Genomic DNA, 72,089 nt, shown 5'->3' with positions numbered 1-72,089 from the left:
ATATTACTTACACTGCGAGCCATCAGTGTGTTTTCAGGGGCCCCTGCACACAAGCTGGCCTGGCTATCGTTGGCGCTGATTCTGCCTCGGTGGAATCCTTCTTTGTTCCGTGGTAGCGGAAGAGCCAGGCCCACCATCCCATGCAGGAAGAAGAGAAGCGGTGCCGGAGTCATTATACTCCGTCCTGGGCTTGGCACACTGCTGCCTTGCCCCCGTGGACACTACACCTGACTGTGGTGGTCGTGCAGTCAGGGGACGCGAGGAGCTTCGGTGTTGCAGAGAACAGTGCGGGTCATTAGGAGAGAGCAGCCTGAAGGATCCCCAGTTTCCGCAACCTTGCGGCCAAATTTGCCGAACTGATGCATTTTGGGACTTGCAGTTTGCTCCACCGTTTCACAGCTGCAGCAGGTGACACTGATCACCGCCTACGGGGAGGAGCTTATTTTTGAACTGGGTTTAACCGGGGCAGCGTCCTTTTGGCAGCATTTCTACTCTCCCCCCGTCACATCCTGGGCGCTGAAGAGGCCACACGGCCGAAATGCATACGCCCGCCTACCTGCCCCATATCTGCAATAAAGGAAGCTTCGCTTTGTTCCCCTACTGAGGCCTCTGCCTTTTCTTTGGAGGAGGGTTTTCTTGGATATTACTTACACTGCGAGCCATCAGTGTGTTTTCAGGGGCCCCTGCACACAAGCTGGCCTGGCTATCGTTGGCGCTGATTCTGCCTCGGTGGAATCCTTCTTTGTTCCGTGGTAGCGGAAGAGCCAGGCCCACCATCCCATGCAGGAAGAAGAGAAGCGGTGCCGGAGTCATTATACTCCGTCCTGGGCTTGGCACACTGCTGCCTTGCCCCCGTGGACACTACACCTGACTGTGGTGGTCGTGCAGTCAGGGGACGCGAGGAGCTTCGGTGTTGCAGAGAACAGTGCGGGTCATTAGGAGAGAGCAGCCTGAAGGATCCCCAGTTTCCGCAACCTTGCGGCCAAATTTGCCGAACTGATGCATTTTGGGACTTGCAGTTTGCTCCACCGTTTCACAGCTGCAGCAGGTGACACTGATCACCGCCTACGGGGAGGAGCTTATTTTTGAACTGGGTTTAACCGGGGCAGCGTCCTTTTGGCAGCATTTCTACTCTCCCCCCGTCACATCCTGGGCGCTGAAGAGGCCACACGGCCGAAATGCATACGCCCGCCTACCTGCCCCATATCTGCAATAAAGGAAGCTTCGCTTTGTTCCCCTACTGAGGCCTCTGCCTTTTCTTTGGAGGAGGGTTTTCTTGGATATATATATATATATATATATATATATATATATATCCAAGTGAGATGGCCCAGAGAAGGGGCTTCCGAGTGCTCTCGTTGCGGTGCGTTACGAGTGCAGCAGGGCCCTGCCGTTATTAATCAACTCCGTTTTTCTGCCGAAGGCAGAATGTCTCGCGCACTCCCAGCTTTGAGCAGATAAGACCATTAATCCAAATCGATATGGAAGTTGTTTTTATTCCATTACAGCTCGTTAACCAGCACACTGCTCAAGTGTGCTGGTTAACGAGCTGTAATGGAATAAAAACAACTTCCATATCGATTTTGGTTAATGGTCTTATCTGCTCAAAGCTGGGAGTGCGCGAGACATTCTGCCTTCGGCAGAAAAACGGAGTTGATATATATATATATATATATACGCCAAGATGTATTGAAGAATGAGTGGGTGTATGTGTGTCTGAGTTGATGATTTAGTAGGTGCGTGACTGACTGTAAGTGATTGATTAAACATGTCTTAGTGAATGCATGGGAGAATGACTAATTCGTGTGAATGTCTGTATCAGTGTCAGTTGGTGTGTAAGTGGCTGCACGGGTTGGTGAGTAGCTATATGAGTATCTATATGGGTTAATGATTGGTTGTCTGAGTACCTCTAAGGGTGCATGGGTGTCTCTGTGGGTGGGGGTGTATGACTCCCTGCATGGATGTGTGAGTGGGTGATTCACTGGGTGTATAGGTTCATGAGTGCATCTGCGTGGTGCTCTATGGGTGAGTGAGTGTGCATATGGATGTGTTGGTGAGTGAATGGATGTCTCAGTGGTATCTGTGAGTAACTACATATGTGAAAGGCAGTATATGTGAGTGTTAGAGTGTATGAGTGACTATATATGAGAGTGAGTGATTTTGAGAGTAGTTGTATGAATGAGTGTGTGCTTATGTCAGTGATTGTATAAGAGAGTAAGTATGTGTTAGTATCTGTATGAATAAGTGAGGTAGTGTGAGTATAACTGTATAGGTGAGTAAATGGCAATGTGATTGATTGTTTGGGTGACTGACTAGGTGTGTGAGTAACTGTATGGGTGAGTGGTGGTATGTGAGTGTCTGTATGGGTATATGAGTGCGTATCACAATGGCTGTATTGATGAGTGACTGTGTGTATGACTGACTGTATGGGTGAGTGAATGGATGAGTGTAGAGCTATGAATCAGTAAGTGGGTATGTACTAACTGATATCGGTGTGTCTACGGTTTCGAGAATGGTAGTCTGTATTTTAGAGTGGGTGTATGAAAGGTTATATTAGGGTGTGAGGAGGTGCATCAGAAATTAAGTGGATGATGTCTTCAGTGATGTAATTTGAGATGGCATCAGTGATGTCCCTGACCATGTCATGAGTGATGTAATATGTGATGTGATGTCGTCATCAGCAGTGCATTGCGGGGGGAAAATTATAGTTAGCTCAGCTAACTATAACAGCTGAATTTCTCTGGTTTTGTACGAGTTAACTGCCAGCCTAACTATAACATCCCTGAAACCTGTGTCTTTTTCTGTGAATATCTAAGGTTTTTTAAATGATAATTCCTAACTATAACGTCCCTGAAACCTCTGGTTTTTTCAGTGAATTTCTAAGGTTTTTTTAAATGCTAATTCCTGCCTATAACGTTCCAGAAACATCTGTTTTTTTCAGAGAATTTCTAAGGTTTTTTTAAATGCTAATTCCTGTCTATAACGTTCCAGAAACATCTGTTTTTTTCAGAGAATTTCTAAGGTTTTTTAAAATGCTAATTACTTACTATGCCTACATAGGTAAGACATGTACAGAAAGAGGAAGAAAGGCACAGAAAGAAGCAAGGGAAGTGCAGAAAGATGCAAGAGAGGTGGAAAAAGAAGAAGAAAGGTGCAGAAAGAAGCAAAAAAATGCAGAAAAAGGCAACAGAAGTCCGGTAAGAGGATGAAAGGTGCAAAAAAAGCAAGAGAAGGGCAGAAAGAAGCAATAGAGATGCAGAAAGAAGCTTACTTCGACTGTACCTTACCACAGACTCATACAAAGTAGCCTAATAACTAATCCTTCTATCAAGATGTATTATACCTCACTTTTCTCTTCAAGGTTCACTATTCATCGACTGTTCAGAATGTTAGGCCTACCAAATGTAAAACAGAAATCTTAACCATATCACTGTTGTAAGTCTGAGCAAGTTTGTGAAGGTATGCATGTGTGCATCTCTGCTTTTACCTAGTGACATGTCACATTAAAATAAACATACAAATACTTGAATATCTGTGTTTCAAACAGCATACTCTGTAAATGTATATAAAAAAAGGCAGAAACAAAGCAAGAGAAGTGCACAAAGAGGTGCGGAAAGAGGGAAGAAGGATGCTGAAAGAACCAATGAAGGTGCAGAAAGAGGCAAGGGGGTGGAGAAAAAGGCAAAGGAAGTGCAGAAAGAAGCAATAAAGGAGCAGCAAAGGCAAGAGGGATAGAGAAAGAAGCAAGAGCAGAAAGAAGCAACAGACATGCAGAAAGAAGAAAGAGGGGTACAGAAAGAGGCAAGAGGGATACAGAAAGAAGCAAGAGAAATGCAGAAAGAACCAACTAAGGTAAAGAAAGAGGCAAGTGGGGTGTAAAAAGAGGCAAAAGAAGTGCAGAAAGAAGCAAAAGAGGTGCAGAGGGAGGCAATAGAACTGCAGAAAGAGGTAAGAGAGTTGCAGAAACAGGCAAGAGAGGTGCAGAAAAAGGCCAGAGAAATGCTAAAAGTACCAACAGAGGTGCAGAAATATGCAAGAAAAGTACAGAAAGAAACAACAGAGGTGCAGAAAGAGGCAAGAGAACTGTAGTAAGAGGCAAGAGAGTTGCAGAAAGAAGCAAAAGAGGTACAGACAGGCAAGAGAATTGTAGAAAGAAGCAACAGACATGCAGAAAGAGGAAAGAGGGGTACAGAAAGAAGCAAGAGAAATGCAGAAAGAAACAACAGAGGTGCATACAGAGGCAAGAGAGGTACAGAAGGAGGAAAAGGGTACAGAAAGAGGCAACAGGGGTGCGGAAAGAAGCAAGAGATGCAGAAAGAAGCAAGAGAAGTACAGAAATAACAAACAGAGGTGCAGGAAGAGGCAAGAAAAGTGAAGGAAAAAGCAACATCGGTGCAGAAAGGAGCAAGAGAGGCAGAGAAAGAAGCACGAAAAGTGGAGAAAGAAGCAACAGAGGTGCAGAAAAAGGCAAAAGGGGTACAGAAAGAAGCAAGAGAGATACAGAAAGAAGAAGGGAATGCAGAAAGAAGCAAGTGAGGTGCAGAAAGAAGCAACAGAGGTGCAGAAAGAAGCAAGAGAGGTGCAGACGAAAGAAGCAAGAGAAGTGCAAAAAGAAGCAAGAGAGGTGCAGAAAACGCAAGAGATGTTCAAAAAGAAGCAAGAGAAATGCAGAAAGAGGCAAAAGAGGCACAGAAAGAAACAATAGTGGTTTGCGCACCATTAGTACCAATTTAACACACACTTTTAACAATAAGTAACAGGTGACCATTCCAAGTTTGCAAAGGGCCTTCCACCACTCTGTAGCACTTGTTGCTGCATTTTTAGTAATGTTTGAGCTGTTTGAGCTAGAAACAAGTTTTTTTGTGTTCAAATCTGCCGATTATGCAGCAGATGGTGAATTATGTGGCAAATGCGGAAAATGTCTAATTATGCGAAAATAGGTGCAGCCGAACAGTCACATAATTCAAGTGGCCCTGCTCATACCTCCGACTAGGTCCAGTAGTGCTCCTCAGTGGTTCCTTTTTTTGTCTCATTGAGTTTATAGTTTTGCTTCTATGGAAACGAGGAAGACTAAACCTGAGGTTACCACTCCACAACCCAGCTACCATACCACATAATTACTCTCTATAACACATAACCCCACTCTACATAATTCATATACCCTACATACCACATACTTTCTATCCACAGAATTTCACTGCACAACATACCACATAATTCCACTGCACACAACGTACATCCACTTGTTTATATTTGCAATGCCAAAAGCACTAACTTTCGCAAAAGCGAGACGTATTACATCGCAAATGCATTTTTAACTAGTACTTGTGTTTGCAGAGTTGTGGAGAAAGTGGGCTGGGCCTCCGACCAGCGCTCAGGAATTCCGCTGCATAGCACTTACAGGAGGTACCATGAGGGCTTCTTGGACCCCAAAGTTCCTCATTGGACTTCATCCCCTAAGCAGCAGTGCGCCAGGAGGCGCGTTTGCAGAGTGGTGTAAAAAGGGTGTGTGGCCTCTGACCACTCACATCAATCCATCTGTGTGGGGATTACTGAAGGTAACAGGAGAGCTAGTTGGCCCCCAGGGACCCTCATCAGTGCATTGCAGGGACGCGAGTTGTAGTTAGCTCAACTAACTATAACAGCAGAATTTCTATGGTTTTGTACGAGTGAAATGTTCAACTAACTATAACGTCCTTGAAACCTATGTTTTTTTCAGTGAATTTCAAAGGTTTTTTAAATGCTAATTTGTAACTAGAACTAGGGGTGGGCGGAATTTGTGTAATTGCGCCACGCAAATCTCCGCAAACACGCAGAATTGCTTGTTCCCGATGCTTTTTTCCTGTTCGCAATCGCTGTTTGCATGCTCAGGGGAAATATTTAGCGAACACGCACTTTGAGAACGCGAACAAGAAAAAATTTCGCGAAGTCGCGGAACGCAGAATTTTGGGCAATTTTGCGTTCTCCGCGCAACGCGAAATTACCCAAATTCCGCAAATTACGCGAGCCAAACTGAATTTACCGCCCAGGCCTAACTAGGACATCCCTGAAACCAATGTTTTTTTTTGTGAATTTCAAAGATTTTTTTAAATACTAATTTCTAAATGATTTTAAATAATCAATCCATTCTCAACCTAGTGAAAACAGCCAATATCCCCAGTTTTCCAGCAATAGCTTGTGCAAAAATAAATCGCCACAAATGAGAGCAACAACTAACGGTAATATTATGCAGAGTAGCCGTTCCCATTCAAAAATAACACAAAAACACCACTTCCCGTTATTTTCAACGAGCAGCCAACTCTAGGGTGCGATCCAAAAACAGGCAATAAGCAGCGTTAGCAGTAGGAATCTAACATTTGCCCTTTACGGGTGTAAACCAGGATGACTACCTACAATGTGAAAGGGAGCCCAGCCCAGAATCACATCTGAAGAATAACACATGTCATAAAGTTACTGATCATGCAGCTCTGACACCCATGAAGGCCAAAACACCCACTGCCACCAACCTCAGGTTGTCCCCTCGGACCACCCCCTCCCTACTACCACCGAGGCAGCACAGAACAGGACAGTGGACCTTCCAAAAATGGCATAGTCCCTTAGCCACACAATGCTTGAATGTTGGCAGATGTGGCAACCAAGCATGTGTGAAGGACGCAAGTCACCCATCAATAATGATGCACACAATGCCAAGTGTAGCGGTGATGTGCTACACAGACCTCACTATGCAGAGCACAAACCTCTCCAAGTGTACATATACTGCTGGTGCTTGTAGTGTTGTGGACAATAAACACAGCCATGTTACCTCAGGCAGTGGGGAAGATCTTGGTCATGTAGCTGTGTTGTCCCCCCCTGGAAGGGGAAGCGGTGTGGGCTGGTCCAACGTACGCCACTCCAGCGTAGGAGTATGAATAAATAGGCTGGGGCTCTGGGTGTGGTTCACTTGCGTGAAGGCCAACACGTCTGCCAGAGAGGTGGCCCTCACCCTGCCACGGGGCTACCGCCATGACCGTGGGCCTCCTCGACACAGGCCCCATGCAAACACAGCGGCACAATACCGTAGACTTATGTCTGTACAGACTACTGCCTTCGATCTACACAGCAAACAGCAGGCCTCACAATTTAGATGGAGTGGCGATTGCAGATGACGCAGTCCAGTACGCAAGACACATTGCCCCCAGTGCGGCCCCCCGGACTACACATCATCGCAGGGTAAGTACACGCTGAGCGTCAGAGGTAACACTTACTCAGTGCACTACAAGTCAACGCCACGTGGACTTATTAAAGCAGAATTCATTAGACAAAAGACATTACTCCCAGTGCAGCCCGCCCGGACCACGCATCATCGCAGGGTGCGCAGACACTGGTTGCTTCAGGTGCCACTAACTCAGTGCACCACGTATCATCGCCGGCTGCACACACGCATAATTGCAAATACCTGTGCAGCTCAACTCAAAGCCATGTGGCTGTGGGCCCTTGCTGACCGCTACCTCCTGCCTACACTGCGTTCATCAGGACTCACAATTAAAATTGAGTCTTCATTCATTAATTACAGAGTGCAGTGGGCAACTAAGTATAACGTCCCTCAAATCTAAACAATATCTTTTTAGTATCCTTGCTTTAAGAACTTGTTTTATATCAGTTATAGCTTTACTACAATGACCAAATTCATCTTGCAAGTCCAAACGAACACTGAATGGTAGTCTACACTGCAGTCAGGGCTCACAATTCAAATGGAGTCGCGATTGCAGATGACGCAGTCCAGTAGGCAAGAGACATTGCATCATCGTTAGCTGCGCATACGCTGAGCGCCACACCTATAACTAACTCTATGCAGCTCAAGTCAATGCCACGTGGCTGTGGGCTCTTCCTGACCTACACTGTGCTCAGCAGGGCTCACAATTCAAATTCAGTTTTCATTCATTCATTTCAGAGTCCGGTAGGCAACTATCTACAACATCCCTAAATCCTACACAATATCCTTTTAGTATCCTTGCTTTAAGAACTTGTTTTATATCAGATAAAGCTTTACTACAATGACCAAATTCATCTTCAAAGTCCAAACGAACACTGAATGGCAGTCTACTCTGAGGCCAGCAGGGCTCACAATTCAGATTGAGTCTCAATTGCAGATGACGCAGTCCAGTAGGCAAGAGACATTGCACCATCGCTGGCTGCGCACACGCTGAGCGCCACATCTACCACTAAGTCTATACAGCTCAAGTCAACGCCACGTGGCTGTGGGCCCTTCCTGATCACTGCCTCCGGTCTAAACTGCGGTCAGCAGGGCTCACAATTGAAGATTTGTACAGATGCAAATTGTTTAAGAGACTATAATTGGTTAAGACAACCAAATGCTCCCAATCTGTGCAGCTCAAGTCAACGCCACGTGGCTATGGGCCCTTCCTGACCACTGCCTCCGGCCTACACTGCAGTCAGCAGGGCTCACAATTCAGATCGAGTTGCGATTGCGGATGACGCAATCCAGTAGGCAAGAGACATTGCATCATCACTGACTGCGCATATGCTGTGCGTCACACCTACCACTAAATCTATGCAGCTCAAGTTAATGCCACGTGGCTGTGGGCCCTTCCTGACCGCTGCTCCAGCCTACACTGTGCTCAGCAGGGCTCACAATTCAAGTTTAGTCTTCATTAATTAATTTCACAGGCCAGTAGGCAACTAACTATAACGTCCCTGATACCTACATATTTCAAGAGTGTATTCCATAAATATTTCATATTTTGTTCCATACACCTACACTGCGGTCAGCAGAGCTCACATTCTGAATTCAGTTTTGATTCATTTATTGCAGAGAAAATTGTACTCTATGTCCTCGAATTTTGTCAAGACGAAGTGACTAAAAGCATTTCACGATGTCTGTGCTGACTACTGCCTTCTATCTACACTGCGGATAGCAGGGCTCACCATTCACATCGAGTCTCGATTGCAGATAACGCAGTCCAGTAGGCAACAGATATTGCTCCCAGTGCGGCTCGCCCACTGCACGCATCATTGCTGGTTGTGCAGACGCTAAATGCTTCTGATGCCTGTTAGATTTGGGGGTCTGTAGTTGGCACAGGTAGGTACTTGTGACAAATAGGGACCCTTGCCTCTAGTCAGGGTAAGGGGGTACACTCCTAAAGAAAACTCTGCTCACCCCCTTGGTAGCTTGGCACGAGCAGACAGGCTTATCTCAGAGGCAGTGTGTAAAGCATTTGTGACCACATACAGTAACCCAGTGACAACACTACAAATCGACACCACACAAGGTTTATATAAAAAATAAGTATTCTTTATACAGACTTAACACAAAACCCCAAACGACAAAAATCCACTATGCTATACTTAAAATGGTAGTTTTAGCTTAGTTCAGTTAATTTCTTAAGATGCGACACTTTGCATCAATGTATCTTACCATGCGTTGCGCTTCCACAACAAAGGTGTTGCAGCGATGGAAACGCTGCAAAGTTCCGGTGCAAAGACGTGAAGATGTTCTAGGTGCGGCACGTTTCTCCGAGGATGCGAGAAGTCTCGGTTCAATGCGCCAGCTGCAGCGGCGACACCCTTGTTCAGCGATGCGACAGCAACAGCCTCGCTGTGACACTCTTCTCTGATGTTGCGAGAGGCTTCCACACAATGCGACAACTACAGCGGTGAAATCCAAGATGCGACGGGAGCAGCTTCGACAGTGGCACGCTTCTCTGTGGATGCGAGGCGCTTTTCTTGATGCGGTGCAATACGACAGCTACAGCGGCGACATCCAAAATGCGACGGCAGCAACAGCGACGGCAACATGCTTCTCCTTCATTGAGAGGCACTTCTCCTGATGCGGTGAAATACTACAGCTACAGCGCCGACATTCACGTTGCGACGGCAACAGCAGCGACGGCGACACGCTTCCTCTCCGTTGCGAGACGCTTCTCTCAATGTGGTGCAATACGACAGCTACAGCGCCGATATTCACGATGCGATGGTAGCAGCAGAAATGGAGACACGCTTCCTCTTCGATGGAGACGTTTCTCTCGATGTGGTGCAATACGACAGCTACAACGCCGACATTCAACATGCAATGGCAGCAGCAGTGACTGCGACACGCTTCTTCCTCGTTGAGTCACTCTTCCAGCTCCTTGTTACACGTAGTCCCTCAGAAGGCCCCAAACAGTAGCAGGCACTTCCAAAGAACTCTGGGAGCTGGGGTGAAGTCTGTTGTCCCTGAGAATTCAGCAGGAGGCAAGCTCTTTTCCAAGCCCTTGGAGATCCTTCACAAGTTGAAAATAAAGCACACAAAGTTCTTTTTTCTGTCTTTGCCAGTGAGGCAACCACTGCAGGCCAATGCCCCAAGCAGCACTTCAGCTTAGGGATAGTCTCTCCTCAGTTTCTTCAGGTTCCTCTCCTCAGCAAAGGTTTCTTCTTGTTGTCCAAAAGTGATCTAATTTCTTGGGATCAGGGTTCCAATATTTATACCCCAAAATCCTTTGTCCTCTGAGGGCAGAGGGTCCTTTGCCCAGTCCAAACCAGTTCTGGAGCACTCTGTTCACATGACTCCATCTTTCCTTTCACAGTGCAGGGCAGAAACATCAGACACCCCATAGGAGGTGGAGCCAGCATTGTGGAGGGAAAGCACAGCCCTGGAGCACTTTGTTGACAAGATTCCTTCTCTCCTTTCACAGTGCAGGGCAGAGACATCAGACGCACCACAGGGGTGGAGGCAGCACTGTGGGGGGCAGGTACTGTCCTATTCAGGTCCCAGCTGCAACTCCTCCCACCCATCTAGATGCAGATCTCTCTATTCACCACTGGGCTTACCCATTCTGTTTCTTGGAATCCCCTAGCCCTTTCACTCAAAAGCACCAGACAAGGATACACCACCTAGCAGAGGCAGGCCTGGATAGTTAAACAAGAAAATACCTACTTTCTAAAAGTAGTATTTTCAAACGCAGAATGTTAAAAGCAACTTCACTAAACAATGTATTTTATCATTCTGAGTTCAGGCATACTAAACTCGAATTTCTACCATGTTCCCTGAGTCAGTTAGGATTATAAAATGTAATAATCTAACTGTCCATTCTGGCCTATGGAGAACAGGTAGCCTTGCAATAGTGACAAATGAAAATGGCTGTAATTCACTATTAGGACATGCCACACACACCAGGGCTTGTCCTACCTTATACTTGCAATGCACCCTGCCCTTGGGCCTACCATAGGGGTGTCTGATATGAAGAAAAGGGAAGGTTTAGGGACTGGCAAGTGGTTCCACGTGCCCAGTGAACATGGCAGTACCAGACTGCACACAGGCTCGGCAATAGCAGCCTTAAACACACTTTCACCGGCTGCTTCTGTGGGTGGCACAACCAGTGCTACACGCCCACCAACAGCATTTGGTTTACAAGCCATAGGGCACACTCAGTGTACTGTACTATGGTCTGACAAGTAAACCAAACGAGCCAGTCATGGAGTCACAAATCCATACATCAATTTTCAATAGGGAGAGCGTATGCACTTTAGCACTGATCAGCAGTGGTAAAGTGCCCAGAGTCATAAAACCAACAAAAACAGGTCAGAGAAAGTACAGGGGGGAGGCAAAAAGTTCAGGGATGACCCTGCAAAAAGGGCCAAGTCCAACAATACCCCTATCTCAGTGCGGTACAAAAGGGGGTGGTGATGGACGCAGCATCTGAACCAATCAAACACTCACACCCAGTCAAAAGATCTACTCTGCCACCCCAGTTCAGACATGACCATATGCAAATCAGTCTGACCCTGTGCCTCATGGGAACAGTCCAGTCCGAACTGCCAAGCCATGCCTTCCCTGGACCGGAAACAAGCTTCCTAGGACCGGTTTCTGGCATTTCAGCCGTCTTCAGCCAGGCTTGCTTGAATCCAGTGGCAAAGTGACTAAGGGACTCACGTCTGAGCATACCCTGCCAACGTATGGCAAACAAAGCAGTACAAAAGGGGGTGGTGATGGAGGCAGCATCTGAACCAATCAAACACTCACACCCAGTCAAAAGATCTGGGTTTAATCCATCACCGTTCTTTAGCCCACTCTGCCACCCCAGTGCAGACATGGCCAAATGCAAATCAGTCTGACCCTGTGCCTCATGGGAACAGTCCAGCCCGAACTGCCACCGTCCATCACCACCCCCTTTTGTACTGCTTTGGCCGCCATAAGTGTGGCGGGGTATGCTCAGACGTGAGTCCCTTGCTCACTTTGCCACTGGATTCAAGCAAGCCGGGCTGAAGACGGCTGGAATGCCAGAAACCGGTCCTCGGAAGCTTGTTTCCGGTCCAGGGAAGGCATGGCTTGGCAGTTCGGGCTGGACTGTTCCCATGAGGCACAGGGTCAGACTGATTTGCATATAGCCATGTCTGAACTGGGGTGGCAGAGTGGGCTAAAGAACGGTGATGGATCAAACCCAGATCTTTTGACTGGGTGTGAGTGTTTGATTGGTTCAGATGCTCCGTCCATCACCACCCCCTTTTGTACTGCTTTGGCCGCCATAAGTGTGGCAGGGTATGCTCAGACGTGAGTCCCTTGCTCACTTTGCCACTGGATTCAAGCAAGCCGGGCTGAAGACGGCTGGAATGCCAGAAACCGGTCCTCGGAAGCTTGTTTCCGGTCCAGGGAAGGCATGGCTTGGCAGTTCGGGCTGGACTGTTTCCATGAGGCACAGGGTCAGACTGATTTGCATATAGCCATGTCTGAACTGGGGTGGCAGAGTGGGCTAAAGAACGGTGATGGATCAAACCCAGATCTTTTGACTGGGTGTGAGTGTTTGATTGGTTCAGATGCTCCGTCCATCACCACCCCCTTTTGTACTGCTTTGGCCGCCATAAGTGTGGCAGGGTATGCTCAGACGTGAGTCCCTTGCTCACTTTGCCACTGGATTCAAGCAAGCCGGGCTGAAGACGGCTGGTATGCCAGAAACCGGTCCTCGGAAGCTTGTTTCCGGTCCAGGGAAGGCATGGCTTGGCAGTTCGGGCTGGACTGTTCCCATGAGGCACAGGGTCAGACTGATTTGCATATAGCCATGTCTGAACTGGGGTGGCAGAGTGGGCTAAAGAACGGTGATGGATCACACCCAGATCTTTTGACTGGGTGTGAGTGTTTGATTGGTTCAGATGCTCCGTCCATCACCACCCCCTTTTGTACTGCTTTGGCCGCCATAAGTGTGGCAGGGTATGCTCAGACGTGAGTCCCTTGCTCACTTTGCCACTGGATTCAAGCAAGCCGGGCTGAAGACGGCTGGAATGCCGGAAACCGGTCCTCGGAAGCTTGTTTCCGGTCCAGGGAAGGTATGGCTTGGCAGTTCGGGCTGGACTGTTCCCATGAGGCACAGGGTCAGACTGATTTGCATATAGCCATGTCTGAACTGGGGTGGCAGAGTGGGCTAAAGAACGGTGATGGATCAAACCCAGATCTTTTGACTGGGTGTGAGTGTTTGATTGGTTCAGATGCTCCGTCCATCACCCCCCCCTTTTGTACTGCTTTGGCCGCCATAAGTGTGGCAGGGTATGCTCAGACGAGAGTCCCTTGCTCAACTTGCCGCTGGATTCAAGCAAGCCGGGCTGAAGACGGCTGGAATGCCAGAAGCCGGTCCTCGGAAGCTTGTTTCCGGTTCAGGGAAGGCATGGTTTGGCAGTTCGGGCTGGACTGTTCCCATGAGGCACAGGGTCAGACTGATTTGCATATAGCCATGTCTGAACTGGGGTGGCAGAGTGGGCTAAAGAACGGTGATGGATCAAACCCAGATCTTTTGTCTGGGTGTGAGTGTTTGATTGGTTCAGATGCTCCGTCCATCACCACCCCCTTTTGTACTCCTATCTCAGTGCAGCACAATTCATGGACCCTTTATGATACAATATTGTGTGTATAATTTCACATATGCTGCCCCTACCTCAGTATACCACAAGTCATGAACCCTTTACTATAGAATCTTTTGTGTATTATTTCACATCTGGTGCCCCTACCTTAGTGCAGCACAAATCATTGATCCTTTATGACTGAATCTCTGTGTCTGATCCAATGATTACTGTTGTACTTGTTGCCATCACCAATCTTTCCCGGAGGGTTGGCTTACACTCACCCCACACGCATCCAGCACAGACGCCATTGAACATGTGACCCTGGTAATAAAAAGGAGTCGAGCACACGTGCCCGAACCCAGTTCCACTATCTATCTGTGTCCGTGTATTCATTATGTATGCAACATGCTACCCCTGGGCCCTTATATTGTGCTCTGAACAGCGTATGCAACCATCTTACCTTTGACAGTGGGGGAAAACTTTGGTTATGTAACTTTGTCTTGGTCATTGTACAAGTACGTAAGTAGAGACTGTATCATTAGAGTACTGCAAGGAGAGTGTATAGTGAATTTATAAGTGCGTGGGGATTGGCGGAGTCATTGTATAAGTACATATGTTGGCACAGCCTAACTCCGACAATGAGCTTGTCTCTAATTGGTTGCCCTCCATGTGCCAAAAACTGAAATTTGGGCTTTGCATAGGCCTTTATTGCTACAGCTGCAACACTCCACTGAATGTGCAATAAACATTCATATCCACACAGATGTGTAATGTCCACCATCTTTCTTGTGTGGAACTATGGATGAATGTAGGGTCAGTGATTTCCCGTACCTTCAATGTTGGTCATGTTGTGGGACTTGCCTCACAGAGTCAGACATTGGAGCTTGCTACCCGGGTGATGGCAGCACTACAATACGGACACTCGCATCAGTTGATTCCTCATACAGCTCACTAAGGAGCCACGCCCATAGCTCCTGAGTCATTCTTCACAGCCTCATGCTGGACTGGCATACACCAGCCCAGTCCGCTTACGCTTACAGGGAAGGACAACAACGCTATATGGCCCAGATTTTCATTGTAGTAATCAGCTGGTCACAGATCTAGTTGTCAGTATGATGTCAAAGTAGAAATGTTGTGCTGTTCCTAAGGGAGGATTGGTAGCAAGTCACACGGAAGCTGGAGCCCACTGTGTCCCACAAAAATCTACAGAGGAAAATCCATTTGTTGGATTTTAATGCCCTCACACACCCTTTCAGATGTCATGCTTCATCATCTGGGCTGCTCCTCATTGGGTCGGCGGTGCAATACCCAATGGGCTCACCTCAAAGAGGGGCACTTTATCGGAGATCATATATCCAACAGCCGTATTGTGAAGTGCGGGTGTGGGGCCGAGATAGTGTAGACGTGGTGGTGAATATAAAATGGGGCTGGGAGTATCTGAAATTGTCTTTATTCTGGGGGTCTATTGCCTCAATTAAAAGCAATGAAACAGACAGTAGTTAAAGTATAATGTTTTCTATTTATATGTCAGTTAGTGAAAACTAGTAGTAACGGTCAACATGTTTCTCGCGTTAATGTCGGTGGACTCGCGATTCTTCAGGACCATACGGAAAGGAACTATCTACACAGAGCAAATAGTTTATATGTCAATTGGTTCAATAGTAACACAATGAAGTCAAATCTAATGTGTCAGTATACCTGCGATGGGCTGGAACTACCTGTGTTGGAGAAACAAAATTGCATACATTACAGGTATATATTGGAATAAACCAGTGTCAGACAGTGTCTGTGGTGACTTTCAAGTTAAAAAACATTCCTTGGTGTGTGCCTTTATTGTTGGAGCACAATAAAAGGTTCTAAAATCCGTGGTGATTGCTACCCACAGTGAGCTAAGGTGGTGATCACATGCCCATGTGGAGCATGCATAAAAACAAGCGAGCAATCGGATAGGACTCAACTAATAGTGTAAAAATTCCAGGCATCAACAGTACCCGGCGGTCAACACATCAGGCTTTCACTCCCATGTATGTTGGGCTATACATGGAGGGATGGATGCAAATGGTCAGAAACAAGGAGCCATATCATAGACAGACAGCTTGTATGTTAAGGACAACCTTAGGTAGTGCTTCATGGAGTTCTATGTCGCCTAGCAATCTTTCTTACTATCAGTGTTTGCCTATAGATCGGTCATTATTTTGTCTTCAAACATCATTATTTTGTTTTAGTTTTTGCTAGTTACTCCTGTAAACATAGGAAAAGAGTAAAGACTAAGGTGGGGCATCTATTAAATTAATGAGCCCTCTAGCAGTGTGTCAGAGTAAACACGCTAGGTTCATGTAGCAGTGTGCTAGCTGATGCCAGTTGTCTAACACTGAGCCCTCTAGCAGTAAACCAGAGCACGCCCGCTGAGTTCATGTGGTGGCGTTCTTACTGGTGTTCGGTATCTACTATGCTCAGTGGAAGCTAATTACATCAATTCTGCAATAAAGTATAGGCCGTGGTGATGTTACTGACCGCTTGGTTTGGCAGTACGGCCAATGCGCTGGCGTACGTGCAGTGATCTCAGTGCTTATTTCTGTTATCTACTATGCTCAGTTGAATCTATATATATAAATTCGGCAATTGAGTGCAGAACGCGGTGCTATGACTGACCGCTTGATTGGCAGTGGGGTCAATGCACTGGCGTTCGTAAAGTGGTCTATGTGCTTATTTCTGTTGACATCAAAAGGCTGGAGGGATGTCTGAGGTAATTAAAGCGACTGCTTAGTTAGGCTTGCAGGTTAGCGCCGTTGCGCTCGTGCATTGACGGTAGACTTTGGGTCTTGACAGGATATTCTCTGTAATTAAAGCCTAAACGGGTCAAATTATAGCGGGCCACCTTGTCTACCAAAACTTTAATGCCTGCTCCCTGGGGAGTGTGTAATACTACGGCCCGCCTTAAAGCGTGTACTGCATGTAGGCAGGACCTGGAAGTGAGGTACCGTGTCCAAAGGCGGTAGTGTTGTCATGTTACAGTTAGCCCATAAACAAGGCACCGAAGGCATCCACATTAAGATTAAAGAGCATGAACAGCCTGACACCGCATACGAAAGTTCTACTCACATGTCGAAGCCTTGTGTGGCGCTCTGTGACCCACCCACACCGCCGAGTCCGGGAGGTGTCGGCATACTGGGCGGCCATCATTTTTTATGGTTTAGCAGTGCCACATGACATCCCGAGTGAGTTGACCCGATTAAAGAGCATGAACAGCCTGACACCGCATACGAAAGTTCTACTCACATGTCGAAGCGTTGTGTGGCGTTCTGTGACCTACCCACACCGCCGAGTCCGGGAGGTGTCGGCATACTGGGCGGCCATCATTTTGTATGGTTTAGCAGTGCCACATGACTTCCCGAGTGTGTTGCCTGCGGTCACGAGGTTAATGGGGCGCCCGTGGCGGCCATGTTAGAATGGTCTAGTTACCTTGTTGTTGGCACCGGATGTAGTGCAGAAAACAGTAATTACGGATGGTATTGAGATAGGATTAAATCCTGAGCCACCCGGGATTATAACCAGTGTGATATCTTATTTAAAGAGGCACAATAAAAATGTTAAAAACTTAATCACAAAGTTGCCAGATCGGGAAGTACTTAAGTTTAGGCTCTGGCTGGGTTATAGAGCAAACTCTGCGTGTATCTTTTTTATCTTTTTGGAACAAGGATAGTTAGCTCTAGCACTCGAAATAGGATTAAACCCTGAGCCACCCGGGAGTCTAACCAGTGTAATCTCTTGTTTAAAGAGGCACAATAATAGTGATAAAAACTTAATCACAATGTTGCCAGATCGGGGAGTACTTAAGTTTAGGCCCTGGCTGGGTTATGGAGCAATCGCTGCGAGTCTCTTATTTTATCTTCTTATATAAACAAGGTTAGTTAGCATTGGCACTCTACCCCAGTGATGGGGCGGCGTGTTGTGATCGCATTGCTTCAATCATTTTCGAACAGCAAAGGCTGTCAATGCTCGCCGTTGCTATGATCGTGCCATCAGAATGGTTATGTCATTAGCTGGTGTGTTGGATTAGTGCATGCCTATTGAGTCATCAGGTAGGTGATTCATTACCTGTCATATCACACCCTAGGTGCGTTGATCATTCAGTGATGTAGTGGGAGGTAAAACATCAAATACTCCAAAAATGCCCCACAGGTGGTAATGTCCCCCCGGGGAGGGTAGGGAGTGTTGCTTTGAATGTGCACACATGGTTATATCCAGAGTAGATACTAGGTCCTAATAGAGCTCCAGGGTATTTCCTCGTTAAGACCAACACTGTCGGCAGAAAGGCGGTGTATCCACTTTTGTTCTTTGGTAAAAAGGTTGTTCTTAGAGGCTCTGGGATCAGCCTCGAGAACCAACCATTTCAAGGAGTCAGGTGAGTGGTTCTTCTCAATGTAGTGAGAACACATTTTTTTATTGTTTTTCTTACAGCGAAAATTGCTGCGGTGTTCTGAGACACTTATTTTGATGGGGCAAGTTGTCATCCCCACATAGTGGAGGTTGCAGGTTCACCGAGGGCAGTTGCCACAAGGTAGATTGGCAAGCTGCTTCTTTTTTCTTTGGTCTAGTCTGGATGAGAATATCCTTGATATTTCTTGAGCGTTTAAACGCAAACCGTGGTCTCTCCAAGTTTAGGGATCCTGTGTTAAGTATGTGCCAATGTCTCATCAGTACCCTCTCTAATTTGTTAGAGGCTGGTGTGAATGTGGGTACGCACGTCATAGGCTCAGTGCTGGTTGGGTCACATGCCTTGTGTTCCAGAAGGCTCTCTCTATGGTTATTGCGAGCTCGTTTTCTGGTGAGTGAGACATTCCTCTGGGGGTATCCTCTAGCGGGGAGATTATTAGCTAGGGTGGTCGATTCAGATTTGTACTCCTCTATGGTGCTTCAGTTCCTCCTCACCCTTAGAAACTGTCCGAAGGGCAGATTCTCTTTCAATGCTTTGGGGTGGTGGCTACTAAAGTGGAGGAGGCTGTTTCGGACGTTGTTCTACCTGTACATGGTGGTAGAGAGGTTGTTGCCCTCAATCTTGATGGTTAAGTCCAGGAAGGCTATGTGGGAAGAGGAGGCTGTGATTATGAAGTTGAGGTAAGGATTGAGGTTGTTAATCCAAACAAAGAACTCATTGTAAGACTCAGTCAGTCAGTCAGTCAAAAATACTTTATTCGGTTCATTTCAAAAGCCATAAAAGTATACTACATAATTCATCAGAGTCAAGACATAAATTTAAAAGAAATATGAGACATTGATTTATAATCCAATCACAACAATTTCATATATATATATAAAAACATACATTTATAAATATTGATAAAAAGGGTAAAACCAGCAGAAAGAACAATTTAAAAGAAATGAAGCGCTTTCTCCTACATCTTAAGTATACCGCTATGTACACTGTATCCAGTTAGTTTTCCTCCTCAGTCTCAGTGCTATTGTCAAGAAATTTGCTATGTTAAAAATCTCCCATGTACTTGACAACAGCTGTAAATGTAAAAGGGCGGGTCTAACTTGTCTAAAGCCTTTGTTTTTAATGAGGGGAATGATGAACTTTTTGCGGATAGGGCATAAATGCTTACAAAAAAAGATAAAGTGCATAGTGTCTTTAATAGAGAATCAATCACAAGAACAAATCTCCAGTTCCGACTCCTTAGTCCAACCTGGGCGTTCTGTAAGGAGAAGGTGAAATTTGTTCAATCTAAACTTGGTCAATAAAAATCGATGATTCATGTTATTGACGATTCTCAAATAAGGTTCTATACCTCTGGTAGTTGTTAACAATTGATGAGCCCTTACAGTTGGTTTGCATAATTCATTTTCCTCTCTTGCCAAATATGCCAATTGTTTGTATGTCTCTTTAGCCCATTTCATGTCCCCCTTCAGCAGCTTGTTTGGGGAGTCAAACAATTCCGGTCGACCCAAATTAGTTGCCAGTTTTTTATATAGTTCAACCAGGGGATAGAGTGGCCATACTCCAGTGCTAAACAATCCCTCAAAATCTCGTGGTTCAGATCTAATTCTGGGTTCAGCCAAATAGAAATCCATTTCAATAGCGGGCCAAGGCTATGCGATCTTCCAGATATTCAACCCCACACTCTTGGCGAACAATGTATAGAGGTGTAGACTGGGGGACGCATAACATAGATTTCAAGAACTTGTCCTCAGCCACCTGCAAGGCCTTTACATTTTTTAACCCCCATAGGTCAGCTCCGTACATAGCTATTGAAGTGCATTTGGCGTCATAAGTTTTCAACACCGCCTCTATAGGCTTCACACCCAGTTTACGTGCGAAATCCAGGACAGCCAAGATAGACCTAGCAAAGGCATTACGTTTGGCAACCAACTGGGGCAACCAGGTAGAATTATCATCAAAGATTACCCCCAGGTATTGTAATCTTGTGACCCTAGATAAAACATTCCCTTTACAGATCATAGTTTTAATTTTTTTAGGTTTACTGCCCACAATCATTACATGTGATTTAGGAAAATTTACACTAAGATCCAGCGCCTTCATAAAATTAGCAAATGAATTTAAAAGACATTGCAACCCCACTGCTGTGCGTGCTATTAAGGCGGCATCATCGGCATAAAGTAGTGCCGGGATAGAAAATTTGCCAGCCTTTGGTATATCTTTACACGCCTCGGTTAAAACAGCACCTAGGTCGTTAATGTAGAGGGTAAAAAGTAAGGGGGCCAAAATGCAGCAATTCCTAACTCAATTGATGATCCCAATCTTACCCGTACTGTTACCCAAACGGTCATACCTAACTGTAGCTGTGAGATCCCTATGTAGATCAGCAAGAAAATACACTATGTTTTTATCAACACCTAACTCGAGAAGCAATTCCCAAAGTTTGGACCTATTCACTCGGTCGAAGGCCGAGGAAAGGTCCATAAATGCTAGGTGCAAAGTACCCCTTTTAGCAATGGTGCATTTCCCTATTAGCAGTTGAAGGTTGAGGCACTGATCTATAGTGCCTCGACCTTTCCTTAAGCCATATTGTAGGCATGAGAGGGTATCTGTGTCTTCCAGCCAAGAAGTTACTTTACCAAGGACCACTCGCCCTAACACCTTGACTGCAGCATCAATGAGGGAGATAGGGCGATAACAACTAGGATCCCCCCTGTTTCCCTTCTTAAAAATGGGTACGATGACAGATTTGGACCAAGTGTCTGGAATACCTGCCAAACAGACCCTATTAAAAACGTTGGTTAAAACTCTAGACCAGGTTTTGACATCTGATTTAAAGAGGTTGGCAGGAACGCCATCGGGACCCGGGGCCTTGTTGCTAGTCATCTTTCCGATTGCGTCTGCCACCTCTGACTCTGTAACCGTTAAAGTATAGGGATCTAAGATAGCTGAAGATATAGTCCCCACCCCAAGATGTTCCCCTTCATAGACTGATTTAAAATGAGAACACCACCCCTGTTCCTGAATACCACAATCTAATTGGTCATTACATGGGTCGTGGAAAAAGGGTTTATTAACAACAGCCCAGAATTTAGCCCTGTTCCTGAGCACATCTACGGAGGTTAGTTCATCCCAGGCCGCCTCCCTGATCTCCCGTCTTCTGATGTCCAGAGCTTTCTTATAATTTTTCCTTAATAAGGCCACAGTAGCCGCATTCACTGGTTTACAGTTCAATGCGACTTTTAGTTTTTGGTTAGCTGACGAGCAGTTACGATCGAACCACCCCAGCTCAGCAGAATCCTTAACTTTCCCCGTATGTCTAAGGTCTGCAGAGACCTGGGTACAGATTATTGAATAAGCCTCTAAAACCTCCTCGTTCCCTGCTTCCAAGTTCAAGCATGTTTCCAACTCAAGTCCTACTTAAGTTATTAAATTGGTTTGGAAATCTCCAGGTATGATTCTGCTCCATCTAAGTCTACGTGCCTGATCAGTCGGACAAAAGTCTGATTTGTCCGTTCTATTTTGAGCTATCGTAGGCTTTATGATCAGATCCAAAACACTGAGGACCACTGGATTATGGTCACTAAAGTGTGACCACACAGGCAAATATCCATGTATCCTATCCCCCAGTGTTGAGCTGATAAAGATGTAATCAATGACAGAATTACAACCATTCCCCTTAAAAATAGGTATCTCCTTATCCAACATTATTGGGAGCATCAAACCATTGTCTGCCAGGATTGTCTCAAGGAGACCGCCCTGTGCAGAATGTTCGAAATGAGTGTCCCCTTGTTCTACAGGTCCTAATAGGTCTAAAAACAGACACTCATCCGGACACCCATGAATATTAAAATCTCCCATAATTATAAAGAAGCAATGAGTTTTATTGACCTCCTTGTATTCGGCCAAAATCAAATTTAATGCGGCCAAGTGATCGGTCGTGGTGACTCTATCAAATGAATGATAAAAATTGACGATTAAAATAGTTCCCACCCCACTCAAACAAATTTGTACTGCCAAACTATTTTGTGAGCCAGTCTTTAGTTGGGTGTGAATGCCAGGGATGGTAGCAGAAATCAGGGTGACCAAGCCACCCTTCTCCCTCCCCATATTAGATTGGACCGCCAGGATGGAGTAACACGAGTAACCATCCAGACTCAAAATGTTACCCGTGTCCCAGGTTTCCTGTAATCCTATAATATCGCCCATACTGATGAACTCTCTCCATGCTGGGTCATCTATTTTGTTTTTAAGACCAGCCACGTTCCAGGTTACCAGCTCTATCAAAGTATCCCAGGGACCTTTTGCTCTTACCGCTGTAAGACTCATTATTGCCTGTCCAGAAAATCAGGATATCGTCTATAAAGCGTTTCCACAAAAGGATGTTGGCATGGTATGGATTGGAATTGTGGAAAATGTAATTGCCTTCAAAAGCAGCCATGTAGAGGCAGGCCAAACTGGGGCGAAGGTACTCCCCATGGAAGTACCTTGCGTCTGGCGGTAAAGTTGTCCCTTATATTCGGAAAAATTCTCGGTAAGAGCCAGTGTGGCGCATTCGATAATGAATGTGGGTGGCGTAGGTGACTCCCAAGAAGTGGTATTCACTACTTCCTCAATCACCTCAAGTGTGGCCCTCTGTAGGATGTTAGTGTAGAGGACCTCTACATCTAGGGTGATGAGGAAGTTGATCTGGTCAGTCGCTTCAAACTGATCCAGTAGGCGTAGGACATCTGTTGTGGCCTGTATATATGATGGAATGAGTTTGACTAATGGCTGTAGAAAGTGGTCGCAGAATTGTGACAGTGGTTCTAGGACCGAGTCTATTCCCAAGACAATTGGTCTGCCTGGGACTGTTGATACTCCCTTGTGGTTCTTTGGGAGCACGTAGAAATAGGGGGTCTTGGGTTCTTTTTTGACAAGAAAGGCTGCTTCTTTCTTGCTCAGCCACCCTTGGCACTCTGCGGACTCCACTAATCACTTGATGGTTCTAGAAAGGCGTTCAGTGGGGTTGGTTGGGATGGGGGTGTAGTACTGTCTGTTTTCCAATTGTCTGAGGCGTTCTACGTCATAGTCTGTTGTTGCCATGATGACCGTGGCACCCCCCTTATCAGCTTGCTTTACTGTAATGGTGGAATCATTGGCTAGAGATTTTAATGCCAGCATCTCTTGTTTTCAGATGTTGCTGGAGTGGTGTTCTTCGCTGAGGACTTTAACCTCCTTGAGTACTGCCTGCTCATAGGTCAGTACTTCACTCGGGACCATCCCACTATGTGGTGTAAAAGTCGAGGGGTTATGTAGCCATGAGTCCTCTGTTGGTTCTTGGGTTTTGCCCTCAAAGAACGATTTAAGATGTATCTTGCAGAAGAACTGGTGTAGTTCAAAAGTTTGTAGGAATTTGTCGATTTTAGGAGTGGGGACGAATCCGAGCCCTTTCTGAAGAACTTTTTCTTCAGTTTCATTGAGCTCGCGCTCAGATAGATTAACCACTAGGTTAATTTCCTGATGGTTCTGCTCCGGGTGTTCATCCTTAGTGCTGGGGATTCCTCCCACTGCACTCTTTTCCCCTGCTGGGTGCCTCTTTTTTGCCCGTGCCCTCTGCTCCAACCTCTGCCTAAAAAAGGCTGGCTTGCACCTTGGGGTCCAAATTGCTGGGGGTATTGCGGTCCAAACTGGGGTGGTGCCTGGGGGAACATGGGATATTGCCAAAAAGGCAGTCAGTATGCCACAGCCACTCCCTCGTGGCTGGTATTATTATTATTATTCCGAGTTTTGTATAGCGCCTGGTTACCAATAGGCATCCCCGCGCTTATCAGAACATAACACAGCTACAAGAATGCAAGGATCAAACAGAGAACAAAAAAGTTTTTAAAAGTTTACGAAACCTGAAGAGACTGGCTTCGGAGCGCAGTTGTAGGGGCAGTGAGTTCCACAAGGAGGCCACATTTATTGAAAACCTTCTGCCCCCAGTTCTTGCCTTTTTCACCCTGCCAACCTGAAGGAGATGTTGGTGGTCAGAGCGGAGGGAACGAGAGGCCTTATAGGGCTGGACCATCTCCTCAAGAATAGGTGGACCCACCCCGTGAAGGACTTTATGGGCGATGCAGAGTGACTTGAATTTCACCCGGTCCTTCACAGGGAGCCAGTGCAGTGCCCTCAACGCCGGGCGGGCAGATTGCCGCCTAGGGAGACCCGTCAAAAGCCTGGCAGCCGCGTTCTGCACTTGCTGCAGTCTGCTCAGGGTAGATTCGGGTGCGCCCAGGAAAAGCGCATTGCTGAAATCCAGCCGCGAGATAATAAGTCCCTGGATGAGAAGCCTTCGAGTGGCCACTGGGAGCAGGGGCAGAATCTTCTGGGCTGAACGGAGCAGGCCAAAGCACACGCCAGCAGTCTTTTTGGCATGGGTTTTAAATGATAGGTCCTGCTCCAGCCATACCCCCAAGCACTTGATCTCCTGCTTGGGGGGGGCATCGGTCCCAAACAGTCTGGCCAGCTGCTGGGGGGCGTTTTGGAGCCATTTAACTTTAGGGCTGAGCTGCACATCCACGTGTAGATCTTTTCAAGACACGTGTGCAGCCGGTCGGGATGGTGCGCCGACTGGGAGAGGCCTACCACCAGCTGGGTATCATCAGCGTAACTGATGATCTTGATACCCAGCGGCCGTACCACATTCTCCAGGGGGGCCATGTAAATGTTGAATAGGGTAGGGCTCAATGAAGAGCCCTGTGGCACACCACACTGGAGAGGGGTAGAAGATGATTTTTCCTGGCCTTCCCACACCTCAAATGTACGACCTTCCAGGAAGGAGGCGAACCATTTGAGGGCCAAACCCGTGACCCCCACCCCTGACAGCCGTTGGAGAAGCACCTGATGGTCCACGGTGTCAAAAGCAGCGCTGAGGTCCAGGAGGATCACTGCCACTGATCCCCCCGAATCCAGCATGCTCCTCGCATTCTCCACGACCGCCAGCAGGGCGGTGTCGGTCCCCTGACCGGGCCGAAAACCCGTTTGGGAGTCACCCAGGAGGGAATTGGCTTCCAAGAAGTTGGAGAGGCGGCTATTCACCAGCTTCTCAGCCACCTTACTGATACCCGGCAGCAAAGAGATAGGCCGAAAGTTGGCGAGATCGGCGGGGTCAAGGTTAGGCTTTTTCAAAAGAGCCTTAACCACCGCCCCTTTCCAACTGGGGGGGACCACCCCATGGCCGAGAGACAGGTTTATCAAGTCCGTAGCAGGGCCAACGATAGAAGATGACACCTGTTTAAGATATTTAATAGGTGCTGGGTCTTTCGGGGAGCCGCTCTTCATAGATCCCAGCACCGACAGGACTTCCTCCTTAGTAACTGGACCAAGGGAAGCCAACTCCGCCAATGGTGACTCAGGTTGGGAGCTGGGATTGTCCTCCAAAGAGGAGATCTCACCTAGCCGGGGAAGGGAAGCCAGTATGTTGTCGATTTTACTTTTAAAATACGAGGCCAGTTCTGTGCATTTTTTGCGAGGGTCCTCGTGGAAAACCTGGGGGTCGGGGGCATTGAGTAGCTCCTTAATGACCCTAAATGACTCTTTGGAAGAGTTGGCCGCAGAGCCAATGCGCTCTTCGAAGAATCCTGATTTTGCCACCCGAATAGCGGATTTGTACCTGCTCAGGGCCGCACGATATTCTTTACGATTCGCCTCACTCCAGTCTCTCCTCCAGGACCGCTCTAGCCTCTTACATCCTTTCCTCAGAGTTCTTAATTCTGATGAATACCAAGGTGCCGAGCCCACTCTCTTCCCCCTCGTAAGTTGTTTCTTTTTGGGTAGGAGAGTGTCTAGAGAATCCACGAGCCAGGTGTGGAAGTTCGCGTCAGCGACTATCGGGTTGGCTCCCTGAGAGGGCTGCGTGGCCTCCAAGTGTGCCGCCCAGGTGTCAACTGGGAGCCTCGACCAGGCTCTCTCCAGGGTGTGAACCCGTGGGACCATCGCAGCTCGGCTGTCGAATTGCCATAACGCGGACACCAAATAATGGTCTGTCCAAGGTAGGGCAAGAGCCGGAGATGGAGTAAGATGGTCCAAGTTAGAAAATAAGGGATCAAGCAGGTGACCCTTCTCGTGGGTCGCGCCCGAATTGGCCAAATTGAGTCCAAAAGATCTGAGATCATCGAGCAGATCGACTCCTGTGGCATTGGCTGTGTCCTCAAGATGGATATTAAAATCGCCGAGAACAACAAAGTTGGCAGTTGAAGAGGCAAGAAGTGCAGTCATTTCCAAGAGAGAGTTAGGGAAACTACCCAAAGGTCCGGGAGGGCGATAGATCAACAAGCCCACCAGAGACACTGTAGGTGACAACCGAAGGGAGAACTGTAAGCTCTCACAATCAGCCACCCCTCCATTCTGGATCTTACAGGCGAGCGTGTCTCTATAGAGAACTGCAGTTCCTCCTCCCCTCCCTTTAGGTCTATCAAGGTGGAGTATATGAAAGCCTGGGGGGAGTGCTCTGACCATATCAGGGCCAGAGCTGGGGGAGAGCCAGGTCTCCGTGAGAAATAACACATCGAGCTCGTGGTCTAGGATAAGTGAATTAATTTCAATGGCATGGCTCGGCAAAGACCGGCAGTTTAGTAAAGCCATGGAGAGAACGGATTTCACAGCCACTGAATTGTGGCCGGAGGAACACGCTCTGCACGGTAAAAATGGGCTACTCCCCTTCTGTGCAAAGCTACAACTAGTAGGGTGGGGCGGACGCAAGGCGATAAGGGCGTCTCTTCCGTATTGTAACCTGGAGGTGACAGGCGTCACTGTGTGAGGTATACACCCACACCACACCCATCCAGCACAGGTGTCACAGGACAGGTAACCCTACCAATAAAAAAGACCGGGCGCACATTCTCTACGCCATTTTAGAGTTGCTCGTACCACATACACTGCTGCCGGCAGAGGCACACTGCCACGGTGATGGCCTGTCCCGGTAGTCCAGACACCTCATGTTTTGTGTGCCCTGCTGGACCACAGTGTAGGCCTGAGCCATGGAACAGCAGAGGCCTACCGCCACATGCGTGGCCTCACTGGTCACTGAGTTAGTGGCACCACAAGGACTGAGCGGGTGTGCAACCTGCGATGATGATGGGTGCACTAGTATGTCCTCTGCCATGGCAAAATTAAGACGCAGCACCAAATGTAAGACTTGTTGGCTTGCGGAGCCGGGCTGCATGATGTGGAGGGTGCCCTGTCCGCGAAAAGGTGAGCAGTGAGGCCTGGGTGCGCAGCGGCGGGCAGGTACCTCTGGGTGGTGGGAATGGATGGGGTGCAGCAGCCTGCATGCACAAAGGCAAAAACAACAGTTGTTGGACAGAATGCAGAACAATGTCATACATTCACCCCAGTACAGAGATCAGGGCCTAAATCCATCGTTTTGTTGCATTCCACACCACCCAAGTTCAGACATGGCCATATGCAAATCAGCCTTGACCCTGTGCCTCATGGGAACAGTCCAGCCCGAACTGCCAAGCCATGTCTTACCTGGACCAGAATCAAACATCCTAGGACCGTTTTTTGGCTATCAGCCGTCATCAGCCAGGATAGCTTGACTCCAGTGGTGTGGAGAGCACAGGACTCACGTCTGAGCATACCCCCCCCCCCACTCGGGGTGACAAATGCAAAAACAACAGTTGATGGACAGAATGCAGAACAATGTCATACATTCACCCCAGTACAGAGATCTGGGCCTAAATCCATCGTTTTTTTGCACTCCACACAACCCAAGTTCAGACATGGCCATATGCAAATCAGTATGAAAAACAAAGAGGGAGGAACCCTACTATTTTAGAAATAGGGACAGGGTAAATACAGTTGGCAAACACTAAAAGCATCCCTAGTAGCTAATAGAGACACTTTTAGTGTTTGCCATATGCAAATCAGCCTTGACCCTGTGCCTCATGGGAACAGTCCAGCCCGAACTGCCAAGCCATGTCTTACCTGGACCGGAATCAAACATCCTAGGACTGGTTTCTGGCTATCAGCTGTCATCAGCCAGGATACTGTCATCAGCCAGGATAGTTTGACTCCAGTGGCGTGGAGAGCATGGGACTCACGTCTGAGCATACCTGTCCCACGCGACATTCCGTCCATCATCTTGTTTGTTTTGCTGTTCACCCTAAGTGGGAAGGGTATGCCCAGACGTGGGTCCCGTGCTCACTAGGCCACTGGAGTCAAGCTATCCTGGCTGAAGACGGCTGATAGCCAGAAACTGGTCCTAGGATGCTTGATTCTGGTCCAGGGAAGACAAGCCTTGGCAGTTCGGGCTGGACTGTTCCCATGAGGCACAGGGCCAAGACTGATTTGCATATGGCCATGTCTGAACTGGGGTGGTTTGCTAAGCAAAATAACGATGGATTAAACCCAGATCTGTGACTGGGGGTGAATGTTTTGCCATTGTGCAACATTCCGTCCATCATCTTGTTTGTTTTGCTGTTCACCCTATGTGGGAAGGGTATGCCCAGACGTGGGTCCCGTGCTCACTAGGCCACTAGAGTCAAGCTATCCTGGCTGAAGACGGCTGATAGCCAGAAACCGGTCCTAGGATGCTTGATTCTGGTCCAGGGAAGACATGGCTTGGCAGTTCGGGCTGGACTGTTCCCATGAGGCACAGGGCCAAGACTGATTTGCATATGGCCATGTCTGAACTGGGGTGGCTTGGCTAGCAAAATAACGATGGATTAAAACCCAGATCTGTGACTGGGGGTTAATGTTTTGCCATTGTGTAACATTCCGTCCATCATCTTGTTTGTTTTGCATGCACAAAGGCGGCACAGCGATTTAAGTGTACACAGTCGTATATACACCAATACTAATTCTGCACTATGTTTCAGATGTGGGAGCTTGAGGGCTACACTAGGTCCCGCCACGTGGTTGGAGACACAGTGGTGGCATAAAGGTGAGCTGTGAGGGTTTTTTCCACAGTGTGAACACTCTGTTCCTCCTCGGCTCTTCCTTTCTCTCCCTCACACTCTTTCTCTCTTCCTCTCTCTCACACTGTTTCTCTCTCTCTTTCTCGCTCTCATTCTTCCTCTGTTTCTCTCTTCCTCTTTCTCACACTCTTTCGTTCTTTCACTCTCTCTTCCTCTCTCTGTTTTTCTCTCTCTTTGTCTTTCTCACTCTTTCTCTCTTTCTCTCTGTCTTCCTCTCTGTTTCTTTCTTTTTCTCTCTCTCTTCCTCTCGCTGTTTCTCTCTTGCTCTCTGTCTTCCTCTCACTCTTTCTTTCTTTTTATCTCTGTTTTCCTCCCACTCTTTCTTTCTCTCTCTCTTCGTCTCTCCTTTGATGGACGCATGACGCACAATCTTATCTTGCTTTTTATCTAACAGGCTGTGATTCACAAATTGACGTCCCCCCAACACGAACTCCCAACACTCAGTGTCACCAGAGCTGAATGCTTGTGGAACCTGCGATGATGCGTGGCCATCCTGACAATAAACACCCACTCTGAATTGTGCGCTCTGCTCTTACCGCGAGTATGCAACGTCTGAGAAGGTTGCTTCAGCACGTGGTGGACCCTCTTACGCACACACACCGGTGGCAGAAAGTGAGCAGAGAGGCTTCTTTCTGCAGCAGCGGGCAGTCACCTCTGGGCGGTGGTAGTGGATAGTGTTCAGCAGCCTGTGTGCACAAGAGCGCACAGACACCCCCGAGCAGTGGGAGTAGATGGGGTACAGCAGCCTGAGTGCGCAGCGGCGAAATAGAGAATTACACATGTGCACTTGTATGTACTCTGCAATTACTAATTCTATACTATCTTTTAGATGACTAAACCTGAGGGTGCACTATGTCCCGGCACGTGGTTGGAGACACACCGGTGGCAAGAAGGTGAGCTGTGAAGATTTTCTCCAGTGTCAACACTCCCTATAAATCTCTTCCTTTCTCTCTCTCATACTTCCTCTCTTTCTCTGTCTCTTCCTCTCTCTCTCTCTCTTTCTTTCTCTCTCTTCCTCTCTCTCACTCTTTCTCTCTATCTCTCTCTTCTTCTCTCTCACACTGTTTCTCTCTCCCTTTATCTCACACTGTTCTCTCTTTCTCTCTTCCTTGTATCTCTCTCTTTCTCTCTCTCATTCTTTCTCTCTTTCGCTGTCTTCCTCTCTCTCACTCTTTCTCTCTCTCTTCCTCTTTCTCACACTGTTTCTCTATTTCGCTCTTCCTTCTATCTCACTCTTTTTCTCTCTTTCTCTCTCTTACTCTTTCTCTCTCTCTTCCTCTCTCTTGCTCCTCATCTCTCTCTCCCTTCTCTCTCTCTCTTCCTCTCTTTCACACTGTTTCTCTCTTCCTTGTATCTCACTCTTTTTCTCTTTCTCTCTCTCACTCTTTCTCTTTCTCTTCCTCTCGCTCACTCTTTCTCTCATTCTCTGTCTTCCTCTCTCTCTCTTCTTCTCTCTCACTCTTTCTCTCTTTCTCTTTCTCCTTTGCTGGACGCATGACGCACAATCTTATCTTTCTTTTTGTCTTGCAGGCTGTGATTTACAAATGGTCCAGCGATGACACACCATGGCTGTACATAGTTTTATTTTTTGTTGTTTTGTTTTAATAAAATGTTTTATATGTAAATCCATACATGACTAAGATTCTTATTTGTCCAACCTCACAAGCATCTTCTTCTTAATATTCATACGACATTTCCCAATTTTTAGCGTTCCAGATTCCCTAATGTGACTGTCACATTTGTTTGTGGGGGGCTGGGGGTGAGAGGGGATGGCGGACAAGGAGCTGCTGCTGGGGCATGTTGTAGCAGTGTTGGGTGTCCGACCTGCATGATCGTTGCCTCCATTGCATCTGTTCTCAGAGACTTACGAGCCAGCGGGCTACCTCGCAGATGAAGAGCTGCGAGCCGACTGACTGGCTCATAGAGGGAGAACCGCGGGCCGTCAGTTCACAGACAGAGAGCTGCAGACCACCTCGCAGAGTAACACCTGCTGGACGACTGGTATAGGGAAAGGTGCGGGCTGTCGGCTTCCAAAGGGATAGCTGCGGAACAGTGATGTGGGGAGAGGGAGCGTGAAGGAGGTATCTCGCAGAGAGACACCTGCAGTATATTTCCAGTCTTGGCTTCACAGATGCAACTGCGGGCCCAAGAAGTCGCACCGAAGAGCTGCGAGCCAACAAGTGGTTCGCAGAGGGAGACTTGTGGCCCAAGAAGGTTGTTGGGGGTATGCTGGTGATGTGGCAAGAGGGTGCGTTACCTGCTGATGTGGGGAGCCTCAGCGTGAAATGGGTATCTCGCACAGACAAAGCTCCGGTATGTTTGCAGAGATGCCTCGGATAGATGCCAGCTGACGGACTGAATCACAAAATGGCTTTTCAATGCTCATATACTGTGACTTATGAACAGTTTGCATCCAGGCTCGCAGAGGGACAACTGTGGCCTGTGGGCTCGACTCGCAGAGGGAGAACTACGGGCCGTCCGCTCCGAAAGGAACAGCAGCGTAGTAGCATGCAGAGATAGAGGCACCGCAGTGTACTAGCTCGCAAAGGTAGAGAGCTGCGAGCCGACGGACTGGCTTCTAAAGGTATACCTGCGAAGTGGTAATGTTGGGCAGAGGGAGTGTGTAGTATTTTAGTCAGGAACACAGGAAACGTTATTGTTGAAGTTGTGGTTTAATACAGCTTTCAGTGAACACAGCGACACAAGAGAACACCAGGCTTCAACTGACAAATACTAACATTCTACCCAATAGCCCTAGAATCCTCATGGTGGAGAATTCTATCTACAGGTGCCAGTGAGGCACAGCACAGAACACTACATTATCCTCTTTCCTATAAACAAAAGAGGAAGAACTCAGAGAAGAAAAGAAAAGAGAAAATGTGGGGAAGGAACAGAGGAAAGAAAGAAAAGGAAAAGAGAAATGACAGTGAGGAAAATGTAAAGTAAGAACTAAAACAGGAAATAGAAACTGAGTGGAGAACTGAGTGGTTACCTAAACCTGGCAGGAATTCTAGGGACTCTCGAACTCCTGCGAAGTCCAGGAAATCCACCACCATCATTGTTAACATCGTTAGAGCACTTGGCATCATGGCGAGAATCAGCTAAAAGGTCACGGTTAACGGAATCAGGTTCCCTGACATTGACTTTCACAACTTTACTGACATTCCACCAGTGATTATTATTAACACGTACAGCATTGCCACAAACCTTATCGACAACTAAAGACTCAGAGAATTTGCTTCTTCCCTTGGTGACGTGAACAGGGCTCTTAATACGAACAACATCTCCAGCATGAATACTATGCGGTACAGCCCTATTTCTTTCATCAAAATAGGCTTTCTGTTTTGCTTGAACCATCGTAACATTGTCCCTTACAAATCCATCTAACCCGTCCATTACATTCATCTTAACCCATTTCGACATCCACCCTGGACAAATTTTTGTGGAAGGTTTTCTCCCTCTTAGAAGTTCGAACGGAGACACACCAGTAGACGAATGAGCAGTGGTGCGATAAAACCACAACATAGAGCGAACAGCATTTTCAAGAACACACTTGCAGGCAATAGCCCATTGCACACAATTGTTCAACACACGGTTCATCCTCTCAACAAGGCCATTAGCCTGAGGGTGATAAAGTGAACTCTTCTTATGAGAAACACCACCTTGCTTAAGGAAACCTTCAAATTCAGAACTTACAAACTGCACACCATTATCCGTCATAACGACAGAAGGAAACCCTTCCCTAAGGAACACATCTTTAAGAAAAGAAATGACATTGGCTGAGGAAGGCTCACTGATAAACCGAATCTCTGGCCATTTGGAGTAGTAATCAATGGCAACGATGGCAAAACGTGAAGAAGAGGGTAAAAGATTAAAAGGACCAACTAAATCAACCCCAATCCTTTCCCACGCCCTCTCGGGAAGAATAATAGGTTCCAAAGGGGGTGTTCTAGGTTTGTGGCTTTTGTCAGACGATCTACAGATGACACAACCATCAACTAGAACATCTACACACACATCCATTAGTGGCCACCAAAATACATCCCGTAGTCTGCGTTTGGTGAATGTTTTCCCCAAATGGCCTTCATGCGCACCATCTACAAGACGTTTTCTTAAACTCTCGGGGGGAATGAGCCTACCACCCCGCATAAGGATGCCATCTTCAACCGTGAGCTCATCAGCAACTTTAACAAAAGTCTGGAATTGTCCTGAGACATTTTTCTCTTTAGGCCAACCTTTTTTTTAAAAACTTAGGACCTGGACAAGTACCTCATCTTTCAACAACTCTCTTCTCCATTCTGCTTCATTGACAGCACACATTCCCTCCAGATCCAAAGCAGCAACAAAACAATCTTCTTGATCATCATCCTTTTCAAAATCAGAGTCATGACCAGAAATAGGGAAACGTGAAAAATAGTCTGCCCTGACATTCTTCGAACCAGGCAAATAGACCACATCAACATTGTACTGGAGTAGCTTAGTCGACAACCTAGCAATCCGCGGGGTATGTTCTTTAATCTTCTCACCAGACCAAATAGAAACTAAGGGATTATGATCAGTACGTTTGACAAAGTGACTACCCCAGAGAAAAGAGTTAAATTTCCTCACAGCCCACCAGCAGGCTAAAAGCTCTTTCTCTATCACAGAGAAATTCACTTCAGCACCACGCAACACCCTTGAAGCATACGCAATGGTGTTGTCAACCTGGCCACTCTTCTGAGTGAGAACGGCTCCAAGAGCAAATCCACTTGCATCCACAGTCACCACACACTCCTTACTAGGATCAAACGCTTTAAGAACACTGTCACTCACCAATTGAGACTTAATCCACAGGAAGATTTCTTGGCAGTTCTTATCCCAAACAAAAGGCACATTTTTCTTCAACATATTGGTAAGTGGATGAACCTTTGATGCATAATCCTTGATAAACCTGGAGTAGAACTCACTGAGTCCTATGAAAGACTTCAAACCTGCCTTATCGACTGGGGGAGATGCATCCACAATTGCTTTTACTAACCCTGGACGTGGTTCTACCCCATTGTGTGAGACAACATGACCAAGGAATTCCATCTTATCTTTTAGAAAGACACAGTTTTCTCTTTTAAGAACAATGCCCTTGTTTTGCATTATTTCCAAAACCTGATTTAAAGAACTGTCATGATCCTCTTTGTTTTCGCCAAAAATCAAAACATCATCCTGGAAGACAATTACTCCAGGGGTATCTTTAAACATTTGACTCATCAACCTTTGAAAAACAGCTGCCGCCGACGCAAGGCCGAACGGCATTCTGCAGTACTGGAAACTGCCAAATGGAGAGACAAATGCAGTCAAATGTTTAGAGGACTCACTCAAAACAACTTGATGGTACGCAGAAGCTAGGTCCAACTTAGTGAACCACTTTGCGCCTCTGGTAAGGGACAACAAATCTGTAATTTTTGGCAAAGGGTGTGAGTCAATCCAGATGTTTTTATTTAGGCTGCGCAAATCCACACAGACGCGCAAATCACCATTCCTTTTTCTGGCGACAACAAGAGGAGACAACCACAAGGATGACTCTATCGGTTCAATGATCCCCTTCTTGCATAGCTCGATAAGTTCGGCCTCTAGACTATCCCTTACACTAAATGGAACGCTTCTGACTTTGTGTTTGATGGGGATGGCACCATCTTTAACTCTGATCTCATGACTAAAGTCCTTGATCCTCCCAAGTCCCTTTCCAAAGACAGTTGAAAATTTGGAAAACAGACTCTCAACGTAGTCATCAGAATCAACAACGGCAAGACTAGCAATACAGTTATCAGGTTCAGCTAAACCAACTTGTTCATTTGCCCCTGGTCTCAGGATCAATCCGAACAAACCTCCATGAAACCACCCCAAAATGTTCAACCCTTTAATTGCAACATATATTTTCCCAAAATTGTCCTGCCCCTGAATTGTAGAACATCCTCAAAATAACCAAGCAGAGCTATTCTTCGTCCTTCAAAAGAAACAGGAGCTCTATCAGGAGGTTCAAGTTTTCTCTCTGGCCATGTTTCCCCAAATAATTCTTGGGTGATCATGGTTACTCTTGCTCCAGAATCTACTAGCAGGGACACCACTTTATCACCCACACCAAAATTTTCGTAGGGATCAACACAATCAGAGGGGTCATCAACGATGACTCCATCCTCACGCACAGCTACGACCCTCACTTTTGCATCAACTTTGACATTATCAATCAAATGTGAATTTTCATGTACCACCACAACCATATCTCTGAGATCGTCTTGGATGCTGTTAATTGGACTTGTACCCATACCTGAATTATCTTGCATATCCGAAACATTTCCTACTCCATTGACATTGCCTAGACCCTGAGACTTACTGACAAATGTAGAATTTCCCTGCCTAGGATTTTGACAAATTTTTGGCAAAATGACCAAATTTTCCACAATTACGACAAACAGAACTCCTGGCAGGACAAAATTTGTTATTCTTGTTGTGTGAAAGATTTCCACATCTATAACAAATGTCACTCCTAGAAAACGGATTTCTTTCAAAACGTTGAGAATTGGGAACATTGTTCTTCTCGAAGCGTTGTTGACCAGGGACTGATCTGTTGTCCCTGTTCTCCTTGGTTCTAACTACAGAAACTGCTTCATCACTCTTCTTTTCGAGTTCCTTAACTTCTTTCTTAGATAACTCAATACTTTTGGCAGTTCAGATAGTCTCTTCAAGTGTAGGATTTCCTAAGGTAAGCAGTTTTTGTTGTATCGACTTGTCAGTGCATTTACATAAATATTGATCTCTGATTAGCTGCTCTCTGAAACCCTCAAATTCGCATTCTGCACTCAACAGTCTCAGGCTAGATACATAGGTCTCAACGTCTTCTCCAGGCAATTGTTCTCTCTTAAAGAATGTATGTCTAATTACTACAAGACTGGGTTTGATGTCAAATCTTAATTCTAGTCTCATCCTTGTTTCGACATATTCATCCACATCTTCTTCTGCGTTATTCCTTACTAGAGGGGGTAAATGTTTATAAATCTCTCTACCTTCGAAACCTAACGAATGTAGTAATAAAAATGTCTTCCTTTCTGCGCGATATCTTGATGCGCCAATTGCTCCTAAATAGGTTTCGAATGCGTCAAACCACTTCCTCCAAACAATTGGTGGATTACCCGGTGTCTCAAGAAAAGGTGGAGGAGGAGAGACCGACTGCATGGTACACTAAAGGGTTTATTTACATATATATCTATCCCAAATCAACAATTTATCCGTGTTGTGTCGCTGTGTTGAAGTGAGATTTGGGATGAACACAAACACTATAGTTGCCTGCACAGAGAACAGAACGCTGGTTTGAGAGAAATTCACCCTCTTTCCAAAGATGCGTTTTATTTTTTTTTAAAGTTTATGATTTAATTATTTGTTCCTTTTGATGATAGACAACACTGTCTAAAAACGGATTTCCCAGTGAACGTGTAATGTTACTATAGCAACGTTGTCAATGACATCAGTCCTTGCGTGTTGAAAGAAAACTGCAACACACGCTGCCAACCAATGCTTGCGCACAATGAGAATGAAGACTTGACGTGAGGCTGTCACACGTTGCCAACCAAATGCGTGCACTGGAAGCGATGAAATCGCGAGGAACACACAAAATGGCCGACCTTCACGTAACTGACGCGTGACAACGTTGCCAACCATGCGCGACCTCAGGATGCCAATCACGCAGACAGTTCCTCTTTTATTCGCAACACGGGAACAGACAACGAGTCGCTCAAGGAATTAAAACGGCGTTTTACGCGCTCCAGACTTATCTCGTAAATGCGCTCGTGTGTCTTCGAAGTAAAGCAGGTTTCCGCAGTATCCGCACCTTCGATGAAAGGATCAGCTGATCAGCGCCTTGCCTGACAGGTACGAGGTGAATGACGTGGTTTCTCGTCCGCAGATCGTCGCCATCAAATTTGTAGTATTTTAGTCAGGAACACAGGAAACGTTATTGTTGAAGTTGTGGTTTAATACAGCTTTCAGTGAACACAGCGACACAAGAGAACACCAGGCTTCAACTGACAAATACTAACATTCTACCCAATAGCCCTAGAATCCTCATGGTGGAGAATTCTATCTACAGGTGCCAGTGAGGCACAGCACAGAACACTACAGAGTGTGAAAGGGTAATCTCGAACAGGCAGAGCTCCGGTATATTAAATTGCCCCCGGGACCTTTCTTTTATATTTTCACTCGATGCGAGGCGCAAGATGGCTGCTAACACTTCCTGGTTTGAAATGTTAGTAGCCAATCTGAGGACACTTCCTGCTTTGAAGTGTTAGCAGCCACTCAGAGGCAAGCTCGGGGGTTAGGCACCGTCCAGATATATATATATATATATATATATATATATATATATATATATATTTCCTTTATCTCAAAACCTGCTGAACGGATTTACACCATTTCAACAAAAGCGCGCTTTCTGAACCAAGACCTTTCTTCCTGCCAAATTTGGCGTAATTCCGTTCAGCAATTTGACCTGTAGCCTTGTCTGAAGTTTCTAAGCCCCCCCCCCCTCTTGACCAATCACCCCTAAACTTTCAAGATAGGAGCTGATCAAAAAAGAGAAACTTTTTGGAAAATTTCGTAAAGATTCGTCAAACGACGCCAAGTTATAAGCACATGGAGGGCTCCAGAAGGGGGGCCGCGCAACCCCCTCTCAACATTAGTGAAGCCCCGGGACTGCGGGGACGCCAGCGGGCCTCAGCTAGGCCCCGCTATTATTTTTTAAGAAATGCTCCTGGGACCTAGCCCACCCCGGGGTCTCATTAAAATAAAACATGGTAACCCGCGACCCCAGCGCAAATTGCGCCAACATTTATTTTTTATAAAAATGCTTTCTTTGGCCCTGGGGGTCCTCCTGGGACCCCCTGAGCAGGCCTAGGGGGTCAGGGTGTTTCTACCCTGCCCCCTTCTCTTGTTTTATACCTTTGTTTCTCTGTTTTCTGGTGACTCGCTTCTACCGAGTCACAAGACGGCTGCCAACACTTCCTGGTTTGGTGTGTTGGCAGCCAATCATAGTGAATCTCGTGCTCGGGACTTAGACTCCGCACAGATATCAAAACTTTTCTTTTTCTTTTTTTTTCCCCTCGTTTTAGTAACCATACCATTTCCTATGTGTTTTTTGTTTTAGTTTTTTTTTTTCCACCCTTAGAGCCCTTGTGTTTTTTTTTTCCTTTTTATATCTCGCTAGATACGATACTAAGAGTGATACAGTGGTACTAACCGCTATCCACAATGTGTATCATGACTATAGGTGAACAGAATGTGCACGAGAGCGCTATCTATTTGTTTCCAAGCTAAACTTTACCCTGGGAATGATTACTAATGGATTCCAATAATTATTCAGCCTCAGAAGGTGATCTAACGTTGTGCATTTTATTGTTGTACATAACACGCAAAAATGCAGGAACCTCATCTGGACAGTTGCTCCGGCTGCCCTAAATTTATCCATCCTCTGACCTAATTCCCGTTGCCTATCCAATGTGGGTTTGGAGAGGTCAGAACGTATTTCGAAGATAAAATCAGGACCCTTTATTGATTTTAATTTTAGTGAAAGATTTAGAATTTTTTCTTTCAAAGAATATGCTTGGAAATTGATCAATATTTTCCTAGGGTTGGATCTGCCAGGGTTCATCCGAAAGGGGTCACAGTGAATTTGCTGTATGTCTTTGTCAAGCTCCTCTGCTGACTCCTCGAAATTAAGGGAATCCTTCAATAGTTTGATTATGAAGGTCTTAAGGTCTCCACCTTCCTTCCCTTCAGATATCTTCAGGATACTCAGGTTGTTCCGCCGCAAATAATTTTCTAGTGATTCCACTTTTTCTATCATTGCGTCTCCTTCCTTCCGTAAATTTTGGATTTTTAGCTCGGCTACTTCCAGGCTCGCCTTCATCACCCCTACAGAACCCTCCAGTTTTTCTGTTCTTTCACTCAGTCCATCCTCTTTCCTCTCCAACACCTCACAGGATGTCCGGATATCATTCTGGTTTGCCTTGGAAATCAGAAAGTCATTTCGGATTTCTTCTCTCATTGAGGATATTGAGGCTGCAAGGGCTTCCAGTGCACTCTCTGTGTGGGTAGGCCTCTCACTTTTGGCTCCTTCTTCCTCGTCTCCCTCCTCTAGATTATGTGGACTTTCTTGGGCTATTGGGCCTTGCGCACACCCTACATTTTCTTCAACACTCGTTGGCGGGAGAGTTAGAATGTCTGCCATATCTGAGGCTGGTGTAGGAGTTTTAAACTTGCTGTTGCTGATAAAATTATCCGAGATTATAGTTGTGGTCAGTAGAGGTGAAGGTGTAGGTATATTAATGTCCTTGTCCTTATTTTTGGCCGGTATCAAATCCAATACTTGAGGAAAAACTTTGAAATACGAACGCAGAGAGGGGGTGATCTTGCCAGTGCTACTAGTGAGATTTAGGATTTTAGCCCCCCCTTGAGGGCCACTTTTACTATTTGTTTTGCTCTTTTTCCCCTTAATTGAAGTCCTTTGACTAAGCCTGGCTCTTTCTATAGCTGGGGTAATAGATGTGGAGGGCTCTGCTGTTGCCACTTCTTCTGGAGTGGGGGATTCTGGGATTTGTAGTTTTTCCCCGCCCTCTGTTTCCGTCGCTTCTTCTCACTCAAGCTCCTAGCGCTCTTTGTATTCGTTTTCTTAAGAATGGATTTTTTGTCTTTAAGTTTGGCTGCCTCCGTGTCATCCGAATACTCACTAACCCCCACAGCCTCTCCTGTCTGGTCCAGTATCGTGGCAGAAGCACCGCCAACCCCACCACCCCCGCACTCCAGTTCGGGTCTAATTTGCTTCCCCCCTCATTCTCCAGCTCCAGGTCCGGCTCCGAAATCGCGAGCCTCCTCCAAGGGAGCCTGTTGCTGCTCCAGTCGCTGCCCCGCTCCCCCACCACAACCCAGCCTACCTCTCAGCAGTCCCCGAGCCAAGCGACCTCGGCGGAGCTCCACGGCTGCTCTCTGCCACCGGCTCCACAGAGGTGATGGGCTGACGGGGCGGGATTGAGGGGCAGCGTCCTCGCCCCAGCACATCGACGGGAAACCGCCCACACCACCAACACAACAAAGGTAAAAATACGACGGAGGATTGAAGCCGTCTCCACTACGCACAACCCCACAGGATTAAACAAACGTGCTTCAGAAGATGCTCAAAGCCCCATTCTCCGTAGTTTCCACATTTTCAGGGAGGCAGCAGCAGCAGCACCGCGGTGCTCAGAGAACTCGGCGTCTGACGCGTGCGCCGCACTAGCCTGCGACCGCCATGTTCTCTCTAAAAGAAGAAAGCGTTACATTAAAAAAAAAAAAAAAATTGCCTTTGTATTTCAAGGGGGACAGGAAGGGCACCTAGCGGTGCAGGAGGAGAAGGCGTTGTAAGACGCGAATCCGGCCTCACATCAGGTCGGAGTAAGTATGGGAGGGTTCTCCAAGGGTGGGGTGGTGGGTGTAGGGGGAGGGGGGGAAAGTATAAAAAGTCAAAAAAATCCTCAGGAGCCGGGCCTTCCAAGACATGTTTTTAGCCCAAGTAGAGAATACTGCCATTTTCGGGGAAATAAAACAACTACGAGGTGCAGGGGTGTGGTAATTGAGATGGACGTTAGATGACCTCCGTCCAATTTTTATCATGGAATGTCAATGGTCTGCGTGTGCAGGGCAGAAGAGAGCGTATTTTACAATATTTACGAGATTCCCCAGCGCAGATCATTGTCATCCAAGAATCACATCTTTTAAAAAGTGGGCCAACATAATTTAAAAAAAGGCAGAGATGGATAGACAAATTTATCAGTACCGACCATAATGCCAATATAAGAGGAATTCTCCTACTATGCAAAAAATCTGCTAAGGTTCAGATCCTTCATTACAAGGAAGATCAAAGTGGTAGATGGCTCTGGGTGAATATGTCCATAAACAGGTGGGTGTGTAATCTAGTCGGATATTATGGTCCTAACACCGATGACTCCTCCTATTTAGAAACAATAAGGAACCATCTGACGACCTCTTTAGTTCCAATAATATGGGCAGGGGACTTCAATGTTGTATTAAACCCAAAATTGGACAAATCAACTAACTATAGAGGCCATATTCCTTCCAAATCCAGACAGTCCCTTAAGAGGATAATGGAACAGTTAGGCCTGGCAGATCTATGGAGAGAAAAGGCGTGCAACAAACAAGGGGTATCCTATAGAAACTTAAAATACAAACATACGTCGAGAATTGATTTTGCGTTATTTAGTTACTGCCTCCAAAATTCCCTTACTGGTATCAACTATATCCCCTCTCATCTATCGGACCATTCAGCTCTTTTATTCTCTTTAAAACTCACAGCTCAAACCAAACATCCATCATGGTCATTCGACCGTACTATCCTGTTAGATCAGGAGGAAGTGAGATATTTGATGAATGAAACAAGCTCGTTCTTGGATATAAATCTAAACTCAACTTCTCTTGACACGGTATGGGAGACTCTGAAAGCATTTCTGAGAGGTTGTATAACAAACAGATCCTCCCACCGGTACAAAATATATCGAATGAAGATTAAAAATCTTGAACAGGAACTAGAAAATATTGAGCAGAGGCTCGGAGCGTCAATCGGTTCATCTCAGGACCAAAAAAACATACGTGACCTAAAAAATCAATTAGAGAATATATTACAAGAGCGAGTCACAAAGAGATGGGAGGCGAGTAAAATCTCTCATTTTGAATTTGGAGAGGCAGCAGGAAAGATCTTAGCTTGGAAGGTCAAGGCAGACCAAGCGAAAAATTTAATCAGAGAAATCAATATTGAAGGCGAGAGCGCTGCCAGGACCTCTAATCAGGAGATAAGTACTGCCTTCAGGGAGATATACAGGGAAGACACCCCCGATGAACAGTCGACAAGGGACTCATGGTTAAATCAGGTAATTCTACCGTCCCTTTCATCCACACAGAGCGAAGGGATTGAGATGGAAATTTCTGAGACTGAGGTAAGAAATGCCATTAGGTTACTCAAGCATGGAAAGGCGGCAGGCCCTGATGGGTTACCTGGTGAATTATATCGCGCCCTGGGAGATGCCATTGCCCCTATACTTACGGCCCTCTTCAACGGAATCTTGAGGAAGGGACAAGACCCCCCAAGATCTTGGGGTGAGGCTACCATAGTATTGATCCCTAAACCAGGCAAAGACCCAACTTTATGTGGGTCTTACCGCCCGATATCATTACTGAACAGCGATCACAAGATCTTTGCCTCCATTATGTCATCTAGATTGGGTTCAGTAATGGGGAAATCATACACCATGATCAGAAGGGATTTATCAAAGGACGCCAGCTATCTGACCTGACGTATGATCTGGTGGGGGCAATAGATATTGCCTCGACCTTTTCCCTTCCGTTGGCAACACTCACTCTAGACGCGACTAAAGCCTTTGATAGGGTCAGTTGGCCCTGTCTAGGTGCTGTCCTGAAGAAGTTTAACTTCGGTGAGAAGTTCTGTCGTACTGTATTACTTATGTACAATGCTCCAATAGCTCGGTTATTAATTAATGGTACTACTCTTTTAAAATCTTGAGAGGTACAAGACAGGGCTGCCCGCTCTCCCCTCTCCTCTTCAATTTGTACATCGAACCATTGCAGAAATTTTAAGGGGAGATGAAAATATTCCATCATTCAGATTTGGGGAGTGGGAAAGACGGGTAGCACTTTATGCAGACGACATTCTAATTCTAACATCCGATCCGGTGACATCATTCCCAGCGGTCATTAAGAGAGCCAAAGAGTTTGGTCGCATCTTGGGGTATGAGGTAAATGCCAGTAAAACTGACATCATGGCATGGAACATCCCCAACTTACAGCTGGATGTGACCAACTCAATGCGATATCTGGGTATCCGGGTGGTTCAAGATGTCTGCAACATCGCTCAAGTCAATCTAGAAAGAGTGTATAACGAGTGTAGGAAACTGTTAAAATCATGGTCCAATCTTCCATTGACCCTCTTAGGCAAAGTGAGTCTGATAAAGATGTCTATCCTCCCTAAATATACGTTTATTTTTAACATCATCCCCCTGGCATTCGATAGTAAAACCTTGGAAAAGTGTCAGAGAGAGCTAAATTCCTTTATTTGGAATTATAAATCAGCGAGAGTAGCATGGAAGAAGTTGAGGAGGAGGAGGGAAAAGGGGGGACTGTCCTTGCCCGACCTACAGTATTATGCATGGGCCTTTCAGTTGTCCCATTCCAGAATGCTCTTAAAAACACCATCTAATACAGCTGCTGTCGCAATGTTTAAAGCCATGTTGGTTGGAGCTGCACTGTCAACTAACGGATTCATGTTTAAATTCGGGGACCAAAAATATTTTTAAAAAGTAAAGCTAAAAATCCTTATGTCCCAGGCGAAAGCCTGGTCTCAGATAAGGAAAAGACTAGGTTTGCCGTACTTCTCTAACTATGCACCTATCTGGGACTCCCCCGGTTTACCGTTATGTTTGAAAGATAGACTGGCAATACCGGTGAGAGATGGAGGAATAACAAAATGGGGAGAATTGCTTGCGGGAGAGACACTGAGGTCCTGGGAGCAGCTACGGGAACAACTGGGCCAGAGTTTTCGAGATTTAAGTTCATACAACTAGACAGTTGGGTGAAAGCTCTGGGTAGGTCAGGGGTAATACTTGGGAAGTATAGCACCATAGAACAAACGTTGTTAGAACGACAAGGGGGGGGGGGGTAAAGAAGTTACGCAGTGGTACTGGTATCTGTTAGAGGAGATAGATGGAGAATTTACCCTCCCGGAGGAATTATGGGGAACAGAACTTGGGACCCAAAGTATAGACTTCTGGCAGAAATCATGCACCCTGTTGTATAAAACTGTTAAACCTGCATGGCTGAGGCGTAACCATTTTTTTACGTTACATCGAGCCTACTTCTCCCCCCAAAAATTGTCTAAATTTATCCCAGGAAAGAAATGCAATAAGTGTAATTACATTGGGGCCTCGGACGTCCATATGTTTAAGGATTGTCCTTGCATAGCCCAGTTTTGGAACGAAGTGAAAGTGACGCTTGACTCCATACTTAATATCTCTGTGTCCATCACATTACCTTTTATCATCTTTGGATGGAACAATAGTATAACCGGCCTTGCAAGGCCATTCTTATTTTATGCAGTCTTGCTGGCTAGAAGACAGATATGTAAAGTTTGGATAGAAAATACGGCACCAACACACGCAAACTGGTTGTCATCTCTGTATGAAACATCTAAGACAGATATGATGAGATCTTGCAGCACACGTAATGTGGCTTTTTGGGACCTTTTGGTTCAATGGAAACAATAGCCGGGTTTTTATTTTTTTTTTTTCCCCGGTCCAATGATTATGCCACAATACTCCAAGAACTAGGCCCCCCTCTCGGTTTCACGGCTGGTTCTACAGGTATTAATACCAAGTCTGGAGTTAGGACAGGTATGATCCTGTTCACCCCCCTTACCTCTTAAGGTCATCTCCTGCCGATCCTCAGAAATTGTGTCTTCAGGCGGGTAAATCATGCACCTCGACCTAAGACGCGCATGGCAGTTGGAGGCTAATTAAGAGGAGGGCAAGGCAAATGAGGATTAAAAAAAAATAAAAAAATTAATTAAAATAAAATAAAATAAAAGAATAATTAAAAAAAACTTTTATTTTTCTAAATTCTCAGCAATTACTGAACGGATTTACACCATTTAAAAAAAAGTTGCTTTCTGATCCAAGCACTACCTTTTTTCCAAATTTGGGGTCATTCCGTTCTGTATTTTCGGCTGTAACCTTGCATAAAGTTTCCTATGGGAAATTGCTTTTTTTTACTCTTATTTTTTGAATTTCTCAAAAACTACTGAACGGATTTACACCATTTAAAAGAAAGGTCGCTTTCTGAACCAAGCTCTACCTTTCTGCCAAATTTGGGGTAATGCTGTTCAGCAGTTCGGGCTGTAGCTTATCGCGAAAATTTCCTATGGAAATTAACATGGGGAAAATGTGTTTTGAGACCCCCCTTTTTCCTCAGCCCCCGCTTGATGAATCACCCCCAAACTTTCAGGTTAGGGGCTGACCTGGATAGACTTCTTTTTGGGAGAATTTCACGAGGATTTATTAGCAAATCAAAAAATGCTTTTCCTATGGAATATATATATATATATCTATATATTCACTGAAAAAACCATAGGTTATAGACCATATATAGTTAGGAATTTGCATTTACAAAACCTTGAAAATTCACTGAAAAAACCATAGGTTAGAGACCATATATAGTTAGCTGGACATTTTATTGATATAAAACCAATGAAATTCCATATATAGTTAGTTGCACTAACTATATATTTCGCGCATCCGCAATCCAATGCTGATGATGTCACATATTACATCATTCATGACATGGTCAGTGACATCACTGATGACATCACTGATGACATCTCAAATTACATCACCGATGACATCATCCAGTGTCTGTGTGTTTTTTTAAAGTTTAAATATGTTTTACATATTGAAGAATGAGTGGATGTATAAGAGTATGGATGAAGGATTTGATTGTATAAGTGAGTAAGTATGTGTTAGTATATCTGTGAAAATGTAAGCTGTTCTGTGTTTAACTGTGTTTAACTGTATATATGAAGAAATGAAAGTGTGATTGATTCTTTACAGGACTGACTAGGTGTGTGAGTAACTCCATGGATGAGTGGCAGTGTGTGAGTGTCTGCATAGGTGTATGAGTGCATATGATAGTGTTGTAATGATGAGTGACTGTATGTACGAGTGATTGTATGGGTGAATGAGTGAATGTGTGTGTAGACGTAGGAATCAGTGAGTGCGTATGTAGTAAATGGTATTCGTGTGTCAATGGTTTCAAAAATGATACTCTGTATTTTACACTAGGTGTAACAGAGGTTATATTAGAGTGTAAGGAGGTGCATTGTATTATCACATGAAGTATATCATCAGTGGTGTGATCATTGATGTTAAATGAGATGTCATCAGTGATGTCATCAGTGATGTCATTTGAGATGTCATCAGTGATGTCATCAGTGATGTCACTGACCATGTCATGAATGATGTAATATGTGACATCATCAGCATTGGATTGCGGATGCGCGAAATATATAGTTAGTGCAACTAACTATATATGGAATTTCATTGGTTTTATATCAATAAAATGTCCAGCTAACTATATATGGTCTCTAACCTATGGTTTTTTCAGTGAATTTTCAAGGTTTTGTAAATGCAAATTCCTAACTATATATGGTCTATAACCTATGGTTTTTCAGTGAATTTCATTGGTTTTTTAAAAGCTAGTATCTATAGCTGTAAAATATATTCTTTATTACGTGACGTATCACGTAGCCACGTGAGACGCCTCATGACGCGTCGCATAACCGCGACGTATCGGCTCTGCAGCGCAAACAAAACCCGTAACGTAAGCGCGCCGGAGCACGCTTACAGATATATATATTTTTTGTAACCTTAATTAGACAAAATCCACACGTGCACATATCTTGAGGCCTTGCAAAGGCACATCAAACAAACAGTCCCTACAATTTTGCCAAGTTTGGTGGAAATCTATTCCCGTAAATTTTTTTTTACTGTTTTTCTTGGTTTTCCCCTTGTTACGCTTACCGGGACGCTACCCGGTACGCGAACCGGACGCTCCAAAAACACAAGATGGCGGACTCCCGTTACGCTGCCAGTTTGCTGCCCGGTTCGCGTACCGGGACGCGCCTCTACGGCGAAAAATCGCAAAAATTTTTTTTTTTTTTTTTTTTGCCCCGCGGGGCACTTTAATATCCCCCTCATCAATCCTAGGGGGTCAGGAGGGGTCTACCTTGCCCCCTTTCCTTCATTTCCCCCTTCGTTTTTCACCACATTTTGTCTCTCGATCCTACCGAGAGACAAGATGGCGGCCGCTCCGGACTGTTTAGAATGTTGACAGACACCGGAGAGCCAATCAGCTTCGCTTCGCGAAGTTCCGTTACGCGTCCGGTACGCGAACCGGGGCGCTAACCGGAGCGCTGTCACAGATATATATATTTTTTAAAACGTTAATTTCTCAAAATCCACTGGAGCACATATATTGAGACATAGCAAAGGCACGTCGGGCAAACCATATCTACAATTTTGCCAAGTTTCGTGTAAATCCATTCAGCCGTTCGAGCTAAAAGTGAGTCCTACCGCCCTATGGAAAAATGAATGGGAAAAACGCGTTTTGGGACCCCCCTTTTTTCTCGGCCCCCCTTGACGAAACCCCCCCAAATTTTCAGGGGCTGCTCAGAAACAAAATGTGCTATTTTCCTGAATTTCAGCCAATTCCGTCCACAAACGCCAAAGTTATTCGACATAGAATTTTCAGAAATTCCATAGGAAAAAAATCCTAACTATATATACCGACTGGCTATCGCCAGTAGGTAATATATGTATATATTCACTGAAAAAAACATAGGTTTCAGGCCTTATATAGTTAGGAATCAGCATTTAAAAAACCTTTGAAATTCACTGAAAAAACCATAGGTTTCAGGCCTTATATAGTTAGGAATTAGCATTTAAAAAAACCTTTGAAATTCACTGAAAAAACCATAGGTTTCAGGAGTTATATAGTTAGGAATTAGTCTTTAAAAAACCTTTGAAATTCACTCAAAAAACTATAAGTTTTAGTGGTGTTATAGTTAGCTGGACATTTTACTCATACAAAACCAATGAAATTGCTCCTATATAGTTAGTTGTACTAACTATATTTCGCGCACCCGCAATCCACTGCTGATGATGTCACATATTAGATCATTCATGACATGGTCAGTGACATCACTGATAACATCTCAAATGACATCACTGATGACATCATCCAGTGAATGTGGTTTGCTTCGTTATTTAAATATGCATTATATATATAGCAATTTACATTGAAGAATGAGTGGATATATACAAATAAATAGTTGGATGGAGGATTTAGTAGCAGTGTTATTGACTGTTTACTTGACCAATTTATAATGTCTCACTAAATATAGTGGATAGTGACTAAACTGTGTGAATATCTGTATCACTTTGTCAGTTGTTGTGTAAACTGATTCTCCAGTTGGTTACTAGCTATGTGAAAGTCTATATTAGTTATTGATTAGTTAACTGAGTATTTGTAGGGGAGTGTGAAAGTGTGTGTGGTTCGGTGGGATGTGTGTGACTGTCCAAAGATGTGTGAATAGTTGATTCAGTAGATATATGAAGTTAAAACTACATGTTCTAACAGTTTGGGTGAGGGAATCTCTTTATGGGTGTGGTGATGAGCAAATATATTTCTCAAAGGTACAGGTCCAACAAACTAGAAAAATAAAAGGCAGTGTATGTGTCAGTTGTATATAAATAAGAGAACATAAGACACAATGATTGTGTGAGTGACTGTATGGATAACTGTATACTTGTAATAATGATTTTATAATTCACTAAGTATGACTTACTATCTAAATGAATGGAAGAAGTGGTGTTTGTATAAGTGTTTTGCTAAGTAAATATGTAAGTATGATCCATTGTTTGCATAAGTGAGTAGGATGACCTCATATGTGAATAGGATGTGTGCTGTTGTTTAATGTCGATATAGATGTATAAGTATTTTTGATAGTGTTCTATTGTTCATTGACAGCATGTATGAGTGAATCCATAGGTAAGTGATTAGATGTGTGTATACATCTATGAATCACTGAGTGGATTTTTAGATACTTGTATTGCTGTGACAATGGATTTAAATATGATACTCGGTATTTTACAAACAGTGATGAAAAATTGTAATAGTGTATGAAAAGGTGTATGTGATTGTCACGTGGATGATGTCATCAGTGATGTCATCAGTGATGTCATTTGGGATGTCATCAGTGATGTCACTGACCATGTCATGAATGATCTAATATGTGACATCATCAGCAGTGGATTGCGGGTGCGCGAAATATAGTTAGTACAACTAACTATATAGGAGCAATTTCATTGGTTTTGTATGAGTAAAATGTCCAGCTAACTATAACACCACTAAAACTTATAGTTTTTTGAGTGAATTTCAAAGGTTTTTTAAAAACTAATTCCTAACTATATAACTCCTGAAACCTATGGTTTTTTCAGTGAATTTCAAAGGTTTTTTTAAATGCTAATTCCTAACTATATAAGGCCTGAAACCTATGTTTTTTCAGCGAATTTCAAAGGTTTTTTAAATGCTGATTCCTAACTATATAAGGCCTGAAACCTATGGTTTTTTCAGTGAATTTCAAAGGTTTTTTAAATGCTAATTCCTAACTATATAAGGCCTGAAACCTATGGTTTTTTCAGTGAATTTCAAAGGTTTTTTAAATGCTAATTCCTAACTATATAAGGCCTGAAACCTATGGTTTTTTCAGTGTTTAAAAAAAAAATTGATTGGTTAACTGGCTTATTAAGTGTATCTTAGTGAATACATATATTAGCGAGTAATGTTTAAATATTTAAATATATGCATGAGTGATGTAATATGTGACGTCATCAGAAGTGCATTGCAGACGTGCAAGTTATAGTGAGTCCAACTAACTATAACGTGGGAATTTCAATGGTTTTATGCGAGTAAAATTTCCAGCTAACTAGAACTGGTGTGAAACCTATGGTTTTTTCAGTGAATTTCAAAGGTTTTTTAAATGCTAATTCCTAACTATAACTGGTGTGTAACGTATGGTTTTTTCAGTGAATATATATATATAATTTCTATGGCAAAATGAAACCCCTCGTTTTGTTCCTTTTCAAATTAAATGTATTAAGTGTTACCACTTTATTCCAATCAAGATGACTTCAGGTGTGCCATACTTTTGTCATAAGTAAGACTGTTAGCGTTCTAGTTGTTCTTTAGAACACTCTGGGACATTCTGTCATTGGGATATAGTTGGGCTACATCTGGCTGATATTTGGGCTACATTTGGGCTCTTTTGTCTCTGGTGGCCATCTTGGGAGACTGTATATCAGAATTTTTTTAATGAAATATAAGAGGATTTGAGAAGTCACTCAAAATGTGCCCTAATTTTTCTTTCTTCAGCACTAATCATAATTTCTATGGCAAAATGAACCCCCTCATTTTGTTCCTTTGCAAATTAAATGTTTTAAGTGTTAACACTTTATTCCAATCAAGATGACTTCAGGTGTGCCATACTTTTGTCATAAGTAAGACTGTTAGCGCTCTAGTTGTTCTTTAGAACACTCTGGGACATTCTGTCATTGGGCTATAGTTGGGTTACATCTGGCTAATATTTGGGCTACATTTGTTTTTTTTTGTCTCTGGTGGCCATCTTTGGGCTACATTGGGCTACATTGGGCTACATTGGGCTACATTTGGGCTCTAACATATATGTAGCCCAATGTAGCTCAATATATATTTTTTCAAAGGTAATTTTCGTAAAAACCACTGGAGCACATATCTTGAGACATAGCAAAGGCACATCGGGCTACCAGTCCCTACAATTTTGCCAAGTTTGGTGGAAAACCATTCAGCCGTTCTGGCTAAAAGTGAGTCCAACCGCCCTATGGAAATTAACATGGGGAAAACACGTTTTGGGACCCCCCTTTTATCTCGGCCCCCGCTTGACGAATCCCCCCCCAAACTTTCAGGAAAGGAGTGGAGCGCCGCGAGGCAAAGTTAAGGAAAATTTCAGGAAGATTCCTCAACCGGCCCCAAAGTTATTCCCAATAGAATGTTGCGATTTCCCTATGGAAAACAATCCTAACTATATATACCTACTGGCTATCGCCAGTAGGTAATATATATATATATATATATATATATATATATATATATATATATATATATATATATATATATATATATATATATATATATATATATATATATATATATATACATATACATATGTATATTTATATATATATCTCTGCTCCTTATTGTTTCCATCGATCAGACACAAGACGGACACGGACCTCAATTGCCAGTGCAAAATTGTTTATTGCAGGTAGTCCGCCATTACGCGTTTTGGCCAGAAGGGCCTTGATCACATGACGCCAATGCATTGTGGGACACACAAATTTAAAGTGACAAGTGCTGTATTCGAATCATAAACACTGATAACAGACTGCCATTACAACTGACCACGAGATACCTTGAACTCATTTGATAATACTTTTTTTTAATTGTTTTATTTTAATTTTCAAAGATGAAAAATAGGAACTGCAAGTTCCAACACAACTGGCCAGTGTGATATTACAGCAATATAGGAAACAATATGATTCCATACATTGGAGTACAGAGCATATAAAGCTACATCAGGTGATCAACACGTACAGCTCAGCAATCAGTGTATCGATGCCTAAGGCCACAATCATCAGTTTTAAACATGTCAAACATGAATACCATATGAGTCATCGGGGGTGCACAATCAAGAAGGTGTAGTCAGGCACATCATATCAAACTTGCACATTTCAGAAATTATATAATAGCTAGGCAGATTACAACAGCACAGGGGAGCAATACAGAACTAACCGTCTTCAGTGGGGATGGGTTCAGGAAGAACGGGCCGACTCCAGGCCCAGTCTAGGAATGGTTCCCATATGTTGCGTGGCCTCGAAGTCAAGGGCATGAGTTCCTAAAATATGCTATGCTGTGTGTGTCCATTCGTGACATCAGTCAGCCAATCTTTGATTCATGGTACCCTCCTACACCCCCAGCGGACAGCAACCTGTCTTCTAGCATATAGTAAGAGAAGTGCATGTAGCTTGCGATGTTTTGATGGTGTATCTTTCACATAGCCCAGGAGGCCCAATGTCGGGGAAGGAGCATCTGTTCTGCCAACAATTTGGTTAACTGCAGTGAAACTCTCCAGCCAAAATGCAGCAATTTGTGGGCATTCCCAAGCAACATGTAAAAAAGAGGCAGGGGTAAATCCACAGTGCCAGCAGCCCTCATCCTTCCTACACTTCATACGATATAGACTGATAGGTGTCCTGTAATATCTATGCAAAAATGTTAAATGAATCAGGCGGAGCCTGTAGTTTGGGGGGTAAACATCACTTACAATGAAACTTTTACAACGCACTACCATTACAACGCAAACCATTACAACGCATTGCGCTGGGGGGCGCTCTAGGATAGGGAATACGTTTAATTTACTATCCAACACCTTCCCTAGTGTCCACGGGGACTGGAGTTGGAATAGTAAATTAAACTATTCACTATCCAGCACCCAAAAGCGCTATGCGTTGTAATGGTATGCGATGTACAAACCGCGTTGTAAAGGCAGGCGTTGCAATAGCTTGCATTGTAACGTCATACATCCGTTTGGGGAAAGTTCAATGAGCAGCCTGCAGCAGTATTTCCACTGTTCTTCTGTCAGCGGGGTGGAGAGTATGCTGTTCCAGTGCTGAAGGGATTTGGGCTTAACCACCGGGTTAGTATTTTGCATTTGGGTATATAAACGTGTAACTAGCATGAGAGGGGATGATGATTACAAAATATTATCTAAAGCAGGCAATGATGGGGGAGCTGCAGGAAACCCGTCCCAAAGAGTGCGGCACGCCGCACGCAGCTTATGGTACAAGTAGAGCTGTGCAAAACGTGTAGCCTGATCCGCAGTTCCCTCAGGGGGAGGCCTAAAAACATCATTTGGGTATAGATCTGCAAATGTGTGCAGTGCTATATCTTTAACCAAGGTCCTGCTCACCCCATCTTGAATACAGGGAAGCATGGGGTTCCGTGCCAACGGTATAGAGGGGGCATACTGCAGAGGAATATCAGCTCTCTTCTGAAGCGCACTCCATGCCCAGCGTAGGGTGCCCGCCGTGTCTACATCTCCTCGGGGGAGTTTTGACGTTTGATAAAGCGCGACACCGAGCGGGACAGGGGCCACCGCATCAATCGCCACTGCCACGTGAGGCTGGTACGGCGTCGGGTGGGCCCAGAAATACAGAAATTGGGCATGAGCACCTGAAGCATGTAGGTGCATATCAGGAGCACCCAAACCGCCCTGCCGCAATGGGAGAGTCAGGAGGTCCCATGAAACCCTGGCCTGACTTCCGGCCCAAACCAGGGAGAGCAGCTGAGACCTAAGTATAGTGAAAAAATGTTTTGTACTCATTTGATAATACTTAGTATAAAATATATATATGCACCGCCACTGTATGCCACTCCACTCTATGCTATTCCACTCTACACCACTCCACTGTATGCCACTTAACTACATGCCTCTCTGCTCCACTCTACGCCACTCCACTCTTCATCACTCCAATCTACATTATTCCACTGGACTCCACTCCACTCTACGCCATTCCAGTCTATGCTATTCGACTCTACAATATTTAACTCTACACCACTCTAAGTCACTCCACTCTACCCTATTCCACTCTCCTCCAACCCACTGAAAGCGACTCCACTCTATGCTGTTCCACCATATGCCACTCCGCTCTATGCCATCCCAGTCTACGTTCTTCTAACCTACACCACTCCACTGTGCGCTGTTCCACTGTTCACCACTGCACACTACTGCACTGTACGCTACTCAACTGCATGCCACTCCACTCTAACCTATTCCACTCTGCACCACTCCACTCTATGCCACTCCATGTTACTGGAGTCTACGTTATTCTACACTACACTCCACTCTATGTCACTCCACTCATGCCACTCCACTCTATGCCACTTCACTGTACGCCACTGCAATGTACCTCACTTCACTGTATGCCACTCTACTCTATGCCACTCAATTCTGTGCCACTCCACTGTATGCCACTCCACTCCAGGCTCTTCCACTCAGTTCCACTTAAGTCTACGCCACTGCATTCTACTTAACTTCAGTCTATGCAATTCTATGTCAGGACCGGAGGTTTTAGATTAGGGCTATTCTTTCTCCACTTTATTCAATCCAGCAGCCAACCTAAACACATAAACAAATTATATTTCCCATGAAACCAAGGGAAATAGAAACAGAAAAAGTCCAACAGCACTGTCCAAACCCGCGTCAGGACATCCCATGACTTCCCCTTGAGGACGCTCTACCCTCCTATATCTTTGCTGCTCCAGCAGCAGTAAGATAAGTGAATTGTTCACTCTGTTTTGATGTTTCTTATTATGGCGGCGTTGAGATTAAAACTGTCCTTCTTGTATTAGCACGACTGTAATATTAGGCATACTAGCTTGTTTTTGGCATTTTTTTGGTGTGCGCTGTGTTTTTTGAGCTCTAAAGGGCACAGGAGTGGTTCTCGTCTCCTTTGCTGCCACGTCGTTTCTGGCAGGCTCTCAGCACGGTGCGGCCCTCCCGCCACTAGGGGACCGCGCCCGAATTGAATCGCACCTAGCGCGTTGTTACCTCCCACACGGCCGGCGAGCCTCATTTCCGCTAGGTGATTAACGAGGAGAGGCTTGCGGGCCCTTGATGTCCTGTTATTACACGCGGGGGGAGATTTCCTCTCTCATTTTGCTTAACATTTAAGGCTCTGTGCTAGTTTGAGAGCCCCCTGCCTGGAGCTTGACACCCGGACTCCGGGTAAGACCATCTTCATTTACAGGGGACCAGCCCTGGCAGGTGATCACCCTCAGTAGCAACAGGGAGTGGTGGTCCCAACAATACTCAGCCCATTTTTCATACCCTGAGGGTTGCTCATATTACAGGTTAACCCCTTCAGCCATCCCCTTTTTCTATCTACAGTCCCCAGCCTTTAGGTGTTATGTTATTCCTATTTATAACGAGCACGGCTACTCCAAGAAGTGTCCCGGCACGAGCTTAGGAGAGAGTGAGCTTCAGATTAAATGATGAGAAATGTTTTCATTTTTTTTTTAAAAGGCTGGGATCCTGAATACACCGAAGAGCGAACGGCAGCGAGTTCCAGGCTAAAGCGGCTTTCGGAACAAGGGAGCTGCCACCCATCCTTTGGAGCCGAGAACATGTGCCAGAAGTTGAATGGAAGAGCGCAGATGTCTTGCAGGCGTAGAAAAAGAGAAGCGTTTTCAGAGATAGATAGGACCAGAGGCGTGAAGAGCACGGTGTGCTATAACTAAGGACTTGAATTTAATCCTTTCGCCTACGGGCAACCAGTGCAGGGTGCACAGATGTTGTCGCATGCTGCTTCTTGCAGGAACATTGAGGAGAAGCCTGGCTGCCGCATTCTGAACAACCTGGAGTTTGTTGATCAGATAACCCGGGATGCCAGCATACAAGGCATTGGCGTAGTCCAACTGGGACAAAATAAGGGCTCGCATGACCATTTCCTTAGCGGCCCTAGGGAGCAATGGGAGGAATTTCCAAAGGCTCTTGAGTATCCTGAAACAGCTCCAAGTTAACTTCTTGATCTGTGTTGCAAATGTGAGATTCTCCTCAAACCAGACCCCCAGATTCCTGGCTGGTTGCCGAGGCTGGCATCGTAGAATTGAATGGCCAGAGTAAATCTCTGAACTGAGGAGGAAATTTTCCATACAAGAGGATTTCCGATTTTTCCTCATTACATTTTAGTTGTGCGGAGGCCAGCCACTGAAACACCTTGGATAGGCAGTTGTCAGCGGAGGAAGTGGAACTCTCATTTTCCCCCATGTGAACAGAAACTGGGTATTGTCCTTGTAGGTAATGATTTTGGCCCCCAAATCTTCTGCCAGTTGCCCCAAGGGAGGGACATAAATGATCAAAAGGAGGGGGCTCAGAGAGGACCCCTGTGGGACCCCCTTAAGTACCCTCTGAGGTGAGGACGATTAAGTGGGGAGCCAAACCTGTTGCATCCTGCCCTCCAAGAAAGAATTAAGTCAGCCCAAAGCAGTGCCAGATCTGATGAGAGGACTATGATGATCAATATTTTTATGAGGAGGAGGAGGAGAGTATTACTTATTTGCCCATTGATGACCACTTTTGTCAGGTAATGTACTCCTCCATCCTCAAGGTGGTCTCACAGGTGGTAGCGCCCCTGGATAGGAAACACAATCCGCTTCAGGCCCAGTGTCAAAAGCCCCTTGCACCAAGGGCAGACCTGTCCAGGGCTCAGAATCCCCCATCGCCAGGGCAACCTTTCACCTCCACCCTAGAACACAAAAGGAAGCACACAAGAGGACACTGGTGTGGATACCGATGCGTTCACGTGGCTGAGAAGGCATTCATGGATGCCCATCCCCCACTGACCCCCGCTTCCCCGTCGGAGAATTTGGCAGGACCCTTGGGACTCCCCAACGCTTTACCTGTGGGGGATCCGGACGAGTCCCCACAGACCTTGGACAGAGACGGTGATTCAGGCAGTCCTTGGTGCCTGTCTAGGGTAGATCAGGCCATTGACCCTGAAGCAGGTGGTGAGATGTTGAACCCTGATGACCTTTTATACCCAAGGTCAGCGGAATGGGCTCTGGCACCTGAGGTGGCCGCATACATGGCCGCCAGACTCCGTAAGCCGCTTGATAAGGAGGTCAGGAGTTGCCTGCGAGCGGAATGCCCGAGATCGACCTTGGAGGGGAAAGTTGCCCTTACACCGGAGGTGGACCCTAAGATAGACACGTTCCTGGCAAAATGTATCTGGGGCCCTAAGAAGGGCATAGATCGGTCATGGAGGGCATGCCAGGATAAGATCCTGTACACGGCAGGCCCCCTAGCAAAGATTTTAGATATGGCGAAGGATGCCAAGTTCTCCGGCACGCTTATTTCCCGGAAGAACCTATCTAGTTGGGCGCAGCTGGCAGCGATATTCCCAGGGAATGCGAATGCGGCCATCTCTGCGGAGCGTCGCAGATCATTGTTAATGAAAACTGACTGTAAGTTAGGGGAACTGGCCACCTCAGAGTCTGGACCGCTGTTGGAGGGCAATCTCTTTGGGACCCCTTTCGTTAAAGAATTGGGCAAGTTTGATAATACTTTCAACTCTCTAAACAAGGCCCAAACATCCGTCAAACACATCTTAACCCCGTATGTTTTTGTCGCAGCCGGTCATGGCAGGGGGCGCTCGACCGGCTGTCCCTATAACCAAGCCTTCTATAAATCCGCAGAACCGCGAAGAGGACAGTGGCAGGACCCCAATAAGTTTGGGAACTTTTACCCCACCAGATCGCACCCACGTTGCAAAGGCAGCAGAGGACGAAGAAATGGCTCCTTCAACAGTCAGCAAGGTGATAGTTCAAGGGTTGGGGAACTTAACAAGTAGGGGCAGACTACAATGTTTTATCCACAATTGGGCCTCTTTAACTTCGGATGCCTGGGTGTTTCAGATGATACATGGTTTCCAGATAGAGTTTTTCGAGTAACCTACTCAGTTGGTGCGCCCAAGACCCCTATCTTTCCCGAATGAACATAGGGACCTAATAGACAAGGAGGTTGCACATCTCTTGCAGAAAAAGGGCCATTGTCATGTCAACCCTCCACTCACGGGGTTTCCTCAGCAACATCTTTCTAGTGGAGAAACAGGATGAGGGGTACCACCCAGTCATAAACCTCAAGGAATTCAACAAGAGGCTTGTCTATCGCCAGCCTGGATCTCAAGGATGCGTGCCTTACGATTCCAATATTTCCCCATCACGGACGCTTCCTTCAGGTCCAGTGGAACTCCCAAATTTTCAAGTTCTCATCCCTTCCTTTCGGTCTGTCCTCCACTCCGTGGTGCTTCACCAAGGTGATGAAGCCAGTGGTGGAATGCTTCAGAGTAGAGGGGATCCGGCTGATCATCTATTTGGACGACATTCTCATAATGAACCAGTGTCCTCGATGTTTGCTTGCCCAACTGCAACAAGCAGTAAGCTTGTTGGAATCCCTAGGGTTTGTCATCAACGAGTCCAAGTCTGACCTCAATCCCTCTCAGAAGATGCAATTCCTGGGTTTCATGGTGGACTCGGTCGATGCGACCCTGCGCATTCCTTTGCGCAAATTGGCCAAAATCAGGCACAAACTGAGGCGAACTCTAGCCAAGCCCACAATATCTCTTCGCCATCTAGCCAGGGTGGTGGGCCTACTATCATCTTCAATACGAGCCATATTTTCAAGTTCCTTCCACTACAGGGCCCTTCAGCGGCTCAAGGGATTTAATCTTTGCAAGGGACTTTCTTATTCCCAATTTGTGCCCCTCTGCAATGGTGTATCTCCCACATGGTGATTTTCAGATCTCAGCCTGATCTAGTGATAGAATCCAATGGCAGCGGTTCAGGCTGGGGTGCCTGGTGTGGGGCTATATCTACCCGGGGAAAATGGTCTTCCTCAGAGCAGGGTCTCCATATAAATTGCCTGGAACTAATGGCAGGGTCATTCGCAGTGAAATGTTGGACCAGTGACAGGGCCCAATGTTGTGTCCTCCTCAAGATGGACAACACAGCAGCGATACGATACATCAATGGCTGCCCTGGGAACGAAAGCCTGGAAAAGCTTACCCACTCAGCTGAGACTGGCGCAGTCAGAACTAATATTTAAAAAAACTTCTCAAAACCTGGATCTTTGCTGCCCCAGATCACACTGGGCTACCTCTCATCTGTTCCCTTTCTTCATCTGAGATTTCCATGTCTTCAGCTAGCGCCAAGATGCTCCTTGGAGTGCATGTCATCCTTTATAAATGTATACATTCATTCATTCAATCATCTTTGGGGGACAAGGTCCAAAGCCCTATCGGATCTGGCGCGGGACCTTTGGTAATACTGTCAGTCCAATCAAATCTCACTTTCGGCGGAGCATCTTCCAGGAACGTCCAATCAAGTTGCGGACTGGTGCTCCCGACTTTGGAAGGACACCAGCCTGTGGCAAATACATCCCAGAGTATTTCAGGCAATGCAGTTGCGTCAGGCCCCTTCTCAATAGACCTGTTTCCCTCCCGATTGGATGCCCAACTGCAGAGATATTTTAGTTGGCACCTGGAGGCGGCAGCGGTGGATGCATTCCTTCCGGATTCGAGTGCAGAGCAGGGTTCTTCTTTTCCCCCCCTTTGCGATGATAATGAGGGTGTCCAACCAGGTGAGAATGCAGAGGGCGGATCTAGTGGTGTTCACCCCAATCTGGAGGTCACAAGCATGGTTTCCAGTTCTGATGGAACTTTCTTGGGATTTTCCAATCCATCTACCCCACATTTGAGATGTCCTTAGGGATCCTCAAGGGAATCCCCATCACCTCCATCCCACGGGCCGTCCTCGTCTGATGGCCTGGCGGGTAACAGGCAATGCTGGAAAGTGCCAGACCTTTCGGCAGACGCTGCCTCCTTGCTTGCGAAGTCCTAGGCAGAGAGAACTAGCAAACAATACCGATCCGCCTGGTCTAGATGGGGCAGTTGGTGTCTTCGACAACAGGTGGAACTGATGGGGGCCGAAGATGTCTATGTTCTGAATTTCTTAGCCTCTTTGGGGAAGGAGGGCCTTTCCTATCAGTCCATCAACACCTTCCGTTCTGCAATAACGGCGGGTCATATTCCAGTGGATGGCCATCCCATAGGGGAGCATCCGCTAGTGTGCAAATTACTGAGAGGTATCAGGCTGTCCATAACTCCAGAGCCTCGGTACTCCATCCTTTGGGATATTAACAAGGTCTTAAACTTGTTTCGCTCATGGCCATCAAATAAGTACCTGTCCAGAAAGTAATTGTCAGCAAAACTGGCAACTCTTCTTTGTTTAATATCCTGCGACAGGGTTTTCGATGTACAGACTTTGTATCTCACAGGCCGGGTTTTCACTCCAGAGGGACTTATGTTTCATATTTCTAGAAGAACTAAGGGCCATATTAGCAAGAATCTCGTTAAAATTATGGGTGATAATGGGCTTGCTAATATGCTAATATGCATTATAGAATTCCGATAGAAGCCCAGGTTAGATGTCCTGCACATCTAACCTGGGCTTCTATTGGAATTCTATAATGCATATTAGCAAGCCCATTATCGCCGTTTTAGCTGCAGTTTCCTGCCGCTAAAACGGTGATAATTTTAATGAGGTTCTTGCTAATATGCCCCTATGTGTAATTCAAAGTCGGTGTCCTATCCCGCTTTACCAAAGGGCCCTAAATTGTGTGTGGTCAGGGCACCCAAAGCCTATGAAGGGCTTCAAACAACTGTTGATAGCTGTCACTAAACCACACAGGGCTGTTTCCTCTCTTACGATAGCGAGATGTTTTCGCTGGGCTATGCAGGAAGCAGGGATAGACACCTCTCAATTCGGCGCTCATTCTGTCAGGGGTGCGATGGCTTCGAAAGGCTTTTCGTTGGGGGCACAGTTGTAGGATATCCTTAATGCCGCGGACTGGTCCTCCGATTGCACCTTAAACGGTTTTACTTCAAGCCAGTGTTATCACTGTCATCTCTCATGGTGGACAAGCTTTAAACTAGCCTAATCCAAAGCCTCCGGTCCTGACATAGAATGAAAAATGTCCTAGCTATCACAAAGGAAAGTTTCAATTCTATTTAGGGATTAGCCCACCCGTCCGATATCCCTCCCAAAACACCTACGTACATGGGGTGAGTAACTCGTTTTCAGTTCCTTCCTGATTGTTCATGGTTAACATGACTGTTATCTGGCCTTGTTTTGAATGTAAAAATCACTGTCGTTTAAGGATGTGCATGTCTCCTATTCCGGAGTTTCAGCCTTTTCTTTATTTGGATTACTTACAGACAATAGTGTACAGGAGTAATCCGAAGAGTGCCTGGATGTGGTCGCACGAAAAAGAGGAGGGTAAAGCGCTAAGTATGGGCCAAAAATCTGTTACGTTCGGGAAATTTGAAGATTTTCAGCAATTTTGCGATCCGCTAATCTCACAAAATTGCCGAAAATTAGCAAATTCGCGAGCGGATTTTTCACAAACTCGCTGATTTTTTTGCCGATTTCGCGCGAATTTGCGGATCCCAGATCCGCAAAATTCACCCATACTTATAGAGCACCCTCAAGGAAAATTCAATGCGTAATTGGACTGTTTTGTTGAACTTTTACAGTTTCTATTTCCCTAGGTTTCATGGGAAATGTAGCTTGATTGTGTGTTTATGATGGCTGCTGGATTGAATAAAGTTGAGAAAAAATAAGTCTAATCCTCGCCTCCACGTCCTTAATAGAATTTAAACTTTCCTTTACGATAGCTAGGAAATTTTTCATTCAACTCTGACACACGAATCTGTGCCACTATATGTCACTCCACTCTACACTATTGCACTCTAAGCCACTCTATTCTACTACACTCTGCAACACTACACTGTACGACCCTTTTGTAAATTCTCTATTGCAAGGGATGGGGTCCCCTGGGAACCTGCACCAGGTCTGGGGGGGACGGCGGGTATCTCTACCCTGACCCCATAGAATTTTTTTTAACTTTTTTAGAGGACAGAGAACTAAGGGCCATATGTATGAAGGAACCGATTTGCGATTCCTTATTTGCGATTTTTACCGAATCGCAAATTCAGAATCGCAAATCAGTATGTATGAAAGAAATGGCAAATAAATAGCGATTCCTTATAAATCGCTATTTATTTGCAAAATTCCCATGTGCGATTCCTTAACCTCAAGGAACCTCAAGGAATCGCAATATCTGCAATTTTTTAATGGAAAAAATCAAATTTTTCGCGATTCCTTAACGGAAAAAATCCCAATTTCGCGATTTTCGCAAATCAGCCAATCAGTAACTCAGGTGCAGCATGATGACATCACAACCAGGAAGTGACTGACTACCCATGCTGCACCTGAGTTTCTGAGTCAGAGGCAGAGTGAAGGTGTGTTTGGGAGAGTGAACTGTGCTCCTGTAGCAACATGGCAGAAAGTGGAGACACGCCCATGCAGGAATCCCAGCAGCAGGAGAGTGAATGCTCCAGGAAAAGGAAGCAAACATTTTCTGAGGCTGAACTGGAGGCTTTGATTGAACAAATGGTGTCAAACCATGAAATATTGTTTGGGAAAAAATCTCTAAAGGTGCCAGAGAGCCGTAAAAGGCGAATTTGGGAGGACATCCAGCATAAGGTGAATGCTGTGGGGGTGACACCCCGGAGTATGGAGGACCTCAGAAAGCGCTGGTATGACCTGCGCCTGCGCTCAAAAGAGAAGCTAGCTGCCAGGCTGGAGCAGTCTAAGCAAACAGGTGGTGGGAACTCTTCTGTTTCGGACTCTACACCCCTTGAGGAACTGGTGGAGGGGACCCTGCAACCAGAGAGTGTGAGAGGAGTGGCTGATCTGGACAGCTCTGATCAACCAGCATCTGGAAAAGGTAAGAAGCATGCCCTCACACCCCTTACACCCCCCAACACCCCCAGCAGTCACCTAGGGGCAGGAAAAAAGAAAGGTAGTCCAGAGCAGGTACACAGGCAGACACAGCAATGCATTATGGGAGATGTAGTCACATGAAAATCAAAGTTGCAAATTTTCAGCCAAACAAGTCAAGCATAGAATCTGCAGGTCAGGAAAGGGAAACAATAGACCAATGTAAACCCAAACGGTGAAAAGAATTTATTTACACAGTGCAAGTGAGTACAGTAAATTAATGTGTGCTGTTCTGTCCACAGCACCATCTTCAACACAGCGTACAGGCAGTGGAACAGTCAATGAAGGTGCAGACTCAGGAGATGCCGGCCGTGATGAGCACACTGATGGGGAGGACAGCCCCGTGACCACTCACAAGAAACAATGGAGACACATTGTGAGACCGCTACCGCCAATGGAGGATGAGGCAGATGATAGTGTTGGAAATTTGATAAATGATACCACACAGCCACACTAAGAGGTCCGTGCACCAGACCATCATGTGCCACAAAGTACAGCCAGGCGCAGACGGCGCACGACTAACAATGATGAAGGACGAGGCGAAGATTCTGTGTTTGCCGGCCTGGAACTCAATATGTTGCAGGTGCAGCGCCTGCAAGCCAAAAACATGAAACTGTTACAAAGAGAGGTGAGGGCAGGCTTCAGGGGATTGAGGAATGAACTGAGGGATGGCATGCAGGCAGTATGTGAGGAATTGCGCGCAGAGCGTGCTGCTAGGCACAGAGCGTTGCAGCGCCTAGATCGTTATACCCGGGCCATTAACCGCTTGGCCTCTGCCACAAGCATCCAGGCCAGGCACAGCATAGAGATGCAGCGTCAGTTTACAAATGCTACACAGGATATTGCAAATGCACTTTTGCAAGTTACGACTGCTGTTGACGAACTGCGGGCAGTACGCACAACAGGGCCTGGAGTACTAACTCCAAGTGAAGAGGACGTGCAGTTAGGTCGGAGCAGCACCACCCCACCACCCATCTTGGAGAGGCGCCGTAGTGGCAGGAACAATAGGCCTACACCTTCCAATTAGCATCACGCTGTGCAACATCAAACTTTAAACTCACTCCTGTTTTCTTAATAGCACTGTGACTGAAACATGTGCCAAACATATGTAGTATGACTACTTTGCCTGAACGTTTTGGGTTATTATTTTTACTGCATGTAAGGATTAAAAACCACATTCACACTTACAAGATCTGGCATTGTGTCATTTTTCCTTACCTAAAAACAGTTGCGCGCAATCTCATCACGCCTCTGGTGCCCAGCTGCTGCAACAGCCACACAAGCTAGCATACGTCCTGGTCCAGGCCCCTCCACGTCAGAGGATCCTGAGTCACTCAGCTCCACTGGTGTGCCTTTTCTTGTGGCAATATTATGCAGCGTGGCACATACTACCACTATTTTGCAACACGTATTGGGGCTGTATGGGAGTGCACCTCCACTTTTATGGAGGCACCGAAATCTGCTTTTCAGGATCCCAAAGGTCCGTTCGATGGTGCCTCTGGTTGCGATGTGTGCCCTGTTGTATCTGCGTTCTCTAGCATTGGTTGGATTAAGGTAGGGAGTCAAGATGAAATCCCGGACTGCATATGCACTGTCACCTGTGGGTTGAAATGTAAATGGTTAGTCAGTGAACTGCACATGGTAGTTAGTACAAATGTACCCTATGTCTAAAGGTATTTACCAAGTAGGTATCCCTCGCCAAACTCCCCTCTTGAGAGTCTACGGTATAGCCCACTGTGACGGAAGATGAATGCGTCATGTGTGCTGCCAGGATACTTTGCTACTATGTCAGTTATGATGTGTTTGGCATCACACACCACCTGAATGTTCAGTGAGTGGTAGCATTTCCGGTTCCTGAAGATGTACTCATTGCTTGAGGGGGGGGATATAGCAACATGTGTGCCATCTATGCATCCTATCACGTGTGGGAATTGAGAGATTTGGTAAAAGTCCTGCTTTGTCTGGACTAGTGCCTGTGGGGTGCTGGGAAAGTAAATGTGAAGTTGCCCCCGCTGAACCATGGCATCTAGAAAGGCATGGAAGAATCGCGAAAGGGCACTTTGTTACACCCCTCCTGCTGAGGCAATCACACCCTGAAAACTTCCTGAGGCCAACAGGTGTATTGAACACAGGACCTGGATTTCAGTGGAGATGGAATTTGTCCTGTGTGTGGGGTGTTCAAGGTAGGGTCTGGGTTCCGCAATTAAATCATTAATGCTGTCTTCATCCAGCCTGTAGTGGGTGTAGAGCTCCTCCTCAAGGCGCTGGGAGATGCTGACCCACAAACGGAATATCCTCTCCTGGCGTCTCCTCCTCTGTGCAGCAGCTCACAGACGCATCCTCCCAGCTATCAGGTAAAGCCTCGCCATTGTGGTAAAAAGTATGTGGAATTCTGTTGCTGCTTAAATAGTTTGCACCTGGTTACCACCTGCTCCTACTTGGTGGTAATCGCGATTCTGTAAATTACAATTTTCCGAAATTCGCTAATTGCGATTTTTTCATACATACCAATGCGAGTCCTTATTTTGTGAAAATTGCCAATCTGAGATGTTCCTGTGATTACCTACTTTTGCGATTTTCAGTTTGCGAAATTCGCAAACTAAGAACTCGCAAAAGTAGGGAATCGCAGGAAAATCGCAGATTGGCCATTTTCGCTAAATAAGGAATCGCATTTTTTCCAATTCCTTGATTTGCAATGATTTTACATACATACATACCATTTCGCGAATGCGAATTTCAATGAAACATATGGCCCTTAATCGCCAGTACCTACCACATCTTTTTTGATGTGGTGGCAGCCAAATCAATCTCATCTTGAGATCTGACATCTCTGCGGATCCACAGTGGCGTGAAATATCTGTATTTTTTCAACCTTAATTTCTATGAAACTACAGAACACAACTATATCAAATCACAAAAAGTACGTTTTATGGACCAAGATCTTGCTTTATGCCAAATTTGCTACAATTCTATTCAGCTATTTAGGCTGTAGCTGTGTCTAATTTGCCTATAGAAAATTGAATAGGGAAAACGTATTTTGGTACCCCCCCTTTTGCACTGACCCCTCTTGACAGATTACCCCAAAACTTTCCAGGAAGGGGCTGAGGTAGAAAAACATTTTTATGTTATATTTTTATATATATATGCATTCTACTGCTAGTAAGTAGATACTATGATACACTAAATTGGTGCGCATGCCAGCCTTTATTTGCAGCACAATCATTTTACTTCTACCTCTTCACTTTCTATTAAATGTGGGTATTCTCTTAATGATTCTTTCTGTCGACCCTGCAGGCAGATTGAAAGTATTATTTCAGATCTCTCCTCATTTGTTTTCACTATAGGTGATGCACACAGGTGCTGGAGCATGATGTGGTTCGCATGAAGACACACTTCAATCTGGTTACATTTTATTGTCCCCACAGTGATTTATTTATTTAATTATCTAACTTTATTATTATATACATATCTTTTCTTGATTTAAAGATGCTCGCTTACTTTCCCTTGCACATGAATTTTGCAGTAACAATTCTGATTCGTTTTTTTTCTGCAAAATTTTGTTTACGTGGCTTGTATTTTTTTACTCTCTCATGTGTTTGACTAGAATGTCCTGATGATGACCTCAATCAATTTGTGACTATTGAGGTTGAAACATCAAAAACTTTATAAACCTTTCTGTCTCATTTAACAATGATCAAGATTTGTGAATGTTTGAAAATATATTGCGGTCCTTTGTGTAACTCACTTTTCACTGTTCTCTATGCACTAAGGCCTAGATGTATCAAGCCTTTTGCGATTCGTTAAGGCCGAAATTCGCAGAATTTCGGCCTTTACGAATCGTAAACGGACATTTTGCATCTTTTGGATGTATGAGAAATTAGCAAAATAAGGAATCGCAAAAATTTGCGATTCCTTATTTTGCTATAGCATTTAAGGAATCGCTATTTTTGCGATTCCTTAAATGCAATGTATGTAGCATTTTTACATTGCGAATTATGTTTAAGAATTCGCAAATTAACACCAAATTGTAGTTGATGTTAATTTACGAATTCATTTAAAAATGCACAAATTGACATTTTTTAGGGTGGCATGTGACGCACACACATGCCCTTAGGGCATGTATGTGCGCCATATGCACACACATGTACATTTCAGGGGTGCAGCAGGGTGTCTTTCAGACACCCCTGCACCCTTGAAATAATTCTCAAATTGCGATTAGCAAATTGCGAATTCGCAAATTGAGAATTCCTTCACAATCATTCCTATGGGCCTCCTGGCCCATAGGAATGCATTGGAAATTATTCCTTAATTGCGAATTCGCAAAATGCGAATTCGCAAATAAGGAATAAAAAGGAATCGCTAAATAAAAGCGATTTTTTACATACATTCCATTTTGCGAATTCTAAATAGCGATTCGCTAAAAATCGCTATTTAAGATTCGCAAAATGGAATCTTGATACAGCTAGGCCCAAGTGTCATTCACAATTCATCACCGTTTCTCCCTGTTTAAATAAATCATGATAACTGAATACATTTAAGAATAATGCAGGTCTCATCTATCATTCGTTGTATACGCTACAAAGTAAAGTTTGACAGTCAGAATAAAAAAAATCCCAATTCCTCTATATGGTCACAGAACTCCTCAGTAACATGCAATATCCTTATAATGAACAATAGGGGTTCTTTCTCCCATACACACTGTACTGAAGTGTAGCATTTCTCTAGTGCTTACCTACTCTTGTCAAGGCCCTCAATCGCTCATATCATCTTTGCTGCTATTACATTCATGGCTCTGCGGACGGTAATCTTCCTTTGCTTGCGTAGTGTCTGCCTGCTTCCCATGCAATGTTCCAGTGCCTCCAGATATTATCTTCCTGCAGCTGCTCATGACATTATCTTGTGCCTTCTAACACTATGGGCCTGATGGATTATGAACCATCACCATGGAAATGTACTTTACTTCTACCATGGCAGGGGTAATCCAGCAGCCAAATTGAGGGATGTCTGCACGGCCAGCAGACCTCTCCTGCACTTCCAGGAACCTATATCAAGGTGGTTCCTGTAAATGCATTGAAAGTTTGACGGACGTCTCTATTAACATGACTTAGCCATACGTCAAACTGTCCTCCTTTTTATGTGCAAAAACAGAATCCCAGCCTTACAAAGGAGAAAGAGTCCTTGGTCAGGAAAATCACCATTACTTTTGACCATCCTGAAGCCAGCAAGCCCCTGGGTTCCTGGAACCTGAGTATGGCAGTTACCCCCACTGGAAAGGCATGAATAACCCCAAAAGCTTCACACACATACCAAGGTTGCAATATATGTTCTTGGAATGTGCACGGCCTGCACACAAAACTAGAAAATCCTGACTTCATGGATTTCATAACACAGTACAATATTCTTCTGTTTCAAGAATCATGGCAGAAAAGCCCTTCTCCAATAATTGGTTACAAAGAATTTCAGAATCCGGCTAAAAGAGCAACTAAATACGGAAGAGCAAAAGGAGGCCTCTCCACCTTTATTTCAACAGAAATCCCATGGCACGCTTCAATAATAGACCTAGACTGCTCTTGGATGTTATGTGTCAAATTAAATGCCTTGTTGCTCCACATTCTCCTTATACTCAACATCTACATCCATCCGGCATCTAAGCAAAAGAGCTTAAGAATTGAACAACTAATCACATCTCTAATAACACTAAAACTAGCCTACCCAGATGCTAACATCATACTGTCGGGTGACTTCAACATGAATTTACAACACAACAGCAATAAGGACACAACAGAGGCCATATTAGCCTCCAATCGACAGGTTTCCCTCGGTAAGAGATGTGCAGCTCGCCTGAATGATCTCTCAATGCAAGTGCTTAATGGTCAAAGCCCAACAGATCAGCCCCCAGCACATACAAGGGTCACCCAAAAATCATGCTCAACCATCGACTACACGTTTACGGATTACGACCTTTTCCCGTACATTGAGAACTTTCAAATAAAAAATAGGGCAGAAAGCGATCACCAACCACAATCGTTCACTTTACTGGGGAGTTTCGTACTTCCAGAGAAACCAAAGGCGATGTCTTCCTTAACCCAATGTTATAACTTAAAACGCCTCTGCTGGAAAAAGGAAAACATTGAGGATATCACATGTACATACTCCAGCCTCTTGGAAAGATCTAATCTAGAAATACTGAGCATAAAGGCCTGGGAGTCCTTCATCCATGTCATAAATAAAAGAAATTCCAAGTACGTCCATGGCCATAAAGCAGGAAATTTAAAGGGGGTAGCCTGGTACACCAAACGCTTGAGGAAACAAAGACGACAACTAAATAAGTACATCAGACAACTACGATCACGGGGACCAGAACACCACCAGGGAATCCTGATTATAATTGCAAAAGCAAGAAAGGAGCACAATAGGGACATAAGATTGGCCAAAAAAGAGTACAATGAACACATCTGGGCAAAACTACTCTATGCTTGCAAACTAAGGGACTCCAAGCGTTTCTGGGATCAAATTAATCAGTTAACTAACGGCAGGTATCGACATCATAACTCGGATGTAATGGATACAACTTGGAGAGCCCACATCGAACACCTATACAACGAAACTCGATCTCCAATTGCCCCGAATAACGGAACAATAACAGCAAATGGGCCCGGCGGTGGAGGACAAGCCAACAATACACTGACCCATGAACCGTCTCGTGACTTAGAGTCTTTTTCTGCTGAAAAAGTACTAAAGATAATAAATAACTTAAAACCTGAGGGAGCTCCAGGCCCCAATGGACTACCAAATGCCCTGTTTCGGCATGATCCCCCATTTTTTTCTCGCCTCCTGACTCCCCTTTTTAACAAAGCCATAACATGCGGTTTGATTCCTGAGTCCTGGAGAGGAAGTATCCTTAACCCAATCCACAAGTCGGGTTCCCGTTCGGATCCCTCCAATTACAGATTAATCGCATTGATAGATGTGGAGGCGAAACTATACGCATCTAATCTTTTGGTTGAGCTAGAGGCTTGGGTCAGCAGATCAAACCTAATACCTTACACGCAAACTGGATTTCGGGCGGGGATGGGCACCCTCACCAATATTTCAGCGGTTACTCTCATAACCAATCAGTCATTTGCAAAATCTAGGCCCTTGTACGCCTGCTTTATCGACCTAAAAGTAGCTTTCGATAAAGTTTCAAGAGCCAATTTATGGGCAAAAATGCAAGACTGGGGGGTTCCGCCTCGACTCCTGATGGCCATCATCAATCTATACTCACATACATGGGTACAAATCAAGAAAGGAGATGGGTCCAGTTTAACCGGCAAAATTCCAACATCCAATGGGCTAAAACAGGGTTGCGTACTGGCCCCCTGCCTATTTAACATTTACACCTCCGACCTCGATAAGCACCTCAGGTTAATCCAAGCCGACCCTCCAAAATTGGGAAACCGATCCCTTGTGTCCAATATGCCGATGACATCGTCCTGCTAGCACAAACTCCCATAGGCCTACAGAAACTGGTTACAGAACTAGGAGACTATGCCACCTCGAACCAACTCACGATTAACCATAAAAAAACAAAAGTTATGTGTTTCTCGAAATCTATTAAAACATCGAAAAGTCAAACTTTTTCCTGGAATTTGGGTGAGCATCAATTGACAAGGGTTACGTGCTATAAATACCTGGGCTTCCAGTTAGATTGTAAGCTTAACTTCAAATCACACTTGGACCAAGGTCGCATGAAAGCCAAACAACTGTTGTTCGCTTTTAAAACTCTAAGGAAAAAACTTATAGAATGCTCCACCGCCCACCTGCTTAAAGTGATTGCTGCAAAATTTTTACCTTCCATTTCATATGGCTCAGAAATTCTGAATACTAAAGATGCCACAGTCCTAAATACAGCACAATCTATACTATTTAAGAGACTGTTCTCAATTCCGCTACACACCTCACAGGCACAAATCCGCCTAGAATATGGTCTAAAAAATCAGATTATGGCCAGACAAGGCGCCCTAGTAAAATACTACTGGAGGATGAGGGAGGCAGAAGATAACACCCTAGCCCACTATTGTTGGGTCGAGATTGAAAACCAAAAGATCCTAGCCAACTCAACCACAGCAGCCCTGAAGGAATCCCTGTCGGCATTACAGTTAGAGGATGCTTGGCTCACCCTCACAACGTACTCCGGATTTAAAATCGTAGTCAATAACTCTATCAAACTGACCTCTTTATTAATTGATAAAACGTCCTTTGCAAAAAAACATCATGCCTGGGCTGTTATAAAGGATTACCAGAGGCTGAAGCCGCAACAATACCTGTTGGAACAATTCTCCCATCAGAAAAAACATTATCTGACTTTGATACGCATGGGGTCTTTCCCCTCAAAGGATTTGACCCCAAAATGGAAACAAATATGGCCATCCAAGGAGTGTCGTCTCGGTGGTCAAGGGGAAGAGTCACTACTACATTTTCTATGTACTTGCTCTTTTTTATTGGAAGCCCGAAAATCCATCCTCCGGGAGGCTCTAAGGAAGGAACAAACAAGAACATGTAGAGCAGCGGTCATTAAATGTCTCGGAGGGTCGTCAATTCCCCTGTCATGTAGAGCCATAATACTATGGAAAATCGCAGCAAAAGAACTGGCAAAATGCGACTCTGCCAAGCAGCCAACTAATTAGCAGATTTTTCCCAAATGCATTGTTATATTCGTCATTATTTTTAAAATAATAAGCATCTCCTTATTCTGACATCGACCTTAAGTCTTTTTAGGTTTTTAAAAATGTATATTCTAAAGCACTGCGTTTTATGATGGTTGTCCATCCTTTTATGATTTTTTTAATGAATCAAATAAAAGTATTTTGACTTGAATCCAGAAAAAGAATTTTGCTTATGAAAATAACAAAAGTAGTGACCCCACACTCCATGAGATTTTTCTCCCATGGCGTGGGGTCATTTTGCAGTTTTCAGTGCCCCTTATTGTCAGGTTTTACTTGGAATTGACAGACAATGTAAATTTGCCATATGTCGGCAAAACAGAGTCATGACCGTCAGAGGTGCATGTCAGCTGTGAAGACGCAGTAGTCTCCATCCTCGACACACTGAAGGTCTGCTCGACTCTTAATGGCTGACATTCAGTTAGGCAGAGAGGGTTCTCTGTCAGTGACGGCTAGTAGGGGAATGTGGGGGGGTTTAGGAAATAAATAAAAAAGAAAACAGACCTTCTTGTCACCATCGCCAACCACCGCCTCTCCCTGCAGGAACATGAAACACCCAGGCTTCCAGACTCCCCTGACCAATCACAACGATGCTGATAGCAGGGCTGTGATTGGTATGAGCGCCGTGGTTCAACGCTCAAAGAGGGAAAGGGAGCCTGTGCATGTTCGCGAAAGTGCGCATGACTGTTTGACTGGCCCAAGAGGGCGGGCCAAACAGTCATGCGTACTTTAGGTGCAACAGCAGCCACTCGTCCCCACCGACGCCATGAAAGCCCAGCCCCTACCACCCTAACCTGCCAACAACTCCAATATTCAAAATAAAATTATAATAAGGTCCATTATTATCATTTTATTTTTTCCATTGCACTGACACAGAGCAGTAGGGCGACGCTCCTTCGCCTTTGCTTAAAAAAGATAGGGTCCGATTTAGTGTATGACGAAGAGGGGACACCGTCGCAATGACGACAGAGGCCTAACAGTGGCCTCTGTCGTCATTGCGATGGTGTCCCC

Source organism: Lissotriton helveticus, chromosome 1_1, assembly GCF_964261635.1.
Source record: "Lissotriton helveticus chromosome 1_1, aLisHel1.1, whole genome shotgun sequence".
NCBI lineage: Eukaryota > Metazoa > Chordata > Amphibia > Caudata > Salamandridae > Lissotriton > Lissotriton helveticus.
This window is presented reverse-complemented; position numbering follows the sequence as displayed.